Source organism: Drosophila subobscura, chromosome A (genome assembly GCF_008121235.1).
Source record: "Drosophila subobscura isolate 14011-0131.10 chromosome A, UCBerk_Dsub_1.0, whole genome shotgun sequence".
In the NCBI taxonomy this organism is placed as follows: Eukaryota; Metazoa; Arthropoda; class Insecta; order Diptera; family Drosophilidae; genus Drosophila; species Drosophila subobscura.
Genome location: NC_048530.1, coordinates 1,368,336 through 1,439,073, shown reverse-complemented (window position 1 = coordinate 1,439,073; position 70,738 = coordinate 1,368,336). Strand labels below are relative to the sequence as shown.

The 70,738-nt window shown below is 46.7% G+C and overlaps 4 protein-coding genes and 1 long non-coding RNA gene across 6 annotated transcripts; 3 read left to right on the top strand and 2 right to left on the bottom strand.

The window, feature by feature from the left end:
* Positions 1-9,184: 9,184 nt before the first annotated feature.
* LOC117890272 lies at positions 9,185-11,939 on the top strand. Its single transcript, XR_004648567.1, has 2 exons — positions 9,185-9,292; positions 11,217-11,939. It is a non-coding gene; the product is annotated as an uncharacterized LOC117890272 (long non-coding RNA).
* An 8,454-nt stretch (positions 11,940-20,393) lies between these two features.
* Positions 20,394-22,631, bottom strand: LOC117903365 (transcription factor grauzone). The gene is made up of 5 exons (XM_034815320.1): positions 22,401-22,631; positions 21,911-22,340; positions 21,393-21,849; positions 21,108-21,320; positions 20,394-21,002 (listed from the first exon to the last, which is right to left on the bottom strand). The coding sequence occupies exons 1-5, from the start codon at positions 22,521-22,523 to the stop codon at positions 20,462-20,464; spliced, it is 1,764 nt and encodes a 587-aa protein (XP_034671211.1). The 5' UTR covers positions 22,524-22,631; the 3' UTR covers positions 20,394-20,461.
* Positions 22,632-22,903: 272 nt separating this feature from the next.
* LOC117903363 (neurogenic protein mastermind) lies at positions 22,904-34,280 on the top strand. Of its 2 annotated transcripts, XM_034815319.1 has the most exons (8): positions 22,906-23,571; positions 25,298-25,647; positions 25,746-25,911; positions 26,002-30,386; positions 30,417-30,881; positions 30,996-32,453; positions 33,031-33,135; positions 33,204-34,280. In XM_034815319.1, the coding sequence occupies exons 2-8, from the start codon at positions 25,558-25,560 to the stop codon at positions 33,888-33,890; spliced, it is 7,356 nt and encodes a 2,451-aa protein (XP_034671210.1). In that variant the 5' UTR covers positions 22,906-23,571; positions 25,298-25,557; the 3' UTR covers positions 33,891-34,280. The 2 variants fall into 2 exon arrangements, with proteins under 2 accessions (XP_034671209.1, XP_034671210.1); XM_034815318.1 differs by lacking the exons at positions 30,996-32,453; positions 33,031-33,135 and having other exon boundaries at positions 22,904-23,571; positions 30,444-30,926; positions 33,564-34,280.
* Positions 34,281-38,864: 4,584 nt separating this feature from the next.
* LOC117890087 (ATP synthase membrane subunit DAPIT, mitochondrial) lies at positions 38,865-39,491 on the bottom strand. Its single transcript, XM_034794749.1, has 3 exons — positions 39,372-39,491; positions 39,220-39,296; positions 38,865-39,133 (listed from the first exon to the last, which is right to left on the bottom strand). The coding sequence occupies exons 2-3, from the start codon at positions 39,292-39,294 to the stop codon at positions 39,062-39,064; spliced, it is 147 nt and encodes a 48-aa protein (XP_034650640.1). The 5' UTR covers positions 39,295-39,296; positions 39,372-39,491; the 3' UTR covers positions 38,865-39,061.
* Positions 39,492-41,186: 1,695 nt separating this feature from the next.
* Positions 41,187-42,488, top strand: LOC117892013 (odorant receptor 9a). Its single transcript, XM_034797909.1, has 3 exons — positions 41,187-41,503; positions 41,557-42,365; positions 42,417-42,488. Exons 1-3 carry the CDS (start codon positions 41,197-41,199, stop codon positions 42,468-42,470), a joined length of 1,170 nt encoding a protein of 389 aa, XP_034653800.1. The 5' UTR covers positions 41,187-41,196; the 3' UTR covers positions 42,471-42,488.
* Positions 42,489-70,738: the final 28,250 nt, after the last annotated feature.

Here is a 70,738-nt window from a genome sequence, read left to right as displayed (position 1 = left end):
CTCAAGGTAAGGCTGGGACCATTCTGCATTAAAGCTGGAATTAACGGGATCATTAAAGGACTTAATGTTCCTCAAGAAAAGCCAGGCTTTCCTTGAGTCTGGCTTTTGATTAAGTACATCGATCTTGCGGGCGTAAGCGTTTCTTTTCGCAAGTATTACTGCCTTCTTCCATTCTACTCTCAAGTTAACTGCTTTTATGTAGCTTGACAGACTTGGAACTCTTTGTGCCTGAATCTGTGCTTCGGTATATTTAGAATACAACAGTTGCAGTTCTGGATTCCACCAAGTCTTGGGGCATCTATTGCTGCTCAAGAAGTAGGTGGAGGCCTTAATGTTGTTTGCGAAGCTTTCTGTGATGTTTGAAATGTCTCCTGATGGCGTAGCACCTGTTAGCCTTCGAAGCAGTCTATTCTTAGCGAGAAAGAACTTGGGCTTCTCTTTGCACTCCGGAATTTCTATGGAAATAGGATGATGGTGGCTGTCTCCATCAAAAATTGAATTGCAGCTCCAGGTGACATTATCGGTGCAGTTTGAAAAGGTCAAATCCAACACAGAGCCACTTTGACTGTCGATGTGACGTCTAAAGGTGCACCTTCCATCGTTCAAACAATTATAACCGGAGTTACTCATGTAGTTCTCTAGGAATCTACCCTTGGCATTGGTGACATTGTCACCAAAGCAAGTGTTTCTGGCGTTAAAATCCCCAGCAAAAATCACATTGCTCCTGCCGTCCAGTTTTTCAACTATGGTTTGAAAAGCATCTTGAAAGGTGTTAGTCTTCATGGAGGGTTCAAAGTATACTGAGACAATGGTGATATTTTTATTGAGGTTGCATGTCTTGGCTATGATAACATCGTGCTCTGAACTAAAGGCTTCCTTTTAAGCTTGATGCCTTTTTTAACAGCAATGGCTACACCTCCGTAGCCATCATCTCTATGTTTTTCCAATAGATCGTAGTTGATTAGATTTCTGTATGACATGTCGTGGGAGAAAACTTCTGAGAAGATGGCTATGCCATATCCACCAGAGTTCAGGGTGTATTCTATGTCATTATACCCGGTACTCGAAGAGTAAATAGGGTATATTGTATTTGTGCGGATAACGGTTGTATGTAACGCACAGAAGGAAAAGTTTCCGACCCCATGATCAGCATCAATAGCCGAGTCGATTGAGCCATGTCTGTCTGTCCGTCTGTCCGTCCGTCCGTCCGTCCGTCCGTCCGTCTTGTTTGTCGGCTAGTTCTATAAGAGACTATAAGAGCTAGAGCCACCAAATTGTGGCACCAGACTGCTGTATGCTCACACTGAAACCAGTGTATTTCAAAAATGAGCCCCGCCCCCTTCCGCCCCCGCAAAAAGGCGAAAACCTCCCAAATCTACAATTTTGAAGATAACAGAAAACTAAAAACGCTATTCCGTAGGGAATGACCATATCTATCAGATCACCAAATTGGAATACGATTGGATCATTATTATAGCCACAATGAAGATATTAATTTGCAGTGGCCAAACCCACCCCGTCCCGCAGCATTCACACTCTGCTTCGCGCTGTTTATGGCCTCTCCCCCTGACACGTTTTTGCCTCTGCCTCTGCCGCGACTCTGCAGTGTGTGTCTTTAGGGGAGGGTGGCGAGCTAAAGGAGCGTGTTGGCGTGAGCAGTGTTGTTGATGTAGATGACAGATGAAGAAAAAATTTAAAATTTGACAAATAACCGCTAAAGTGCAGATGTAGTACTGAGTGCCGGGTATAAAAGTTGTGACGCGTAAGAAGCGTCTCACACGTCTCTTCTCGTTTTTGTTGTTTTTGAGTGATTGTACATTAAGCTGTAAAATCTTAGTGGACATATTAGTGGATGAGATTTGTATTGTTACCAACATCATGTTTTCTATGTTTCGAACTGCTCTGTAGGAATTTTCCTTTGATGTTTTGAATTATGTTTGTTCCATTAGCTGACTTAAGCAGTATGGGAGTGACTTATTCAAGAATTTCCTGAACTATGCTGCTACTGACACTGCTAATAGTGTCATGGTTTTCTTTTCTTGGGAATTCATATGCATGATCACTAGAGTCATTTGTGTATGACTCCAGTGAGTAGTGCGGTTTTTGCTTCTCAAAGCCTACAGTGCGTTGAATCACTCTGCTGCTATATGAATGTTTTTTTAATACCTGGTTTGCTTTTTCATTATTGCTTATAACTTGCGGTATTTGCTCACATGCATTTTTGTTGTTGTTGTTGTTGTTATTTTTATTTGTCATTTGAGGAAAGTTTTTGTCATAGTCTCGAATCTGATCGTAGTTTTGTTGAAAGGAAAACTGCTTTAGAGCTTCCTTTCTTGCCAGTTTCTTAATGGCCATGATTTTGTTTATGTCGCCTTCTCTGGCCCACACCTGACACTTGTTCCTTTCAAATGCATTGTGCCCATCACCTTGACATAAGATGCACTTGTTATACCCGGTACTCGATGAGTAAATAGGGTATATTGTATTTGTGCGAATAACGGTTGTATGTAACGCACAGAAGGAAACGTTTCCGACCCCATAAAGTATATATATTCTTGATCAGCATCAATAGCCGAGTCTATGTCTGTCCGTCCGTCTTGTTGAGCGCCTGGATCTCAGAGTCTATAAAAGCTAGAGCCACCAAATTTTGCATTCCATACTTCTGTGTGCTCACACTGTTACAAGTGTATTTAAAAAATGAGCCACGCCCCCTTCCGCCTCCGCAAAAGGGCGAAAACCTCCCAAATCTACAATTTTGAAGATAGCAGAAAACTAAAAACGCCATTCCGTAGGGAATGACCATATCTATCAGATCATCAAACGGGATACGATTGGATCATTATTATAGCCACAATGAAGATATTAATTTGCAGTGGCCAAACCCACCCCGTCCCGTAGCATTCACACTCTGCTTCGCGCTGTTTATGGCCTCTCCCCTGACACGTCTCTGCCTCTGCCTCTGCCGCGACTCTGCAGTGTGTGTCTATAGGGGAGGGTGGCGAGCTAAAGGAGCGTGTTGGCGTGAGCAGTGTTGTTGATGTAGATGACAGATGAAGAAAAAATGTAAAATTTGACAAATAACCGCTAAAGTGCAGATGTAGAACTGAGTGACGGGTATAAAAGTTGTGACGCGTAAGAAGCGTCTCACACGTCCCTTCTCGTTTGTATTACAATTTTCGTTGCAAGTGTTATTGCCACACTTCTTGCATCGCTTTTGTGACTTACAGTGACCCAAGCGACCACAGTTATAACACTGCCTAATCGCAGGAATGTAGTGGGTTACCTTTAACGAGCAAATACCATAAATTTGAACGGCCGATGGAATTTCGGTACCCGCAAAAGCAATTTTGACTGTCTCGGTTGGGACGAGCACAGATTCATTCATTTCGTTTTTCGTTTTCCTAAAAATTCTTTCCACTGTGTTTATCTTAATAATTGAATCGAGATTGTCCAGCAGTTTCATATCTGAGATATTTGTTGGGATACCCCTGATAACACCCACAGACTCAGTGTAATTCTTTGGGATAAATACATCGATGTTTAATTTTTTAAATTCATCGCTTAGAACCATTTCATTTGCTTCAAAATGACCACCGAAATAAAGTTTGTAAAGAGTGGCAGCTAGAGGGGTTATGCGTTTGAGACCAACAAGATTGATGTGTCTTATTTTCTCAAAAAGGTATAGATCACTTTTAATATTTTTGTTTTTAAACAAATTCCTTCTCTTAGTCGATAGAAGCACACTGGCTTCTCCTTTAAATGAGTGCTCATACAAATTTATTTCCATGTGTTTTTTATCGACTGTGTGCACATCTCTATCGATATTTGCATTGGTATTTGTGCTGTTGACGGGGACATGAACATTCTTGTCCAGATCGTCCTCCATTTTGTTTGTAGGTAGAATTTTATTTTCACCTTTCGTTATATTATTCGATTCTGCCAGAAATCTTTTTGAAGCCATTTTTCTGTCTGAACCGGACTCAGACAAACGCTTAACGCCTGACGCCGACTGCTCGGCGTCAGCCATCCTCACTGGTGGTTTCACCAGCCTGCCAACGACTTACCCTCTTCGTTTATTTAAAAATAGTTAAAGTCGCGCACAAAAAGAAAATATATCAAAAAGCCCCAATAGCTCACAAACAAAGAACCCGGATGGAAGGAGTGGAAACGAACACTGAAAGGGTGCCCCCTGATAGGTCTGTCACACGCGGTTGCCAAAACGGAAGTGGTTTAATTTATATGAATATACCAATGCAAACCATGCATGGTCTCACTAACAACCATCGATAGTCAAGAAAATATCGACAGCCCCATCATCGCACTGAAGTACCTGGTCAATGCGCATAAAGCAACTATGAAGGATGTTATGATCCGCCTTTTTGCCGCCCTGGTCTATCGTTCCCGGCTAGCTCTCGGGGAAGTCAGGGGTGTTTCCGACCCGATAGCCAGGGGACGGATTTAACAAAAAAAACCTACTTTCTCGCGTGCAACGGACAGATCTAGTTTTTTTTTTTACACGCATCTACATTGGCACTCGTTTCGGCGGGGTCAGTCGGTGTTGTATTTGACCATTGCGAGTCCCTCCCTTCCATGAGCGTTCAACCTGTTGAGCGTTCCCATAACAAAACATTAGGTTCACTCTTCCGCCCTTCTCGTCCCACCCAAACTAAGCTCTACTCCACTTTCATTTTTTCTTTCAAATCTTCAAATATAATTCATTATTTCTTTCGTCTTATAAATCTACTTAATTCCTAAAACATTTTCACCTTGACTGACTTTTACCTTGCGGATTAAATAAATACTAACATAAAAATACTGACATTCAAAGAAAAATACTGACGGATTCTATTTTTTTCGCCCGAGGTGGCATCCCCAATTTAATGTCAACAAACCGGCTGTAATAGAAATTTAAATGCAAATTCAAATGGTTAACTTAAACTAAAAAGAGCTCTTGTTAGTAGTTATTGCATGTGTATAAATTAGAAAGGGGTGTGGTTTTCGGGGGGGAAAATAGACTCCGCTTACATAGATTGACGAACTGGAACTTAACAAAAAAAAAACTATCCTAAAATACTTTGTGTTGTTTTTTTTTTTTATTTTATTTTATTTTAATTTGCGTACTGTGGACTGTTCAGTCCGAGAAGGTATATCTGTGATATGAGTTGTGTACGGAATCTTACATCCAAAAAAAAGTAAGTATGTGCTTGTGTAAAGTGATGATTGTTACCGGGAATAAATATATGAATTGCGGAGGAGGTTGTAGAGAAAGAAAGGGTATGGTGTGTGAATTCGTGATGGGGCTTGTTGGGTGCAGGGTATTATTTCTCGTATATAATTTTAATGGTGTTAATATATGTATGTGTTTACGTTCTATTTTCTACGTTAATACATGCGGGTTTTTGGTGTGTGTGATGTGGGTATGATGTGATGTGTGTACGATGTGACGTGTGTTGTATGTGATGGGTGTGTATGTTGCGGTGTGCGTGTCGCCGGTGCGGGTCTGGTGTCTTCGTCTGGATCTGGCCGCCGTTCGCGCTGATTGCCGCTCCCTGTATGTTCCTCCAGGGGTGCTCCGGCCGGGCCAGTCTTGGCGCTGACCCAGCTGTCGGCTCCTTGAATGATGTCCGCTGTGCTGTCGTCGCCTCGTTGTCGTCCTTTGGTGTATGGGCTGCTCACTTATTTATTTTTATTTTTATTATTTTTTTTTAAATCTTTTTTCTTCCAGTTTTTTCTGGCGATTTCCTTCTGGCCTCTCTTTTTCCCGGAAACTCTTCATTCCAAATCTAACCTCCACGCACACGTTTTTCTTCTCTCCTCTTCCTTGCCACCTTGCAACCCTTTTCCAGCCTCCCAGGATCCACACCAGAGGCCGCTGCCTCCTCTCCTTCTCCAGCCCTGTCGGTTATCGGCTACCTCCAAAAGCCGTCCATAACACCACTCTCTCGTTTAAAGGTCCTGCCGTCGAAACGGGAGTGCAAAACCAAGGCGGCTTTCGGATTTTCGGAGCCCAAACGTAGGCCATCGCCCACGCCCTGAGATGCGGAGTCTTATGCTCTACCGACCGAGAGAACCAGGCTACTGTTTGATGTCCTTTGCATGGAACACTCCTATCCGTGCCCCCTGCAGCGTTTCCAGTTCATACAAGCTGTTTCCCAAGCTCCGGACCACTCTGCACTTTCCATACTTCCGACTAAACTTGGCATTGATGTTGTTTTTAAAATTGCTTAATACGAAGTTCCGCTTATACACTTCCTGTCCTGGTAAGTACCGGATCTCTCTCGCCTTTCGATCATACTGCTCCTTCGATCTCTTTTGTAGGCCTCATGCGCATTCTTCCGGACCTCATCGCGGATGATTTCCTGCTGGTCTTGTCTTGCCACGAGTGATACTTGCGCGTCGTTCAAGGCTCCCAGTCTCCGTGCTAATTTGTAGTCTCGCCCACTGGTGAACATGTGCTGCCCGAACAGCACGAAGTATGGTGACGTGCCTATGGCTGTGTGTATCGCACTCCTGGCCGCCCCTGTATCTCCGGCAATTTCTCATCCCAGCGTGTGTGATCTTCGCTGACATAAGTCCGGATCGCTGCGAGAACGGTCTGATTCACGCGTTCTGCCGCGTTCGCCTGTGGTGCATAATTCCCAGATTTCATGTGAGCTATACTTCTTTTGGTCAAGAAATGTGCAAATTCCGCTGATACAAATTGCTTTCCGTTGTCCGTGTGTACCATTTCAGGAACGCCAAACTGTGCGAAGACCTCCTCATGCAGGAATTGGATAACGGCCGCCGATGTGGCTTTGGGGCAAGGCCTTCAGCCAAACAAATCGAGACATGTGATCAAGGACTATCAAGATGACTACATTCCCCCTTCGGGTTCTAGGATATGGACCCAGAAAGTCGAGGTATATCTTCTGCATCGGCCTTTCGGTTACAGTCTCGGCACCCATCATTGGACGACTAACTTGTGTCGAATGTTTGGTCTCTTTGCAGGTATCGCAATCCGCAACATATGCCTTCACCTGTACCGTCATACGGGGCCAATAGTACCATTGCCGCAGTCGCCCCAGTGTTCTCCCAACTCCTCCGTGCATTGCCACATCGCTGTCGTGTGCCTGCTGGATCAACGATCTTGTCAGCGCCTCAGGGATCCATAGCTTCCACTGGAACTCCTCCAGTTCCGGTCGGGAAAATTGTGTACGCCTAAACAGCAATCCATCCTCCACCTTCAGGTCTGGAAACATTTCTCCATCGATCTTAACCGCCTCTATCCTTTTCAGGTAGTCCTCGTCCTCGAATGCTGTAGTCTCGAACTCCAGAAAGTCGATTGCTTCTAAGTCAAACGGACGAGACAGCATGTCGGCGACGATGTTATCCTTTCCCTTCCGATGCTCTATCTCGAAGTTGTATGCCTGCAGAGCTATAGACCATCTCGCTAGCCTACCATCCAGCGCTTTGAAACGCATCAGCCACTGCAGGCTCGCGTGATCAGTGATTACAGTGAATGGCATCAGCTCTACGTAAGCCCGGAACTTCTCTATGGCTCTCACTGCCGCTAGACACTCCTTCTCTGGCACACTATAGTTTAGTTGAGCGCCTCTCAGCTTCGCCGAAAAGAAAGCAATGGGGTGTTCGGCTTCCTCCTCGTCCTTCTGGAAAAGAACCGCACCGATTCCCACATGACTTGCATCACACTGGATGAAGAAGTGCTTCTTAAAGTCCGGGTGATGCAATACCGGCGCGCTGGTAAGTGCCTTTTTTAACTCCTCAAAAGAGTCTCGTGCGTCCGTTGTTAGTTGAAATTGTCCTTTTCCTTTCAGGCAGTCTGTGAGAGGGGCTGAAAGTGCCGAGAAATTCCGGATGAATCGCCGATACCAGCCCGCCGTACCCAAAAATCTCCTGACTTGCCTCACGTTCTTCGGCATCGGTATCTGTACGATCGCTTGCACCTTCTCTGGGTCGGTCCTCAGTGCGCCATCGCCCACGATGTACCCCAGGTATTTCAGATACTTGTAGCAGAACTTAGACTTTTTCTTTCCTATTGTCAGGTTTGCAGTCTCCAGGCACTTTGCGACTTCCTCTAGTAGCTTCACGTGCTCCTCAAACGTTCGGGAAATCACCAACAGGTCGTCCAAATACACAAACACGTGGCTTCGGAGTCGCTGCGGGATAACTCGGTCCATCAACCGACACAACCGCTGGGCTGCGTTACACAAACCGAACGGCATTGATTTAAACTGATAGAGTGGTCTCCCTGAACCGTAAATGCCGTATACGTTCTACTCTCCGGCTCCAGCTCTATCTGCCAAAACGCATGCTTCAGGTCGATGCTACTGATGAACACGGTGTCCTCCACACGACTCAGGATCGACTCGATACTCTGAAGCGGGTACGCATCTTTGACGGTCAGAGTATTCAGCTTCCGTGCATCCAAACACAACCGGTTCTTCCCAGGCTTACGGACCAGAGTCACCCGATTGCTCCACGGGCTTTCGCTCAGCTCGACCACTCCAAGACGCAACATTTCGTCGACTTCCGCAAACAACAGCTCCTGCACCGCCGGGGATACTGGGTAAAAGCGTTCCTTCACAGGCACGGCTCCCTCCACCAGACGTATCTCGTGTTTGACTATCGTCGTCCTTCCTAATCCGTGCTTGTCAAAACACCGAAATTTGTCCTTCACCTGTTCCATGCGTACTTGCTGCGACGGGGTTAAGGCATGAGGTTCCGTCGGTGTACTTCTCGTCAGCAGTTCTGCCTCGATCTCTTCTAATTCCTCTTCTCGTTCCAGGCCTACTATCTGCGGTGCCAATCCAAACTTTCGCCAGAAATCGACGCCCAGATACAGAGATTGCTTCAATGACGGACACAAGAACAACTCCATCGGGTGCTTCTGGCCTTTGTATGCCATCACTACTTTCACATGGCCTAGGATCTGATGAGGTGTGCCGCCCGCAGTTTGTACCGATATTGTTTTTGCGTCTTTTAGCTTAAGCTTCAATTCCTCAATGATCTCCAATCCCCCTCTTCCCAGCAGGCTCACTGATGCCCCCGTATCGAGCAGTCCCATCAGCGTCTTCGGACCTAGACTCACGTGCGCAAACGGCCTCTCGTCCCGGCTTACTGCAGAACGGATTGCTGCACATATGCCACCGGAACCGGTCCCGAGCCCTCTGTGCTCTAGCCGACCTCGTTAGGCTTGTCTCCGCCCGCTGGTCCCCCAATATTCTTCTCCTGGCCTGGTTATACCGCTGCCACCTTTCCTGTAACGGCTTACGCTCGGACCCTCTCGCCTCAGGTAACACCGCTTGGTTTATTTTATAAATTGCTTTATGTATATTATTGTCCTTAATTCTAGGTATGTCCCCTGCATGTAATTCTACCGTATAGTTGGAGGGCAGAACTATTGGCTGCTCGTGGAACGCGACCCCTCCAATTGCGTCGTGCTCCTTCTCCCGTTTCCCGGCCGACATTTCGGACATTTAGGGGAGGATTACCCCGGCAGACCCACACTTGTAGCAGAATATGTTCCGCACTTCTGACTCACATTCAAAATATGTGTGTCCTGGCTGCGCACAATTCCAACACTTCAATTGTGCCCGGTCACCTCCCGAATCCTTCGTCCTATAGACGGCCTCTAATGCCTCTGTACGATCCTCCAGCTCGTGATTCGTCGCTTCGACCTCGTGCACTTTGGGATCTTCCCTGCGCCTAGCACCCCCATAATCTGGACCAATCCTTGCCCATCGGGTCGTCAGCAGCTTCTCGGCCTCGGCACACTCTTCCCGCAGCTTCTGCAGATTCGGAATCTGCATCGGGTAAATCACCCTCGAGATGGAGTCCTTGACATTGATCTTGATGATCTTAATCAGCTCGTAGTCCGAAAATGGATTCACCAATCTCGACTTCAACAACAGCATCTCCTGGATGTACTGGTCTGTCGACTCCCCGTGTCGCTGCCGTCGTTCTCTGAGCTCCTGTTCTCGCTCGAACTCCGTTTTTCGCACCTGGAACTGCTGCTGGAGTCCATATCTCAGGCTAGGCCAGTCCGGCACACCTGCGGTCCGTACATACATCCAGTACCAGTCCCTAGCATGGCCCGTAACCAGAGTGTGAAAAGCTTTCAGCACTTCCGCCCATGCTACCTGGTACACCGTCTGCAAATGCTCCACTCGGAATATGAACTCCGATACCGGCATTCCCTTCGGATCGCCATCAAAGCTCAGTCCCCATCTCCTTATTTGCACCGGCTCCTGCCTGGCCTCTCCGTAGCTGGGACGACTCCTATTTACATTTGCCTGTGCTCCCGGCCCCTTACGTTGAACAGCCAGTCCTCAACGGGTCTCTGCTCCATGCTCGGTCTCTGTTCGGCTTCCAACGTCCGGTTGTCCACGAACAAGTGTGTCGGTTGTGCCTGTTGGTTCGCGGGAATCTCCGGCGGACCTCCTCCAAGACTGGTGTTGTGCGACCCTCGATTTCTTTTATCTGCGTCGCTTAGAGTCTGCTCCGCTTTCAGCGAGCCGACTACCGCATTTATACCCTTCATGAACTCGAGCATATCCGCTTGCATCGAGGCCCTGAGCGCTTCCATCTGTTGACCAAACGATGCCCGATACGTCTCCTGAGCCTGAGCTATCGCCAAATTTACGGCCGATCTCAGATCGCTGGGTATCTCGCGGTCTCTGTGTGACTTGGAGGCTGGCCTCCTACAGCCCCCCTCCTCCGGATCTTCCAGTTCCATCACCGCCCTTTCTGGTCTTGTGCCGGGTTTCCCGTCCTGGGACCTAGTAGTCGGCATCCTGTATGGCTGGAACCTTCTCGGAACCTCCGGACTTCGCCTAGTTTTCCCCGACCCTTTGAATTCCGCCGGTTCACTCATACACCAATCTCTCCCACTCCGATTCCTACTTCGCCTTAATATACGTAAACACGGCTTTCTCCACTACCTAACCTATTCCAAAAAAACATAAACACCCTGAAGGACGACGAGAAAATAAATAAATAAACACTCCAACAATAAATCTAGAAATTAAACCCCCAAAAATTGTTTAAATAAAAAAATAGTTTTAAATCTAAATAAATAAATGAACATCCATGTACACTTATTCGTCTAAATAAATAATAAAGCTAACAAGTAAATAACTCTTCTACCAAAACAAAACCCTATTCCGCTGACCTATGTATTTAATCCTACTTCTAAAATTGTCTGTATCCAATGTTAGTGAGGATATTCAGCCCTCGAGAATAAACACGTAAACAAAGACAAATATTCCCTTGCAACTAAACAATCTGTTGGGCGAGACGAGAGACACCTGCAATTCAAGTTTGCAGTCGGTGAGTGAACCAATCCTTTTCCCTCGCAATTAATTTCCGCCTTTTTTTTTTTTTTTCTTTGGAGTGCCAACTCCCTTACTGTTTTGTTTAAATTGTCTTGGACCCCCCGAATTGGACAACGATGCTGATGCCTTCTCGGCACCGCACGGACCACAACCCGAGAGACCCCCGACAACTCTTCCGATCCGATCCGTGGACCCCTCGAGTCGGACAACGTGACTGTAGCCCATTTGGCTACACCAGGACCACAACTCGAGGTATCCACTCGTCAAATCTCTTCGAGGCCTCCACGAGTCGGACAACGTGGCTATAGTCCATTTGGCTACCCCAGGACCACGACTCTGGAGACCCCTGCTGAATTCTCCTCCTCAACGGCTACTATGGCTGGGGTCTATTCCCGGCTCACGGACCAGCTGAGTTCTAACTCTCTGGCTCACTCTCAAACAGGGTATCTTCGACCCCCCATTTAAAACCGATGCCATTCATTTTGATTGGGCGCCATTTGTTATGATCCGCCTTTTGCCGCCCTGGTCTATCGTTCCCGGCTAGCTCTCGGGGAAGTCAGGGGTGTTTCCGACCCGATAGCCAGGGGACGGATTTAACAAAAAAAACCTACTTTCTCGCGTGCAACGGACAGATCTAGTTTTTTTTTACACGCATCTACATTGGCACTCGTTTCGGCGGGGTCAGTCGGTGTTGTATTTGACCATTGCGAGTCCCTCCCTTCCATGAGCGTTCAACCTGTTGAGCGTTCCCATAACAAAACATTAGGTTCACTCTTCCGCCCTTCTCGTCCCACCCAAACTAAGGATCTCTACTCCACTTTCATTTTTCTTTCAAATCTTCAAATATAATTCATTATTTCTTTCGTCTTATAAATCTACTTAATTCCTAAAACATTTTCACCTTGACTGACTTTTTACCTTGCGGATTAAATAAATACTAACATAAAAATACTGACATTCAAAGAAAAATACTGATGGATTCTATTTTTTTCGCCCGAGGTGGCATCCCCAATTTAATGTCAACAAACCGGCTGTAATAGAAATTTAAATGCAAATTCAAATGGTTAACTTAAACTAAAAAGAGCTCTTGTTAGTAGTTATTGCATGTGTATAAATTAGAAAGGGGTGTGGTTTTCGGGGGGGGGGAAAATAGACTCCGCTTACATAGATTGACGAACTGGAACTTAACAAAAAAAACTATCCTAAAATACTTTGTGTTGTTTTTTTTTCTATTTTATTTTATTTTAATTTGCGTACTGTGGACTGTTCAGTCCGAGAAGGTATATCTGTGATATGAGTTGTGTACGGAATCTTACATCCAAAAAAATAAGTATGTGTGCTTGTGTAAAGTGATGATTGTTACCGGGAATAAATATATGAATTGCGGAGGAGGTTGTAGAGAAAGAAAGGGTATGGTGTGTGAATTCGTGATGGGGCTTGTTGGGTGCAGGGTATTATTTCTCGTATATAATTTTAATGGTGTTAATATATGTATGTGTTTACGTTCTATTTTCTACGTTAATACATGCGGGTTTTTTGGTGTGTGTGATGTGGGTATGATGTGATGTGTGTACGATGTGACGTGTGTTGTATGTGATGGGTGTGTATGTTGCGGTGTGCGTGTCGCCGGTGCGGGTCTGGTGTCTTCGTCTGGATCTGGCCGCCGTTCGCGCTGATTGCCGCTCCCTGTATGTTCCTCCAGGGGTGCTCCGGCCGGGCCAGTCTTGGCGCTGACCCAGCTGTCGGCTCCTTGAATGATGTCCGCTGTGCTGTCGTCGCCTCGTTGTCGTCCTTTGGTGTATGGGCTGCTCACTTATTTATTTTTATTTTTATTATTTTTTTTTTTTAATCTTTTTTTTTCTTCCAGTTTTTCTGGCGATTTCCTTCTGGCCTCTCTTTTTCCCGGAAACTCTTCATTCCAAATCTAACCTCCACGCACACGTTTTTCTTCTCTCCTCTTCCTTGCCACCTTGCAACCCTTTTCCAGCCTCCCAGGATCCACACCAGAGGCCGCTGCCTCCTCTCCTTCTCCAGCCCTGTCGGTTATCGGCTACCTCCAAAAGCCGTCCATAACAAGGAGGTCTCGTCGGTGGCAGAGTTACTCGCTGCTTTTTCTTACTGTCAGTGCTCGTTTGCTTGTCGACGCGGAAGGTTGGTCGCGGACAAAATTTTTTTTCAAGTGTTCATATTTGCGCCCAAAAATGAGTTGGTGCAGTTTATGCGGCAAGGTCGCGAAAGATTTGAAAGTGGTTCATGTACCAAAATGTTCAGAGAGAGCAAATTATTAAAAATTAAATTATAAAACAAACAAAACTCGTGTTTTTTCACATTGCCTTTAAAGGGTTAATCAGCGAGAGCCTTTTCACTCGTACAAATTTCTTAATTTTGCCGACGAGACCTCCTTTATAGTTGATTTATGGTCAATGCGGACTCATCGTCGTGCGACCATGAAGAAACCATAAAGGAGGTCTCGTCGGCAAAAATAGGCAGAACTTGCGAGTGAAAAGTGCGAGTGAAAGGGCTCTCGCTGTAACCTTCCGCATTGACAAGCACACGAGCACTGAAAATAGGCAGAAGTAGCGAGTAACTCTGCCACCGACGAGCCCTCCTTTTGGTTGCTTCATGGTCGTGCGACCATCCAATTTCGCGGCAGCGATTAAATACCAAAAAAAACACACTTCCGTTTTGGCAACCGCGTGTGACAGACCTATCAGGGGGCACCCTTTCAGTGTTCGTTTTCACTCCTTCCATCCGGGTTTTTTGTTTGTGAGCTATTGCTCGTGTATTAAAGGGCTTTTTGATATATTTTCTTTTTGTGCGCGACCATAACTATTTTTATATAAACGAAGAGGGTAAGTCGTTGGCAGGCTGGTGAAACCACCAGTGAAGATGGCTGACGCCGAGCAGTCGGTGTCAGGCGTTAAGCGTTTCTCTGAGTCCTGTTCAGACAAGAAAATTGCTTCAAAAAAGATTTCTGGCAGAATCTAATAATGATGCGAAAGGTGAAAATAAAATTCTACCTACAAACACAATGGAGGACGATCTGGACAAGAATGTTCATGTCCCCGTCAACAGCACAAATACCAATGCAAATATCGCTAGAGATGTGCATAACACAGTCGATAAAAAACAAAGGGATATAAATTTGTATGAGCACTCATTTAAAGGAGAAGCCAGTGTGCTTCTATCGACTAAGAGAAGTAATTTGTTTGAAAACAAAAATATTAAAAGTGATCTATACCTTTTTGAGAAAATAAGACACATCAATCTTGTTGGTCTCAAACGCATAACCCCGCTAGCTGCCACTCTGTACAAACTCTATTTCGGTGGTCCTTTTGAAGCTAATGAAATGGTCCTAAGTGAGGAATTTAAAAAATTAAACATCGACGTATTTATCCCAAAGAATTACACTGAGTCTGTGGGTGTTATAAGGGTATCCCACCAAATATCTCAGATATGAAACTGCTGGACAATCTCGATTCAATTATTAAGATAAACACAGTGGAAAGAATTTTTAGGAAAACGAAATGAATGAATCTGTGCTCGTCCCAACTGAGACAGTCAAAATTGCTTTTGCGGGTACCGAAATTCCATCGGCCGTTCAGATTTATGGTATTTGCTCTTTAAAGGTAACCCACTACATTCCTGCGATTAGGCAGTGTTATAACTGTGGTCGCTTGGGTCATACAGCAGCGCGCTGTAAGTCACAAAAGCGATGCAAGAAATGTGGCAATAACACTTGCAACGAAAAATTGTAACACAAACAAGTGCATCTTATGTCAAGGTGATGGGCACAATGCATTTGAAAGGAACAAGTGTCAGGTGTGGGCCAGAGAAGGTGACATAAATAAAATCATGGCCATTAAGAAACTGGCAAGAAAGGAAGCTCTAAAGCAGTTCTCCTTTCAACAAAACTATGATCAGATTCGAGACTATGACAAAAACTTTCCTCAAATGACAAATAAAAATAACAACAACAACAACAACAACAACAAAAATGCATGTGAGCAAATACCGCAAGTTATAAGCAATAATGAAAAAGCAAACCAGGTATTAAAAAACATTCATATAGCAGCAGAGTGATTCAACGCACTGTAGGCTTTGAGAAGCAAAACCGCACTACTCACTGGAGTCATACACAAATGACTCTAGTGATCATGCATATGAATTCCCAAGAAAAGAAAACCATGACACTATTAGCAGTGTCAGTAGCAGCATAGTTCAGGAAATTCTTGAATTAGTCACTCCCATACTGCTTAAGTCAGCTAATGGAACAAACATAATTCAAAACATCAAAGGAAAATTCCTACAGAGCAGTTCGAAACATAGAAAACATGATGTTGGTAACAATACAAATCTCATCCACTAATATGTCCACTAAGATTTTACAGCTTAATGTACAATCACTCAAAAACAACAAAATGACATAGAATACACCTTGAACTCTGGTGGATATGGCATAGCCATCTTCTCAGAAGTTTTCTCCCATGACATGTCATACAGAAATTTAATCAACTACGATCTATTAGAAAAACATAGAGATGATGGCTACGGAGGTGTAGCCATTGCTGTTAAAAAGGCATCAAGCTTAAAAAGGAAGCCTTTAGCTCAGAGCACGATGTTATCATAGCCAAGACATGCAACCTTAATAAAAATATCACCATTGTCTCAGTATACTTTGAACCCTCCATGAAGACCAACACCTTTCAAGATGCTATTCAAACCATAGTTGAAAAACTGGACGGCAGGAGCAATGTGATTTTTGCTGGGGATTTTAACGCCAGAAACACTTGCTTTGGTGACAATGTCACCAATGCCAAGGGTAGATTCCTAGAGAACTACATGAGTAACTCCGGTTATAATTGTTTGAACGATGGAAGGTGCACCTTTAGACGTCACATCGACAGTCAAAGTGGCTCTGTGTTGGATTTGACCTTTTCAAACTGCACCGATAATGTCACCTGGAGCTGCAATTCAATTTTTGTTGGAGGCAGCCACCATCATCCTATTTCCATAGAAATTCCGGAGTGCAAAGAGAAGCCCAAGTTCTTTCTTGCTAAGAATAGACTGCTTCGAAGGCTAACAGGTGCTATGCCATCAGGAGACATTTCAAACATCACAGAAAGCTTCACAAACAACATTAGGGCCGCCACCTACTCCTTGAGCAGCAATAGATGCCCCAAGACTTGGTGGAATCCAGAACTGCAACTGTTGTATTCTAAATATACCGAAGCACAGATTCAGGCACAAAGAGTTCCAAGTCTGTCAAGCTACATAAAAGCAGTTAACTTGAGAGTAGAATGGAAGAAGGCAGTAATACTTGCGAAAAGAAACGCTTACGCCCGCAAGATCGATGTACTTAATCAAAAGCCAAACTCAAGGAAAGCCTGGCTTTTCTTGAGGAACATTAAGTCCTTTAATGATCCCGTTAATTCCAGCTTTAATGCGGAATGGTCCCAGCCTTACCTTGACTTTCTTAAAAGCCAAGTCTCTGTGTTGGCGAAAGTTCATACCTTCTCTGTCAGGCCAGCTTCACTCAACATTGATCCCTTTAACTTAAGTGATCTGTCTGCTGTTCTCAATAGGGGCAGAAACACTGCGGGAGGAATAGATAGAATCACATATGACATGATAAGAGCCCTCAGGAGCCCAGCACGGAGTAATCTTTTACAAGAATACAATAGGTTATTTACAGAATGTAGAGTCCCTGATCAATGGCGTACAATCAAAGTCATTCCCATCCCAAAGAGGGGTAAGGATCTCTATATCTATCAAAACTATCGACCTATCTCACTCATCTCGGTATTGGCTAAAACTCTTAATCTTATGATCAAGAGTCGCATAGACATGTTCTTAGAAAAACGTAACACCATGCCCAGACGATCTTATGCCTACCAAAGGGTAAATCAGCAGCCATGTGCATAAATGATCTCATCAATACCATGGCCTGTGAGAAGAAAAGGGGAAAATTCGTTGCAATTGTAGTAGTAGACATCGATAATGCATATAACTGCGTTAATCTACAAACTCTACAAATGCTAATGGATTATGAACACATTCCCACGCAATATACTCACTGGATTGTCAATTTCTTTTCGTCTAGATTCCTAAAACTGGGTAACTTCATTAAAGAAATCAATGGTGGGTTGCCGCAAGGCTCCTGTCTCTCACCTCTACTTTTCAATCTATACACCAAAAGACTGCATCAAATTAATGATTCACATACGTCCATTATTCAATTTGCTGATGACTTTGTCATCATCTCAACAGGTAACAACATAAATGATGCTAGCAAAACTTACAGTTAAAGATCAACGACTTTCACCTTCTCTGTCAAGATCTAGGCCTCAATTTCAACCCCAGCAAATCCTCAGTTATGATTTGCAGTAGGGGAAGACGTGATAATATTGCAGTTACATGTAATAATATCACTTTCCCAATAAAGGAGTCAATTACCTTCCTAGGCAGGGTCATTAGTGCCAACATGTCAGACAAATTGCACATTGCAAAAATTAGGGACAAATCAGACAAAAGTGAGCTTTTGTTGCATGCTGTAACTACCATCAAAGCGGGACTCAAACCCAAGGTTTCATCCAACATCTTCAAATCCTTCATCAGATCTCAGCAGGAACATGCCATTACTAGTTTTTCGAACCTTAACATTAGCAACAGCAAGTCTCTTAACACTGCACAGACGGACTGCCTTCGCCGTTGCGTGGGTGTGCCTCCAAAAACATCTACGCATCTGATTTTTGCTCTGGCTGGTATTTTACCTCCCAAACACAGAGCTAAAATTCTCACAGTCAGAGAACTACTTAAAGTAAAGTCTCTAAACCCGACCTTGTATAATGATGTCACTAAATCCACTGCAAAGACTGCCTACACAGCTGTGTACCAAGAATATAGTAGTCTTTTCGACAATTATAATGAAGCTAAGAAGTACAAACACAGTTCCAAAGCCTTAATTTGTCTGTCAGTCTTTGACAGGAAAAAAAACTGACATCTCAAACGAAGAATGCAATGCGATATATCAAGCTAAGCTTGAAGAATGGGTGTCAGGTGGATGGAACATTCTTTCCACTGATGCATCCATCAATGGTGATAAGACAGGTATAGGTATCTTAGATTACCCTAGTAACTTTAGCTATATGTTTAGGACTGAAAGTAGTTCCTCATCTGTGTTTGCAGAGCTTGTAGGTATATTAACGGCAGTTAAGATATCTAATATAAAAAGATACAGTAAAACTGTAATTCTCTGCGATAGTCAAGGCGCCTTAAAGGCTCTGAAGAGAAATGAATCAAATTCATACTTAACAGACGAAATCCACCTCAACATGGACAATTCCTTCACGAGCAACTTTATTGTGCACTGGATACCCGGTCACAAGAACATTGCCATCAATGAAAAGACTGATATACTAGCCAAATCAGCCACTAATGTAGGCAAACTATTTAATTTACCCCTAACATTCGATGAAGTAATAAGAAAAGTTAAAATAAAAGTTCAGACGGATTGGAACAATGAATACAAGGAAATATCAAAACAAAAGGAATTTATTTTGCGTCAATCTACAATGAAATTCCAGTCAAACCATGGCACTGGGCTCTCGACTGGAGTGCAAAAAACATAAAGGTCATAAATAGACTGTTAATTAATCGAACCTATGATAACGTTTTTTTACACAAAATCAAAGCCAGAAACACCAACATTTGCGAAGTTTGCAAAGTTCTCGACAATGCGGAACATGAAATCTTCTCCTGCCAACGACATGCTATTATCAGGAAAAAATATAAAATTTTTCATCGCTTTAAAGATCTTAAGGAGTTATTGCTCACAAAGGAGCCTCTTTTTTTTTTTTTTTTGGCCAAATTTATTAATGAGGCTAATTTGGAGTTGTGAATCGAAACACACTGAATTTTATTCAGGTCGGGTTAACTCGGTGCCAACGGAAGTCACCTTGAGGAGCAACCTTCTGTTGCTCCTACTTTCTGAGGCAACCTTCTGTTGACCTACACACCTACACCAACACATACACATCAATTCATTTCACTACTATATATTTTGTTAAACTCTTACACACGACCACACTTTAAACTAAGCATCATATTGTTTAAATTATAAGAATTACCAATGCAACACCATGCACGGTCTCACTAACAACCATCGATAGTCAAGAAAATATCGACAGCCCCATCATCGAACTGAAGTACCTGGTCAATGCGGACTCATCGTCGTGCGACCATCCAATATCGCGTCAGCGATTAAATACCAAAAAAAAAAAACGCAAACACGTCAGCATTGAGCAAATATCAAGAATCATGAATGAAGGGAAAGATCAAATATTTAAAGAGCAAAGCATTGCTGAACTAATGTCAGAAATATCAGGAATTGACTTTATAGATGGGCCGGAAAACTTGACTGGCCGCTGTTACAACTGCTCCAGCTTTTGGCATATGGCTAAGCAATGCAAGTTGCCAAAGCGAGCACGGGGTGCGTGTTTTCACTGCTTTAGTCCGGATCACCAATATTCACGTTGCCCAAATACACGTGTAAGCCAGGACGCGGCTGTTGAAGCAAACAAGGAACATTTGACAATGTGATGTACTCCAGTCGATTGGTCATGTCTTTGATGCCTCTAACGAAGTTTCTATTGTAATATTGAACTTAAAGTGAAATAAAGGCCATCGAAAAAATCGAAATAAAATCAGTTAATGTAAAAAACCAAGAATGTAAATGTTAATGCAATGATAAATCGTTCATTAAAGCACAAAGCAAACATTACTATTCACCAAACATTCAAATATTGCAAGAATACTATTATTTGCGAAGGTAAAAGAGCAAGAAAATAAAGCACATCCACAATGTTCGCTGCAGACAGGGCGCGGTTAGAAGAGATATCAATGCTGGATACTTCGTTTGTAGTAGATCTATTTGCCTCAGTGAGACTTCAGCCGTATGGACTGAGGCAGTAGAGGGTCCCCTGGGCTCTTTCTGTAGCGTGTCTGACACACGGATTGCAACACAGAGAACAAAATCAAATGAAATTTGTTATGGACTGCTACTACTATTAGTTTGTGTCGTTTATTTAGTGCATTGTTTAGTGGACTAACTAGGCTAGAGATAGGCTTTAGGCGTGCGGCTTGAACTGCGGGTTGTGGGAGCGGGCCATCTTGGCGGTGAGCCACTCCTCCGCATGCCGCTGCTTAATGTGCACGTACATGTTGGACCGAGAGCGGCACTCCTTGGGGCAGTGCGGACAGTTGTACAGCTGGAGGCCAGTGTGGATGGCCAGATGCTCGTCCAGGTTGCGCTGCTGCTTGAAGGTCTTCTCGCAGTATGTACACTGGAAGCTGGTCGTCAGCTTGTGGGCATACTTGATGTGTGCGCGAAGAGCCGTTCTCGAGTTGCACGTCTTCGAGCAGTGGGGACAGGTCGTGTTGGTGCTGTCGTGGGTGAAGCGATGCAGCCTCAGACTGTGCTCGTTCTTTAGCCAGACACCGCAGACGGGGCACTGCATAGTCGGTGCCACCACGCCCTGATGCTCGCGCAAATGCCGCTCGAACGATGGCTTAAACTTGAACTTCTTGCCGCAGATGTCGCACACATGCCGGTGCAGATCCTCATGTATGGACTGAATGTGCCTGCGCAGCCGATGGACATTGGCAAAGCTGTTTCTCGCATCAAATAGAAAGAGAAGAAAAACACAGGGATGCACGGATTAGAATGCTATCTCACTCCCACTGCGGAGAGGGCTTTGTGGCTGTGTGTCTTACTTTTTATGGCACATGGGGCAGGTGTGCTGGAGTGTCTCCGTGTCGTGCTTAGCGAGATGATTAGCCAGGCGTCGCTCGCTGCTGAAGGTGCGCTCGCACTTGGAGCAGGGGAACTGCAGCAATTTGTCAATCTTATCCACTTTGTTGTGCACCGTCTCGATGTGGGTGGCCAGATAGTCCTGCGAATTTAGCGTCTTCTGGCAGATGGAGCAGCTGTTGCAGGGACATAGAATGAGATAAATACATCGTGCATTTCCTTCATTGTACTCTTTCGGCTGTACTCACGTGAAGAGCTTGGGATTGAGGTGCTTGCGTATGTGGTCCATCAGTTTGGAAGCGCGTGTGAAGACCTTGTTGCAGCACTTGATGTAGAACTCACGCTGATGGACCTCCAGGAAGTGCACCTTCAGCTCGGACAGATACTTGGCACTGAAGTCGCACAGATCACAGTCGGCGTTCATGTAGCTGGCAATCACTTCCTCGTATCGCTTGGCCAGCTGGACCCGCGAGCAGCCCTTGGGCTTGCGCTCGAGCGCTGCCTGCAGCTCGCTTTCCTGCACCTCCGTGGGTATTCGCTGGCCAGGTGCCTTCTTGCGACGCCCTATGCTTCCAGCGCCCCGCCCAAGCATGTACTTCAGCTCCTGCGCTTCGAGCGAACATTTGTCTTCTCGTGTCTTTGTGGTACGAGCGTGGGACTTGCGCTTGGGCTTTAGCTTGCTCTGCAGCTTGACCAGCGGCTCGTCTGCAAAAGGAAAGGACGCATTCATTTATTACAGGAGAACATTCGTTTGGGGGGGACTTGCCGTCTGATGTGTCTTCTGCGGGGACTGCATCGCACTCGAATTCGGTGTCAGATGGCTCGAGATGGGATGGATGGTTGTCTTTCTCGGACAGGTAATCAGTTGGCTGAATTTTGATATCCACTGGCGGCGCCTGTGGCACCTCCACACTGTCCACGTTAACGTCCAGAACACTGCCCAGGAGGCTGAGATAGTGCATATCGAGGGGCTTCTCATCCATTTCCGTTGCCACCAGCGGCAGCTCGTCAATGTTGATGTCCACGTCTACCTCGCCCGTCCACTTCATAGCCACACAGTCCACGTCGACGGTGAGGAACTCCTTTTTGAGAGTTCCCTGCTTCTGTTCCACCAGCTGCCAGAAGGTGTTGAAGTCCTCCAGATGCTCGCAGCACTCGGTGCAGACATTCGTCGAGATGCTGTCGTCGGGCGTGATCTGAAATAGAGGCAGTAGGTCAGGAAAGTTTGCATTCGATAGTCCCTTCGATCCACTTGCCTCCAGCTGCAGGAATTTGGCAATCATCTTGACCAGAGTCGTCTCCGCCAACGTCTCATTCGTTTCGAAGAGAAAAACGGCATTGCTGGGATTTATGCTGCGCAGGCATAATCTGCAAATCATCTTTGCTGGCAATATACAACAAGTTAATTGCACTTTTTAGTTGCAGCTGCTGCTGTAAACAACATAATTAGCGATGTAATTTGAAATTAGTGATGGAAGCGCAGATCCAGCCAATTGTGGGTGGGAAGTCCAGGCATGGCGGTACGGCAACGCTATTTTGGTATTTTTTTAATGGAAAATTATTACTCAGTCCCCCTCACTCCCTTGCAGATACTTAAACAAACGAAATAATATATTAGATCGTGAATACTCAAGAAATTCACGCAGCAAGACGAAATATTTTTCAAAGTGCAGATCGATAGCGATGAGTTCGCACATTCGATAGTTCATGCAGGTTCAGTCATTTATCGTATGGCAACGCCCGCCGCAAAATGGCAAAAAAATAATACATACGATTTAAAACTAATGGACAATTACGTATTACGTGAAAAGAACGCAACATAAATAATCAAAAGTTAATTAAAAAGCAGCCTAGTGCAATCAGGCGCCAGTTAATAGAGCGTGCGTGCGTGTGTGTTGAAACACAAATAAATAGGCAAAAGAAAAGTGATTCAAGCGAGTATCCCGAACACTTTGGGCCTCCTTCTCTGATTCGAAACCATTTTCCCCAACCCAACCATACACTTGCAAAAAAAGCGACAGCGACCCATTGCCGAACAGAAGGGGGAGCAAGAGAGCGAAAGAGAGAGTGAGTGCGCTGACAAAGCCAGTCCACAGCCAGCGCAACATAACGAACGTGCAAAGAAGAGGGACATAGCGAATCGAAGCCGAGAAGAAACAGAAATTCGACTAAACTAAACCAATTCCGAATAGAATCGAACATTTTGTCAACGCCAGCCGCCTGGCGCGTTTTGTGCATTAAACAAAGGCGTCCAGCGAAACGTGTTTGCACTGCAAAGCATTTCGTTTCGTTGCGCATTTTGTTTTCATTTTTTGTGCCTCCAAACCAGCAACCTACACGGCAGGGGCTGAGTAAGCGCCAGAGTGCAAAAAAAGGAGCCAAGGAGCAACGAACTGTGTTTGCGGTGTGTGCGCTGCGTGTAAAAGGGTAAGCTCTATGTGCCAACTGCCTCGTTCTCTCATACTCGCGTACGCGTATGCGTTTTATTGCTGCTGTCAATTTTTGCAGGGCTGAAAACCCTGAAAATATGGTTGTCAGCTTGTCGGCGAAATTTGGTGGGTCCGTTCTCCTCTTATGTTTTCGCCCAAACCAATGGCCCAATACGCATTAAATGTGTGGGAAAAACAAATGTGTGCAGACGTTTTATTGAATAGACTGTATGCGACAAAGCAGCGATATTCTCCTGTTATCTCGCTCTCTCCCACAGAGTGGTCCGGCGTTGCACTTTTCGGCGGTGCCGTAGTTTTACTCCGTATTGATTCTATTGAGCATGCTGTGTGTGACACTTGAGTAATTTGTGAGCTGTTTGCAAACTAAATTAAGGTGCGTCAGGAGCGTTACTATCAAATCATTTATTTATTTGCCAGGTGTATAGCTCTACTGTCAATCCGGCTCGATTTTTCTGAGACGATGTGGCAACGCTGCTCACACGCACGCAATACATGCGAATTTTGTAGAAGTGTGAAACTGAGGAGGAAGAAGCACACGGAGAAGAAGAAGCAGCGGCAAACTTCATGTTGGATGGTGGAAAGCAAACTGAAACTTTTTAAACTGAAGTAAAACAGAGAGTTTGATAAATACTTAACAAAGATTGGTCAAATTGTCTACTAAAGTAAAAAAATAAGTGAAAACAAACATATTTGCTGAATTTTTTTCTCCTTTCATCCCTGCCTCTTTCGGTCTAACAAACCAAACGCAAAGTGCTGTGTGCGTCCGTCTGTGTAAGTGCGGTATTTATACGGTACTTTTAAGAATGTGTTTAACCACTGTTTTTTCCTATTTTTCTCGCCGTCTGAGTAGGAAAGTTTCATTAAAATACTTAAAGCAATGTAAAAAACAAAATTTAAACACTACATAGAGCGATTAAATAATAACTAACAAAAGCCGTCCTCAGCGTCGTACTCGTCTCACTCAATCGCTGGGAGTGTGTGTGAGAGCGTGTACGTGTTTGTGTGTGTGTGTTCGCGTGTATCAGTGTGTCCGCTTATGAATGGTTGTTGTTATTACAAAAAGAAAAAATAATTGTTGCCAAGCATTTTATTGTTTCATATGCACATATGTACATACATACATCCCCTGTCCCCGCCGGGCCCCACCAAACTAAAAATTGCTTACATTTCCAATGTTTGCCACTTTTTATATTTGTCTATTGTTGCCTTTGGGGAGAACTTGTATTGCTGTTGTCAGCCATTGTTCCTTCGTTCTGCAGCCCCCCTCTCCAGCCATCAATTATTACAAGACGCCACCGCAAATACTTCTTTCCAATGCGTTGCCGCTTCGGCTCGGTTGTGCTGCTGTGTGGTGTTTGTGTGTGTGTGTGGGCAGCAATCAAACAGAGCACTGCATACAGCCGTCCCGCTCTGCCTGCCGCCATGCCTTGGGTAGACTCGTTTGCGTGTGCTTTTAATGAGACTGGCGCTAGCCTGCTCACACCAAACATTAGTTTGGAAGAAGAGGTGCGAGGGGGTGGCATATCGGCATCAGTGAGAGCAATGCATTGCCTGAGCGCGTTGGGGGTGGGTGGATGTGAAGAGAATGGTTTGTCCACCAAAACAAAAGCAACAATGGAAAAATGGCAGTAAACAAATTGTGGCCTAACACTCTCCCTTTTTCGTTCTTTCTCTCTCTTTCTCGCTCTCTTTGCCTCTTGCAGCTCACCAGAAAGACTGAAGCAAGAAGATTGTCCAATCAACGATCCCCAAAGGTAAGACAGAAAGGGAGATATTACATATATATTGAGAGAGAGAACGAGAGCTCGAGCACTAGCACTAGCAACAACAACAACAACGACAAAGAAGAGAGAGATAAATCCACATCCACATTGAGATCCAGATCCCATCCAGCGCATTGAGAGAGCGAGGAACGCGGCGGCGGCGTCAAGGAATCTAACGCTAATGAGGATCTATTGGCAGCATGAGTACACTGGGGGGAAGTAGGGGAGAGCGAAATGCCAAGCCCAAATTCACAGCGTTGGATATAAATCGCATGTACAAGAATAGTCGTGTAAGTAAAATCTTGTATAAATGTATGAAAACTATATTCCCTCGTCCTATCCACATTTGTACGTATGTGCTAATTCCTTCTGACACTCTTTTTCGCAGGGTGAATCAAGTGAACCATCAGCACAGAAGAATCAAGTGCCTCGTAAACATGGAATGCAAATCTTGGGCAAAGTGCCGTCCGCTCGGCGACCACCAGCCAATCTGCCATCCCTGAAGGCCGAGACCAATACCAGCAGCAACAACAATTTCCTAGTCTCCGTCGAAGGTGAGTCCACCAGCAGAATCATCATTATCAAATGTATCCCCTATATGTATATCTAACCCACACCACCCACCCCCCCCACTTCAATAACAGCAGGAACTGGCTCAGCAGGAGGATCGAATAATAGCCACAACAACACCACTGCCCATAGCGGAGGAGGAGGAGGAGCAGGCGCTGCAGGTAGCGGCGGTGGAGGAGCAGCTGGAGGCGGTGGACCCTCATCGTCGCCTGGCTTAGGAGGAGGTTCACAGCAACAGCAGCAACAGCTGCAGCAGCAGCATCACCACCACCACAACAACAACGTCTCAACGAGTGCCGGCAATAAATTCGGCGGCAACAGCAATAGTAGCAGTAGCAACTGCAACAGCAACAACAACGCCACATCCGGGAGCGGCAACAACAGTGCCTCTGCGCATAGCCACACCCACAGCGGAGGCGGCAGTGGCACCGGCACCGGCACCGGCACTGGTCCCAGTAACAGCAACAAAAACTACAAACTCATCAACAACTCGACAGGCGGAGCAGGCGGCAGCGGAGGAGGATCCGCACTCGGCGGCGGCGGTGGCCATTCGCTCAACTCACCGAAGTCATGGTCTGCCATAACCACAGGACACGAGAGGGGCCAGCACTTTGGTCGCCAGCCCCATCATCATCAGCAGCAGCAGGTGGTGCCCCACTACCAGAGTCCGCAATTCCAATACGAATTCCCCACGCTGGACGGCACAGTTGGCAGCGGCGGAAGCGGTGGCGGAGGATCGAGTGGTGCCGGTCCCGGAATGGGAGGAGCGCAGTCGGGCAAGGGACACTACCAGAACCAGTCGCATCACTCGAGCTCAATCCAGCAGAACCATCATCACTCGCACCACTCGCATCATCATCAGCAGCATCAGCACCAGCACCACAACCAGCACCACAACCAGCAGCAGCATCATCAGCAACAGTCTTCGCACCATCGGGACTACCACCAGGGCCAAGGACAGGGACGTCAGTATGGCGGGGGATCGCACCACTCGCATCGCGACTACAGAGATGGCAGCGACGACGTCGGCGGTGGCGCCGGTGGCATGGATCTGGGGGAGATGAGCCTGCGGCCACAGAACGATACGGCCACCTGGCTGCAGCAGCAGGAGAAGGCGGCCAAGGGGGCGGCTGCAGCCGCTGCGGCGGCGGCAGCCAACTCGGACCTGGCAATGAGCCAACAGGGCCAGGGCCACCATCAGATTGCTGGCAATGGCGGCAGCAGTGGTACACCTGGTGGCGTCGGCGGCGGATCAGGCAACGGAGGAGCCGTTCCCCTTCCCATACTCTCGCTGATGCCCTCGTTTATGCGCAGCGGTGCACCAATGCCCACATCGGCGGTGGTTGCCGGAGGCCTGGGCATGGGTGTCGGCGGATCAATGGCCACCACGGTGGCCGGCATTCTCGCGGGCGGCTCCGAATCGGGTCTGCCCACCCACTACCAGAACGGCATTCTTGGAGGACGGTCCGCCTCCCCGGCCGTGGGCGGTTTTCGTGCGGCCAGCGCAATACCGAAGCGTCCGGCGGCCTCTGCCTCGCCCCCACAGGGAATGCGAGCAGCGACGCCACCACAACAGCAGCAGGCAAACGGTGGCGGACGCAAGGAGAAGGACTATGTGGTGGAGCCAGAAGTGGCCCAGATGCAGCGACCCATTATCCGCGAGGAGGATCTGGAGCGGCTGAATGCGATAGCCAAGGACGACAGCTGGACAAAGCAGGATGACATTGATTATACCAAGAAGTTGACATTCTCGGACGACGAATCACCCCCAGAGGATCATCTCCATGGAGGAAAACACCAGCACCAAAATCAGCAGCAGCACCAGCAGCAATCCCAAATCTCGACAGCTGCCTCCTCAGTATTGGCTGGCAAGATGGCCCCCTCCTCCGTCGGCTGGCAGCGTGGCAAGGATAGTAGCGAGCGCGAGTCCCTCCCTGACGGGGGTTTGGACCAGCAACAGCAACAACAATCGCAGCATCAACAGCAGCAGCAGGAAATGCGACAGCAGAACGGACATCGTGGCAGTTCTGGTAATGTTGGGGCACCAGTGGCCGGTGGCATTGCCCTGGACGCCAGTGTCTATGAGCGCGTTAAGCAGCGCAAGGAAGAGGAGGAGCGTCGCGAAATGGAGCGAAAACAGGCGGCGGCCAAGAAGCTACAGGAACTCGAAATGAAAATGAACAGCAAGAAGGCAGCGGCGGCAGCTCTAGCCGGCGAGGGACCCGCCTCCTCATCGGGTTCTGTCTCCTCGAATGAGGCACAATCCCTTTCCGCACCGCTGGGCAATGCCAGTGAGGATGAGGGCGGAGGCCAGCATCGTCGTCCGCGCGGCAGCATCTCCAGCCTGGGCAGCGGTGTCAGTCCCGTGACTACCAGTGGAGGCGGCGGTGTGTCAGGTTCTGGCTCCCCGGCTGGCGGTGAATACGGCCAGAAGGGCGTGTTCCTTACCCACTTTCAATCGAATTTACCACCACGTTTCCAGCGCCAGCAACAGCAGCAACAGCAGGCCCAGCAGCAACAGCAGGCCCAGCAGCAACAGCAGGCCCAGCAGCAGCAGCAGCCACGTCTGGAGAAGAGCGCCTCGGCCAGCAGTGCTTTCGATAGTAATTCGCGCTACCTGCAAAAGGGTGGCGTGGGTTCTGCTAGCGGAGGTGGAGCGGTGTCTGGTACCGTCACAAGTGGTGGCGGTGGACGTGGGAGCTATGCTCAGCGCGGTGCTCCCGGTGGAGGAGCCGCTGGCGGCGGCTTCGGACGCAATCGTCACGACAGCTCCAGTGCCCGCGAGGAGCAGGAGGCGCTGACCATCGAGCAGCAGCAGCAACGGTTCACCCGCGGACAGCAGGAGTACAGGAGCCAAGTGCAGTCGCTGCCGCGCAGCATTTCGGAGAATTCGCATCGCAAGACAAGCGTCTCGTCGTCGACTGGTGGCGAGGAGTGCGCTATTTTGAGCCTGGGCTCGTGCTCCTCCTGGGCCGAGCAGACGGATGCCGAGCAGAAGGTACACCACAGGCATCGCGAGGAGAGCTTCTCGTCCACCCACAGCCACGACTCGTCCGTGCAGATTAAGATCCTGCAGCGTCCGGCACGTCAGCCCAGTCTCAGCGAGGAGGCCATGGCCCCCCCTGGTGCCGTTGGTGGTCAGCAGAAGCAGCTGCTGCCTGCCTCCCCATCGCTGCACAAGTCCGCTACTGCAGAGATCATGCCCACGCAGATCCTGCGCCGCAGCGTGGAGCCGCTCGATAAGTCCGATGACAAGTCGGAGGAGAAGTCCGACGCCGATGGCGACAGGGCCAAGCAGCAGGCGTCGGCTGGCAGCAAGCAGCAGCAAGATGAGGACAAGGCGCATCCAAGCGCCACTGCCAGCAAGCGACCCAGTCCCAGAGGCGGAGGAGGAGGCGGTGCTGTGGGCGGACGTGGCGGCAATGCACGCAGCTATGCGGCCAGCGCGGGAGGCGGTGGAGGAACGCAAGCAACAACTGTAGGAAGTGGCAGCTACCGTGGCGGACCGAGAAGCGGCAGCGACTGGGGCAGCAGCAGCCGCAGCAGCGGTGCAGCTGGCAGACGCTACTACGGCAGTGGCGGCGAGCAATCGGAGCACTCGGAGGACGTGGATGAAGACTGCTACAGCAGTGGCGGTGGCGGTGGCGGAGGAGGAGGAGGAGGTACAGGCGCAGCACGCCGTCGTCCGGAGGATCCAGCGGGGCAGCCGCCGACCAACAAAGCCGGATTCTCGCCGCGTGGTGAACCCTCACGACGCGGACGCGGTGGACTAAGCAGCGGAGGTGGATCCACCTCAGCGCCAGGGTATCGTCGTCCGGTTGCCGCGGGATCCGGTGGCAATGCTGGAGGTGCGGGACGCTCGTATGGAAGACTCGGCTACGAGGAGTACGGCAAGCGCAGCTCAGAGTCGGAGGCGGATCTGGCGGACAAGAGCAAGCACATGGCCAAGGACGAGAAGGAGGCCTGCGGAGGCGTAGGCGAGGAGAAGGACTGCAAGACTGCCACTTCAGCGCCCAGCCACAGTCACAGCCACAGCCAGCACACTGCCCTGGTCAAGGAGGAGACGCAAAAGGACTCGCCAGCGCGCATGCCTCCCGGACTGGCTGCCACAGGAGCAGCAGTAGGACCAGCGCCCACGGCCCTGACAGGCGTCCCAACAGGCGGCGCACCCTCATCCTTGGGCTGCTCTGGCGATCTTCTCGAAAAGAAAAAGTCCAGCGGCGACACCTCATCCGTCTCGTCGGTCATCGGCGGTCCATGCGTCGTCGGCGGAGGTGAGAAGGTCATCAAGCTGGCGGCCATCGGCGAGAAATCTCCACTGGTGGCCGTCAGCCTGGGAGTGGGTCCCGTCTCTGGTCCGGGCGCAGTACCCGGCGGCCAGGGAGGCGCCACTCTCCTCATCGACGGCGCCCCCGTCAACACGATCATCTTTGAGAACTCAACGTACAAGCAGCAGCAGGTGCAGCAGCAGCAGGTGCAGCAGCAGCAGGTGCAGCAGCAGCAGCAGCAGCAGCAAGCGGTCGCAGCGGCTGTGGTCATCAAGCCAAGCAACAGCCAGCTATCGGGCGACTCCACGGTGGACAGCCTCTCCAGTGCCTTGTCCCAGATGAGCTTCGGCGGCAAGTCCGCTTCGGGAGCCGGCGAGGAGGCGCAGGATATGAAGCTAGGCTTCACCTTTGGTGATGATCCCTCGCCCCTCAAGGTGGATACCATGGACAAGGCAGCCGCCGCCAGCCAGCAGCATCAACATCACCAGCAGCAACAGCAGCAGCAGCAGGCGGCACAACAACAGCAGCAGCAACATAATTCAACGGCCGATCTTAATATGAAGATAGCCAGCGTGAAAAAGGTTTGGGAGTCGGCAACACCCATGTCGGACGGGCCATCGCCCTCGCAAGTGCAGCAGCAACAGCAGGCCTTGCCCTTGGGCCAGCAGCAACAGCAGCAGCAGCAGGTCATGGCCCAGCAGCAACAGCAACAACAGCAGCAGCAGCAGCAACAACAGTCGCTGGTCCAGCAACAGCCGCTGCAGGTCCAGCAGCAAGTGCAGCAGCAGCAGCAGGTTCAGCAGCAGCAACAGCAGCAGGCGGTGCAGCAGCAACAATCTGTACTGCAGCCCCAAGGGGGTGACGATGGCAGCAGCCATATGAGTGCCGCCTCGTTTGTGGCCGCGGCGGTGGCTGCTTCCCAGCAGCATCAGCAGCAGATGCCCCACTATGCGGTCTCAGCGGTTCACATGCAGAGCCACCACCACCAGCAGCAGCAGGCCCAGCATCATCAGCACCATGCGCTGTCGTCGCCGGGTCCGGTGCCTGGAGTGCATGGCTATGGGGGCCATGGATCGCCCTTTGATGGCGGCTCGTTGGATCAGCAATTCCAGCAGGAGGACTATCCCAGTCCCCAGCAGCAGCACCAGAAGGCCAAGCAGCAGAAGTACCTGGGCATGTCTCCGCCCCCCAGCCAACAGCAGCAGCAGCAGCACTCCCAGCAGCAACACTCGCAGCATCAGCAGCACCAGCAGCAGCAACAGCAACAGCAGCAACCGTTCTACCAGGCATCGCCGCAGTTCGGTGTCGGCGGCATTCCAACGATTCCCAGCCCGCCGGCAGTGGTGTTCAATTCGTCGCAGATGCCACCGCCGCCGCCACCGTCGCAGGGCGGCAATCTGTATGCTCCATTCCATACGCTCGATCATTCGAGCCGCTCGCCCGCCTACTCGGCGGCAGCGGCCGCACACAGCTTCCCGGGCCACTATGCGGCCGCAGCGGCGGCGGCGGCAGCAGCCGGTGGCCCCTTCAACGTCAATGCGTACGCAATGCAGACGGCCCACGGCGGCAACATGCCCCAGACGGCGCCCACACCCGACATGTACTCCAATCTGTCGTCGCAGTTCCGTCTGGGCGGCGGACCCGGCGGGCCATCGGTCGGCCCCTTCGGTCAGCCCAACTCGCAGCAGCTGAGCAATCCGAACGCGACGGTGGCCATCATCTCATCTAACACCAACTCCATGATGTCCTCGGGAGCGGCGAAGCCGCCTCAAGCCAGCCAGCAGCCCATCGGGGCCATAGGCTCTAAGTCAGCGGGCAGCGGCGGTGGCCCCGGGCCGTATGCCACCACCCAGCAGTATATGAATCTTTATCCCGGACCGCCGCCCCAGCATCCGGGGCAGGGTGGCCCACCGCCGGGCGCCCATCAGCTCCAGTCCAACAGCTACTACTCGAATTCAGCGCAGGGCGGCCCCAGTGGCCCACAGTACTATGGTGGACCCCCTCAGGGCAATGGCGGTGCGCAGAGCTACGGCCTGGCCACAGCCGCCGGCATGTACGGAGGCCACCAGGGCGGACCGCCCGGCTCGAATGGTCCGCCAGGAGGACCCCAGTCACAGCACACGATGGGAAACTTCAATACGCAGTTCATGAACTCACCTTTGCTGACGGCGGCCAATATCAATCAGTACCGCGGCGGACCAGCGCCCGGTGCGGCCTACCTGAAGAGCAGCCAGGGACAGGGCCATATGCAGGACTCGGTAAGGACTCTTGCAGATGCAGACGCAATTAGTGTGTCGTAGATAGCAGTGGATCACATCCATCACCTAACACTTAACATAACTGTACACGCCACACTCAATCATTACTATCACTTATAACTTAACCCCTTAGATGCAATCAGATCGAATAAGAGAGTCGGGGGATGTCAAGAGAGAGTCAAGAAAATCAAGAAAATCAAGAATCTATAATCGAGTGTCAAGAAAATCCTTTGTTGAGTGGATGATAGTACCAATGGGGTACCAATGGGCCAAGCAACTGTCGGTGCAGAGGGAGTTCGGTGGCTTGGCTCTGCGCAGATGTTAACCTTAGAGAAGGAGTCGCCGGCATTTCTATGTCCAATGATGAAGGTATCAAGCAATTAATGAAGCGCCTCGAAAGTCAGTATGTGACCTGTGTAAGGCATTTCCTCGGTTTTGAATTCTGGAAATGCCTTGGCATTCCGGTAGATCTCTGACACGTCACGATTTTAAATATAGTCTTTGGTTGCGAAAACCAAACGCCTTCTAATCCTCAAACTATGTGTATTCTCTCCATTTCCACGCACACCTCCTACAGATGGGCCGTCAGCTGAAGAGTCCATTGAGCGCTGATATGAGTCTCGGCCTGGCCAAACAGGTCCAGTCGCAGCCCAGTCCACCTCACCACAAGAACTATGGCGCTGTAAGTCTTTAACCTGATGTGCTTACCACAGAGTAATGATCACACTTTCTCCTCTTTCCTTTCTGCAGTGGGATCTGCAAAACCAGGTGCTGCAGCAACAACAGCAGCAACAACAGCAGCAGCAGCAGCAACAATCTCAGCAACAACAGCAGCAGCAGCAGCAGCAGCGCCAGCAGGGAGTTAATGGCGGCAACGGACCCAACATGAACGCCCTGGGCGGACGTGGCAGCGGTGCCGTGGGTAGTGGCAGCGGCAGCGGTGGCGGCTCTCAGGTGGTTGGAGGCAACGGCGGTGGTGGCGGCAATGGTGGCGGCAACGGTGTTGGCAGCGTGGGACAGAGTGGCGGCAACCAGGGCCGGTACCCCACGCCCATTCAGCGACCCAATAACTATCCGCAGCAGCATCCCCAACAGCAACAGCAGCAACAGCAACAGCAGCGGGATCAGGCGGCAGCAGCGGCGCAGCGCGCCCAAAACATGCGGCAGGTGACCGGCGGCAATGGAGGAGTAGGAGGCCAAGGCGGTGGCGTTGGCGGTGGTGCCGGCAGTGCCGGTGGCAATGGCAATGCGCCAGTTGGACCGCCGGGCGGTAACGGGGGCGGTGGTGGCAATGGTGGACCAGGAGGAGCGGTGGGCGGCGGATCAACTGGCTCCGCGGTCGGTTCGGCAGCTGCGCAGTTGAGTAAGCCCTATTATGCCAACAATGCGGCCGGCTCCGGCGGTGTGGCCAATCGCGGTGAGTGGCACGCCAACTGAGTGGGGCAGAATCCTTCACCCACGAACACTACCGCTCTCACTCCCACTCCAGCAGACCCCAGCCACAGCCCCCCACCTACAATACAAGAAAATCCACACACACAAACGTGCATACAGGCATAGAGGAAACGAAACGAGCAAAATGAGGAAGGAATGCGGAATGCGAAGTAGAAGAAAGAAAAGGAAACGTAAAGAAAGGAAAAGATAAGAAAGTAAAGATAACGTATGTTGCAACCGATAGAAGCGAAAGCAGAAAGAAGAAATATTTACTTATCCATAAAACTAAAAGTTAAGCAAAACTCAAACAGTTAAAGTAAAAAGTGAAGCAAAGGTAACGAAATCAAAGTTAATAACACACAAACCACAACAGATACTAGCGAACGCGTAAGACAAAAAGTGAGAGAAGTGCATCTGCTGTGCGTGTTCAATAAAGAAAAGGAGACGCGGGAGAAAAAGCGACAAAGAGAGCGAGAGAGACAGGACAGAAGAGAAGAGATCAGAAGAGATGAGTAGAGCTGAAAAGCAAACAATCTAAACAGAGCTGCCAAGAAAGTGACGTTAAAAGTTAACCGTTAGTGAGAAAAGGAAACAAGACAAAAAGGAAACAGAACTACTCAAGAGTAAATGGGAAATGATGGGAGAAATGCAACCGTAAAGTGAAGAAGAGCGTTCCAAAGGAAATTTTGGCAACAGCTAAGAGACAGACACACAAGCATAAACCTATACGAAAATTAAAGCAGAAGTAAATGCCGATTAGCAATAAGGAGCAATCGGCAGGAGGATCTGGAAGCAGACGTTGATTTGAAGATTGTGGTAGGTCCTCAGGGAAGAGAGGCGGAACGAATGCAGATCAGAGATAGTAAGATATAGGTAACCCCTCCATACCCATACACAGCCCTGCCCTGGTCCCCTCCCACGCCACACCGCCACCGCTACCATAAGACGGAAACGGAAGCAGCCGTAACAGGAGAACATGAGAAAGAAAGAGCAATAGAAATCGGAGGAATTGCAAGAGAATTACTTATTTAAAAACACACACACACATGCAGACATTACACACACACAAACACGAACACGGAACTCATATAAATACATACATACATAAATAGCGGAGTGTATTTTTTGTCAAACAAATTTACATATTAATTTTACGTTTATATACTTATTATTTGTTTGTAGTAGAGTCTCTCTCCCGCAATGCCCCCGCCCCTCCCCACCCAGCCTTAAACGCTCTATCCCATTAAAATGCCCCCGCAAAATCGAACCCCAACAAAAGATTGGAAACCAACAACCACAAACTGAACATTTGGCACTGCGTATGCTTTAATTTCTTTATACATAAATACATAATACATTATATACATAAATATTGTTTAATTTTTTTTGCAACACACAAAAAATTCACTAATAATTCTAATTTATGTTTATGCTACAATACAATACATTATATATATATATACAAAACGTATCCCGGGGCTCTATCTAATCTATTCATCAAATCTGAATGAAAACGGAAGAAGAAAAGCAGAAAGTGGCAAACCAGCGAGAATGAGATGATACCTACATACATATATAGAGAATATATAAAGAGAGAAACGATTAGAGAAAGAGAGAGACAAATGAAATGCAGGCAAGCTTTTAAGTTTGATTAAGCGCAAAACTAAGTTTAAACAAGTAAAAGCAAACAAAATACATTACAGCAGTCATGTATGTATGAACAAAAACAAAACTGAAACAAAACAGCAATTGGCTCTATGTAGCATTATAAAGACATGCCATATATCCCGATCACGATCGTTAAAAAAGTCCCCTCCCTCAGTATGGCAGCATTGCTAAACGAATAACAACGGTATCCGTATCCCCCGGTATCGCATCCCAGGCTTTAAATTGAAAGTGTTCAGCGCAAATCGCACATGGGTGGCAACGCCGCGCCCCCAATCGTAGCCAGACCTGCCAGACACCGCCAGCCAGTAATCGAAAGGAACAGAACTGTAATCGAAATTAAAGTTTTATGCTCAACGCGCAGACACCGAAGATTGAGAAAAAGTTAAAAGTAATGTATGCTGTACGAGAATGAAGTTTAAACAATTTATATAAATGTGTAATTCATTATGTAACTGTAACTGTAACTGTAACTTAACAAGGATATGATACGATCTATGTATGGGCATTAACTATACACGCAAAAACACCCAAACACACACAAATACGCATGAATATAAAAGAAAACGAGCATATATATATATATATATATTATATATAGAGGCAAAACTGGTAACACGTTTAATGACAAACAGAGCCCATCCCCCCACACATACAACGGTAATTATAAAAATTATAATCGCACACATCCCTAGGAGAAGACAGTCGGAGGGAGCCGCAGAGATCTCTCGCTTGCACCAGCCCCCTTTGCGTTCTTAGCGAATACCAAGATGGTTTGGGGGTGAAATCCCGCAGTATCCTACTCCTATGCGAAATACATACATATGTAGTAGAAATATAGAAGAAAAAAAACAAAAGAGAAGCAGAATAACTGCGACTGCGCTGCGCACTTTGCTACGCTGCTGTGCTGCGCTGCTGCTGTAAAGCGCATAAGACAAAACGCAATAGAAAAAAAGCAATGGAATATAGCGGTATATTAAAAAGTCCACAAATACCTAATCAGACTCACTCACTCACACGCACCCACACAAACTCCCTCTCTCACTCACTCACTCACACGCACCCACACAAGCTCCCTCTCTCACTCACTCACTCACTCACATAAGACCCGACCCCGAAAATGGGAAATTTGCAAAGCCAGGAAAATGGTTTAGTAACAGAAACAAAATAAAAGGAATGATAAGGATAGAAAAGAAAGGAAAAGAAAAGGAGTGCGAAAGAAAAACAGTTTGTGGATAACAAGAATAGAGGAAGATATATAAAAAGAAAACCGAAATCTAAGCAAGCGCTTGCTATTATACAATACATGTAAAAGGTAATTACATACATAGCATATACATACATACAATTGATAAATGATATAAACACTAATTTATACCTACAACATATATTTTAAATGCAACACGAAACCAGTTAGGGCTGATTAACAAAAAGCTAAACGGGCGCGGGTCGCAGGCCAGGGCGAGGAATAGGCCCGGCCCGGCCAGCAGGCAGGCTGGCAGGCGGATAGGAGAGAAAAGAAGAGTACAGTACATGAAATATTTATACGAAATATATGTAAACCATTTTTACATTCAATTCATTCAAATTAATTTTTAGCAATACTGAAATTTCGATAAACAAAAAACAAAAGTAGCCTGGGGTTGCCCCCAGATCCTCCTCCAATACCCTCTGAATCCCACTCAAATCAATTGAATGAGAGGAATCTTTAAATTTCGATTGAAATCTGGGGCCCGCTCCAGTTCCTCCCTCGCCCCTTTAACCACTAGCCTCGACCGATGAATGAGGGAAATTTAAAGCAAGTTTGAAATGAAATAAAACTTTAAATAAAATATTTAAAAACAAAACAAAAACAAAACCCCCAAAAAACAACGAACAAAATTTGTTTAACAAGAAGTTTTTAACCTACACTGTATGTGCCAATAAGTATGTTGTTTTCTCATTTGATTTCTTTAGGATAATGATCTATCCAGCAGAGCATGGGTGCTCAAAAGTGCAAGAGAAGTCCCAAATTGAGGTGGATTATACTTTCTGCTCATAAAAGTTGGTGGATAATGTGGTATCAAAACTAATGACGATCATAGGATACTCGTGTGATCAATAGTTGAGAGGAGTTCCCGCCAGCCAGAAAGACCAATGGGTACAAGCAAAAGCCTGCACTTTTGGGAACGCCTCATTATAGAAAACTCATCGATGTGGCGAATGTCTAGCAGAATTATAGTATAGCTTATACTAGTATATATTGTAGTATATTATTGAATCAGTACAGAACAACTTTTTATTATTAGCTCTACGGGGCCTCAACTGGGATGCAACTGTGAGACTGCCATCCTACCGTAGTAGACTTCTTTTAATAAATCTTCCATCCTTAGTTAGTCGTAGAAAAATGCTTGGTGTAATTTTTATGCACAACTTGATCAAGGGGGATGTAGACAGCCCTGACTTGTTGAGCCGCGTAAACTTTACGATTCCCATTAGACCCACTAGAAACTATATTCCTTTGTTCCTTCCAATGTGTAGATCGAATTATGCCTTGCACGAACCCTTTAGAGTGTTATGCTCGGATTATAAGTCCCTCTATCACATTATATCCTCGACTCACTCCCTTCCTCTTCTTAAATCTTGTATACTAGCCTACCTCTCCCGTAGTTAATTTAATTTTTGACTTTGATAATTTTGCTTGCTTAGCTATAGTTGCTCTAGTTTAGTTGTGTTTAGTTCTAATTTTCCTCGAATATTAGCCTAACATCTATCTTTCCTGCATGCTCGCGGCCGGTTCGGTTAATCGCGCCGCGCGTCATGCGGCAGCGCCCCTTGGTCGGTGGGCGGGAGGAGGGCTGCGTTCTGCTGGGTTCCGCGCGTAACAGGCTTGGCTTGGTGTCGCATATGCCACTTGATGGTGCAGTCATTGCATATCAAAAAAAAAAATATATATATATGTATGTATAGCTAGTTATATGTAGAGCCATAGTATGGCTCACTCCCTCAACGTTAGGTTGACTTTCCGAAGGTAGGTAAAGCAGGAAAAGCGTACGCTTTCGATTCTGTCGCGTAGATTTGCATGTCTGTGTAGAAGTTCTCTGGGATGACCTGAATCAGAGCGAGATGAAGTTATATGTATGTATGTAATAGTGAGCAGTTGGAAGAGAGTTTCCTTGTAGATGGACGAGAAGTGCACCAAAGACGAACAGAAATCTTTATCGGGGAGCACTTTCATTATGCATTCACACTGAGAATTGTTCTTTTTCAGCCGGTTCCATGGTGAAACCAACTTCCCTCCTGGCGCGAGAGCACATTACATAAGCCGTTTGGTTCAGTGTGTTACATTTTCAACTTATTTATTCCTTCAAGGTCTTGCACTACACATAAATTTACATGGCCTCGATCCTGCGTCACCCGTTCTGTGGTGTTCGGATCACAGCATTCGGTCCATGGGTACGGTCCTACTGGGGCTGCAGAAGTACTTGGTACGAGAAGAAAAGAAAGAAGGCAACGACAGCGGCAGCTCTCTACTTCTTCTTGGGCTTCAGCACCTGGTAGGCAATAATCAGTCCCATCACAGCATATGTAGCCTTGGCCACCTGCAAGAACCATAGATCAAGAGGGTGTCATAACACTTGGAAGGAACGGCATAGATATAAACATTTGCATGCGGAAAAGTACTTACATTGGCGCGTCCGCTCATGGTAGAGCCATTGAATATTTTCGACATGCCGGTCAGTTTTTCGCCTTCACCAGCCATTGCTGCGGGTGTACAAATATTAATAGTAATTGGGTTATCTGACTATATTTCCCAATGTTTTGGGATCTTCCACTCACTTTCAGGTTATTTTTCACGGGTCTGCAATTGGCCAATAAAAAAATTTGCGGCTGAGGTTATACAACTGAGTAGGGTTGCATTGATATATCGAAATACAGACGTGTCACGGGTGAAACAGTGCTGTAAACGGCGTGTAGATGTATCGGCTCATTGATTTATTTAACAGAAACAAAAAATATGGTTTGACCATTTCTAAGCCTTATATCTTTCAGAAAGGGTTGGTTTGTTTTTATGAGGAAAAATCGTGTCGACTCGTTTTAAGATCTTACCTTCTGGCCAAGCAATTCCCTTTATTTAGTCAAACTTGGCTGAGGCCAAATTACATGGACACAGTTGGGTGAACAGTCCAGAAGTGCGCGCAGTATTCAAATTAAAATGAGAAAAATGTATGAGTAATAAAGGAACAATCGCAGAGAGTGAATTTTATCATTGAAGTCCTAACATATTTGTAATTTCTATTAAATATGCATATCAATGGCGTTCACCATGACAAAAAGAAACAGCTGCTTGTGACAATATCGATAGTTCGTGAGCCGATTGTATTTACGACGTCGGTGTGGATCGGGCGCGTTCACAAGGACTCGAAACCCGATCGATTCCATGGGTCATGGATCATGGATCGGTGATCAAGTTAGCTTGTTGAACGCACCCAATGCCTATCTGGCCCTTCCTTGCCTTTAAAGCTCGTGCAGTGTTGTATAAGATGCATGGAAGTGCAAAGTGGCGCGAAGTTTAAATCACAAAGTGGCACGCAATATTCCTAAGATCTGCGAATTATGATGGTGACATGATTACCCGGCAACTAAAAATATCAAAAACAGTCTAACAAATGTTTAATGTTTTTGATAATTTACCTCTATGACAACCGCCTGGACCATTCGCCGTTGTTCGCATTGAAAAGTGGCTTTGAGCGTGCAATTCAAATTAAAAACCTTTCACCTCTGTCATAGCTGCTTGTAAATAAGAGGGAAGACACCAAATGTCAACGGCAGCCTGAAAAAATCTCATCTAATTACTAGGCGGGGTGCAGCTCCCACTTTCCCTCAACTGTATTCGGCTGGGTTCTTGGAATCTAAAATGAAAACCCATTAAAATTAGAATGCACTCGCCTGAGAACCGAAATCTGGCATTACAAATTGTCAACAACTACAAAAATAAGGCAACCAAAGGAAAACGAATGCATTTATTACAATAAAAGAGCGTGGCAAGTACAAAACAGAAAAGTAGAGTCAAATCGAGCGCTGAATACCCTTTCATAATTATGGTATTTCGAATTACTTTAAGTGTGAGGTGGTTGGTTTGGTTGTAGTATGGAGAAATATAGAAACATTCAATCAAATGAAGAATAAATAATTTTTGCAGAATCGCATACGTCTTGACGTAATCGTGTTACCCTATTTTTTAAATATAATTAAAATGAGGAAGAACAATTCAAAATATATGTATGTGTAATTAGAGCCATGAATGGCATTTGGGCGTCTGTGACTGCACACATATATCTTCCCTCCGCCCACACACATGAAAACACAACCCCACACACAAATACTTTTCAAAGATGCATATTAAATAGAAGCTCACCCACGCCGCTGCCATCCAGAACAAAGGCAAGAGCACACAAAAAAAAGGAAAGGACATTTCCCCGAGTAAAATTACAGATTCAGCCATGACATGCCAGCAGCAAAGGGCACGCCCATTGGCATGACCTGGGGCCCTGGGCGGTAGTAGGCTTTAGGGTTAGCTTTAGGTTGAGCTCTCGCTTGTGTGGTATATAAGCCGTTTGAGTTCCAGTTGTCTGTCTGTCTAATCCACAAGATGGAAGCCAAAATGGAGAAGAGCAACTCGCTGCGCGTGCAGATACTCGTATATCGCCTGGTGGGCATCGATCTGTGGAGCCCGACGTCGGCCAACGATCGTCACTTGGTGACATTTGTGACCATGGGCCCATTGTTCGCCTTCATGCTGCCCATGTACCTGTCCGCCAGGGAGAACATTACCGAGGTGAGTCTGCTCTCCGACACGCTCGGCTCCACCTTTGCCAGCATGCTGACCCTGGTCAAGTACATGCTGTTCGTCTACCACCGCAAGGAGTTTGTGGGCATGATCTATCGCATCAGGGGAATCCTGGACAAAGGTGAGTCTTACAGAAATCAAAAAATTACAGAGATCAGATCTCTCTTTCGATAGAAATCAACGGGTTGCCGGAGGCCAGGGAGATTGTCGACGCAGAGAATCGTAGCGATCAAATGCTGAGCCTCACCTACACCCGCTGCTTCGTCATGGCGGGCATTTTTGCGGCGATTAAGCCATTCGTTACCATGTCCTTGGCCCTGCTGCGGGACGGGGGCGATGGCAGCAAGCTCCACCTGGAGCTGCCCCACATGGGTGTCTATCCGTACGACTACCAGGTGATGTGGCTCTTTGTGCCCACCTACCTGTGGAACGTGATGGCCAGCTACAGTGCCGTGACCATGGCTCTCTGCGTGGACACATTGCTCTGTTTTTTTACGTACAATGTGTGCGCCATCTTCAAGATAGCCAGGCACCGGTTGGTCCATCTGCCGGCCATGGGTGAGTCGGATCCACGGGCGGAGCTTGAGGGGTTGGTTCAGGTGCTGCTGCTGCACCAGAAGGGCCTGCTGATAGCGGACTTCATTGAGGATCATTACCGGCCGTTGATCTTTCTGCAGTTCTTCCTGTCGGCGCTGCAGATCTGCTTCATCGGCTTCCAGGTGGCCGATCTGTTCCCCAAGCCTCAAAGTCTCTACTTTATCGCCTTCGTGGGCTCCCTCCTCATCGCCCTGTTCATCTACTCGCACTGCGGCGAGAACATCAAGAAGGCCAGCCTGGACTTTGGCGACGGCGTCTACGAGAGCAACTGGACGGACTTTGCGCCCTCCACCAAGCGGGTCCTGCTCATTGCGGGCATGCGTGCCCAGCGTCCATGCCAGATGAAGGGGTACTTCTTTGAGGCCAGCATGGCCACCTTCTCAGCAGTGGGTAGCTATCCATCTATCCATCTATCTTTTAACACCATTTCCTTTTAGATTGTCCGCTCGGCCATGTCGTACATCATGATGTTGCGATCATTCAACGTATAAATTGCAGGAGCAGGAGGAGTCGAATTAAAACAAAATTATGTAACATTTAGACAAAATTAAACTTAAAGATGATTTTAGTTTGCTTTGGATCAGCATTTGCCAACGTAAAGAATTCCATCGTGGCGGGGGGTCGAACTCGATGCAAACAATTTGTCGGCTACCACCCCCCTTCAGTGCGTTTCTCACATCTCAATGCAACTAGCGGCAGGGCTAGAGGTAATAAATAAAGGAAAAGTAATACGCTCTTCAAGGTGCAATCGGGATAAGTACAAAAAAATCAAATTCAATCCTAGGAATGAGGAGCCAAAGCAGGGGAAGTCCTCACATTCCGCCTCTCTAATTCTTGAAGTGGCAACTCTTACACTCGCTCCAATTCATATAGATTTTCTTGCACTTTTTCTTCCTACGCTTTCTCTGAGCAGTTTTCTGTTTTCTGTTTCCACTTCAGCTGGAAAATTGGTGAGTTTTCGTTGAAGCTAAATCCAAGACTTTCAGTCTCAGGCACGCCATCAGCTTAATTCACTTTCGTTTCGGTCAGTCGGAGCCGGCAACCAACAACCAGCAACCAGCAGCCATCAGCCAGCACCCTCCATCGGACAGCATCCTTAACATCCTCCACAAAAGCCAGCTTCTATAGTTTCGAGCTTCGACAGCTGAACCGGTGGCATACACATTTCTATTTCAGCATACGATTGTCATATTGACAATCACCAGAACCAAGTGAATCTACATCAACAGATTCATTTGTTTCGTACATTTGGTGACCCCCGACTTTTGGACATCTAACCGTTCATCTGGAGTATTGTTCCCGATTTTGGAACTTGGATTTATTTGAAAAATCCTGCATAATTGGTCAACTTGGCGACCAATTTTACATCATCAATCACCATTTGGTGACCCCCGACTTTTGGACATCTAACCGTTCATCTGGAGTATTGTTCCCGATTTTGGAACTTGGATTTATTTGAAAAATCCTGCAAATTGGTCCTGCCAATTTTAATCATCAATCACCATTTGGTCCCCCGACTTTTGGACATTTTAACCGTTCATCTGGAGTATTGTTCCCGATTTTGGAACTTGGATTTTTGGAAAATCCTGCATAATTGGTCAACTTGGCGACCAATTTTACATCATCAATCACAGTTGTGATTTTTTTTATTACCTTCTGTGAAGAATAAAAATTAGCTGGATTTATTTACCCAAACCGATACAGTCAACTTGGCGACTACGGTTGGATTCAAAATATATTCCACATTGTCATTAAAGTTATTTGTTAGTCTACTTTGACCATTTTTTGGTTGTGAGTAGAGGCACAGCCTGTCATAACGACAAACAAATTACCTCCATCGGGTCAAAGTAGTAAGACAAATAATAAAAAATGGCATCATCAAGCATCAATGTTATGCTGGACAGGCAATTGGCCACGGGCGAAGAAATCCAAAACATCGTAAGGAATTACAAAAAGGATGCCTCTGAAAGGAAACAGAAGGCTGAATATTTTCAAACACGACTTGAGAGGTTAATGAATCTCTGGAAAACATTTTCAATTGAAGACACAAACATTCAAGAGATAATTCATGGCTCAAAATATGAGCACAATTATTTCACAAATAAATATTTTGAAAATATAAAAGAATTGGTCAACAAATACAACGACGAGTTGACCAAACAATTGTCTTCCTTGGAAATGCAGATAGATTCTGGATCAATTACCTCTATGGAAAATGAGTCTGAAATAGAACCCATGATCCGAGAGCAGAGGGTGCTGCTTGAAAGTCTACAGCGCATCATGAACAGAATGACAACTGAGACGCGAAAGGATTTCAAACCAATAATAATAAAATATTGGGATGAGATTAGAGCGATTCATGTCAGAATATATTCAAAATGCAATGATCCTGTGAAAATGGGATATAACATTAATAGTTATATTGCAGCTGAAGATGCAGTATTAACAATACAAACAATGACTGAATCAGACCCTGTTCAGCCATCACTCCATGCTCCACATGTGCATAATGCATTACCCCTGCCAAAGGTTGCAATCCCCAAATTCGATGGAGACTACCTAAAGTGGCAACAATTTCATGACATTTTTAAGAAAATGATTCATGAAGCATCTGTACCCGTCATTCAAAAAGATGTGGTATTTAAAACCAATGTTACGGGAGGCAGAAAATGTAATACGCCACCTTTCGTTAACAGAAGGAAATTACATGACAGCATGGAATATGTTACAAGAGCGCTTTAGCAACAAGAGAGTGCTCAGTAACACATTGATCCAAAAATTATTGGATCAACCAAGCATATCAAGTGATGCCAAATCAATTAAGGCATTACACGATAACGTAAAAGAAACTTTAGCAGCGCTAAAAAAAATCGACATAGAAACGGATAAATGGGATCCGTTGCTTCTATATTTTCTGACGAAGAAATTAGATCGTCAAACTCATACGTTGTATGAGCAATCGATACAGAATACGAAGGAACTACAGCCTTTGAGCGAATTCATGAAATTCCTCGAGCAAAGGTTTCTTACGTTGGAAGCCATTGGATGGGAAAAACCAAGGAAACCCATCACATGTGCCTCAGCAGGAGCTGAAAATCAGTATGTCTGCCATTTTTGTGAAAAACCAAATCACGCGATCTATAAATGCACACAGTTTTTAAAGAAAACGTCTGCAGATAGATTAAATTGGGTTCAAAAGAACCAACTGTGCGTTAAATGCTTCAAACGCGATCACACAAAAAAAAATTGCCAAAGAAGAGATTGTTTCAAATGCAACAAAGGGCACAACACTCTTCTTCATTTGGAAACTAAGTCCGAAGCCAAAATTGCAGCATCAGCAAATTGTGTACAAAATAATTATGTACTATTGGCTACCGCTCGAGTTCATATACAAGGCAACAATGGACAAATTGCTGAGTTCAGAGCATTGCTTGACTCAGGCTCACAAGTCAATGTAATCTCAGAAACAGCATTGAAAATATTAGATCTGAAAGTGGAAAAATCAGATCTACAAATAAATGGAATTGGCGGACGAACACAAACTTCAAAAGCAAGAGTCAATGTTATGCTCAAATCAAGACATAACAAATTCAGTTCAAGACTAGAAGCAATTGTACTGCCACACATAGTATCAGATCAGCCAGCACAGTCAATTAATACGACTCGTTGGAAGCTACCGGAAAACATAACGTTAGCTGATCCCAATTTCGACAAAGTTGGAAAAATAGACATTCTGTTGGGAGCAGAACACTACTTTGATATCATGCAAGACAAGCAGGTATCGATTGGAAGAGGATTGCCTAAACTACAAAAAACCAAATTAGGATGGATTGTGGCTGGAAAGCTAAAAGACGCTTCAAAAAATCCGAGCACATGTGCAGTATTGACGGAAGAAGAAAAAGTCGATCAACAGATCGCAAAATTTTGGGAACTGGACTCATTTCCAAATAACAGAACATATTTTTCTCCACTAGAAAAACGATGTGAGCAGCATTTCTTACAAAATGTTCAGATGGCATCAGACAATAAACTCATCGTCCGATTGCCTTTTTTGGAAGACCCTTCATCCCTGGGGCAGAGTCGTGATCTAGCGACACGACGATTTTTTTGCCTAGAAAAGCGGCTCGCTCGAGATCCGGAAACCAAGGCAAGCTACGTCTCATTTATGAAAGAATATGAGGCTCTTGGTCATATGAAGGAAATGCAGACAAAAGAAATAGCAAGATCACGCTATTTCATCCCACACCATTGTGTCGTAAAACCTGACAGCTCTACAACGAAATTGAGAGTGGTTTTTGATGCGTCTGCAGTTACCGCGTCCGGAAAATCGCTCAACGACCTGATGCATAAAGGTCCAACTGTGCAAAACTCAATATTTTCAATATTGCTTCGGTTCAGGATGCACAGATATGTGTTTACTGCAGACATCGAAAAAATGTATCGTCAGATCTGGATCAATCCCGAGGACCAGTACTATCAGACAATAGTATGGCGCAATGATCCATCAGAAGATCTACGATACTATAGACTAAAAACAGTGACTTATGGAACAAAAGCGGCTCCATATTTAGCCACAAAAAGTCTACAATATCTCGCCCAAAGAGACAGAAAGGAATACCCGTTTGGAGCTGCTGCGTTGGAAAATGATTTTTATGTGGATGATTGCTTAACAGGAGCAGATTCCATACCAGAGGCCCTCCAGAGACAACAAGAGCTGAACAAACTACTGCATAATTCAGGGTTCAACTTAAGAAAATGGTGCACGAACAACGCTCACGTACTTCAAGGAATTCCAACGGAAGACATCACTTCAAGCGTACAATTGGATGATACTGCTTATGAAGAGTACAGCATAAAAACACTGGGAATCACTTGGATGCCCAAATCTGACCAGTTTTGTGGAAGAACAGAAATTGCCACCAAGGATGTAATATCTAGAAGAGATGTCGTATCAGAGATCTTTAGGATTTTCGATCCACTTGGACTCTTCTCACCGGTGGTAATGAAGGCAAAGATCTTCATGCAACATCTCACAAAGGAAGGATTTGACTACAAAGAGGCGCTTCCAGTTCATCTCCAGGAGGAATGGAAAAGGTACAGGGAGGAGTTAAAAATATTAAACACCATAAAAGTACCACGTCACATATACCAAGGAAAATTTCCGATAGCATCAGAAATACACACGTTTGTTGACGCATCGGAGAAAGCCTTTGGAGCTGCCGTATATATCCGAGCACTGCACAAGGATAAACGAGTAACAATTCAATTGTTATGTGCCAAATCACATTTAGCTCCTATAAATGCTTTAACATTACCTCGTCTGGAACTAAAGGCGGCTGTATTGGGTGCACAACTGACAGCTAAGGTAAAAGAAGATTTATCCATGAAGAACGCCACAACTTTTTGTGGTCTGATTCAAGGATTGTTTTGTCATGGATTAATTGTACAACATCCATTCGAGACAAATTCGTAGCTACAAGAATAGCTACAATTCATGAACTAACGATTCAAAGGCATTGGAGGCATGTTTCATCTGAAAATAATGCAGCGGATGCATTGTCTAGAGGAATGACGGCGATTAAATTCGCGGAAAATAGTATGTGGTTTTATGGCCCACTATTTCTTCATGGCCCACCATCTACATGGCCACCAGCATTTGTGGCGACAAAAGACGAAAGTATCAGTGCAAATCCCCAAAAAATGAGTCAGTCATCAATTATGACCATCACTCAGGAGGATGACATTATATACAAAATAAAGCACAACAACTCATACAACAAACTATTAAGAATAATTGCTTACATGATGCGTTTCCGAGGAAGGAAAACGTACACAAGCAATACTATTAAATTCAATGAGATGAAAGAAGCTCAGAAAATTGTCATTCGTAACATACAACAGAATGACTTCAAAGAGGACATACGTTACTTAACAAGACATAAGGAAACGCAAAAGGGAAGTTCGATTAACTCGCTTACCCCGTTTATGGATCAGGAAGGAATCTTACGAGTAGGTGGTCGACTGGAAGCAGCAAATATTTCATTTGACGCCAAACACCCAATGCTCCTACCTTACAACGATCCAATTGTCAAGTTGATCCTTGCTAAAATACACAAGGACAACATGCATTGTGGCCCCCAAGCATTGCTGACAGCATCACGACAACAATTCTGGATACTAAAAGGAAAAAACATGGCCAGAAGCATTGTGCAGAACTGTGTGAAATGCACAAGAGCCAAGCCCAAACTGCTAGAGCAGATTATGGGAAATCTGCCACCTCTTCGAGTCACCCAAGCAAGGCCATTCCTCAATTCTGGAGTTGATTACTGTGGACCATTTAAAATCCACTATAAAATACGAGGAAAGAAGCCAAATATAGCTTACATAGCCATATTCTGTTGTTTCGCGACTAAAGCAGTACATTTAGAGCTAGTCAGCGATCTCACCACAGAAGCATTTTTAGCGGCACTCCGACGGTTCACTTCTCGTCGAGGAAAATGTCAAGTGCTCCATTGCGACAATGCTACGAATTTCGTAGGAGCCAGGAACAAACTTCAAGATTTAGAAGAGGCCATATTCTCAGAAAAGGCAAAGGAACAAATTGTACAGGAGTGCAACAACAAAGGAGTACAGTTCAAATTTATACCTCCTCGTGCACCACACTTCGGCGGTTTATGGGAAGCCGCAGTAAAATCTGCAAAACATCTGCTGTTAAAAAATGTGACGACGGCAAATTTAACATATGAGGAATTAGAAACGGTTATAGTCGAAATAGAAGCCATATTAAATTCTCGACCACTGACACCGTTATCTGACAACCCAAACGACATAACAGCGTTAACACCAGGGCACTTTCTGATAGGAGAGCCGTTAACCGCACAAGCTGACAGTGAGCCATCCCAGCAACCGAAGACGCTAGGTAATCGATGGCAAGCAGTGTCCAAATTAAAACACTCATTCTGGACGCAATGGTCCAACGAATACCTCCAACAACTACAGCAGCGTCAAAAGTGGAGGAAATCATCAGCAAACATTAAAGAAGGAACATTGGTAATACTAAAGGAGGACAATACACCGGTATTACAATGACCACTTGGAAGAATCACTCAATTGTTTCATGGCAAGGACAATTTCGTACGAGTGGTTGAAGTAAAAACATCCAAGGGAATCTTCAAACGTGAGATTCAACATGTTGCTCCACTGTTCAATGAAGAGGAACCCACACATAAACATCCGATAGATGATCCACCTGAAAATGAAGAGTCATCTGAAGATAGACAGCCTAGAAAAAGGACACAGCCGAATAGACTGTCGCTAACCATGACAATGTTTGTCATATTGTTACTTTTACCGTTGGCAATGGCGCAGTCAATCAACATAACCCAGTTTGGTTCAAACCCGGGTATATACTTCGAAAAAGTAGGAACCAGCCAACTTGCGACAACTGACTGGACCATAATTGTCTATTACAACCTAAAGCCCTATTGGAAAGACATGAACACATTCACCATGGGTACTTCAAAAATTGGACATCTATGCAAGCAACTTCAACAAGTAGACGCATGCACCAGTATGTATCAACATTTCAAACACATAGAAGAGGACCTGCAAGCTGAAAATGCGCTAATAGCAAGGACACGGAAACAAAGAGCTCCGCTGGACATCATTGGAAACATCGCAAGCAGTCTGTTTGGCGTATTAGACTCAACATATGCCCGTGAAATGTCGGAAACGATAGCAAAGGTTAAGGATAACGAGAACCACTTATTAACCTTGCTCAAAAATCAGACATCATTGATTGAATCTACAATTAATGTAATTAAAAGGGATGAAATCTCAAACTCCAAAAGACTAAGTCGAGTTGAGGACTTTATCACCGAATCAAAGGGAAGAGCTGATCACTTCATCGCTTTTCAATGGTATATAACATTGTCAACTCAATTGACGCTATTATCTGCAAATCTACAACGAATGCAAACGGAAATCATCAACGTCTTGACAGATATCCGACACAACACAATAAGCCCTGTGTTAATTTCACCACGACAACTAAAGGAACAACTTGAGCAGATACGAGATCACTTAAAGCCAGGACAAGTGCTCCCAGTAACTCCCGAAAATATGCTAATGGTGTATCAGATGATGAAAGCTGAAGGCACGATTATAGATGATCATGCAATCATCAGAGTTACGTTTCCATTAGTTTCAGCATACGAACTGGAAATCTACAAGCTGACACCTATCCCATCACTAACTGAAAATGGGATAAGTATGTTCGAAGTCAAGACACCATACATCGCAATCAACAGTCACCGAGACGAATTCGTTGAACTGTCAGAGAGTGATTTAAACAATTGCCATCCAAGAGCAAACAACGATTTTGTATGCTATAATAAACAAACAATGTTCTCAGTTGAAACAAGTTGTGAATTACAAATGTTCCATAACAAAACGGATCCATCATGCAACTTAATCAAAACAAAAAAATCATTTATATGGTTGAGTATGCATGGTAAAAATCAATGGATATTTTCAACAAAATCATCGTTGAAATTATCAGCAGTATGTGCAGATGGAATATCGGATATCAAACTACAAAATTCAGGATTATTGATCGCAAAACCTGGATGCATCATTCGAAATTCCTTGATGACCGTAACAAGTCAAAGCACAATGGAGACGACATGGCATTCGTCATACGCTCGGTTCGGAGAAAATGACATCAACAAAACATCAACTGAACGTCCGACAGATACAGTTTCAACAAAAGAAGAAAATTTAAATTACAAGGAGCTGTATCAAATGAAAACAAGGCTGTTACCACCGGATAGTTTCAAGTTACCCCACAACCTTGAAAATATCAGTCATCACCATATTGCCATATACATTGCAATGATCTTCATAATGATTATTGTAATAATTCATTTGGTCAAGAAATGGCACAAAGCCAAGAAAACCTCGCAGCGAATGCAACAGCCTAGCACATCAGCGAATGGAGACAACACATCAAGTCAGCCGTTTACAATCAACATTAATGATGGTTGAACATACCATGGTCAACGGCCGGGAGGATGTACGATTTAGATTTAAACATCAAACCGTATGGTTAGACCTAAATTTTATCTTTGTTATTAGGTATTAAGAATTCTTAGCAACCTAAATAAATATTCTCAGACTAACACAAGAAATATGAGATATGCACCGCTGACCCAAATAAATATTCAAGTGCATGCACATGCATGCACATAATCATGTTACACAGTCATAAATTACATGCAAGATGATCTGCAGTTGGAAAAAGGTCACACCATCTGCAGGAGATTAGTTTTACGACAGTGATAAAAATATCTTAGACCTGACCCACGGACCTTTGCACCCGGACCCATGCAGTGAAGGTCATAAATAAATATTTCCATACCCACTTATTATTAGATCTAATTACACAAGCCTATGATCTTAAGTAAACAAGTGTACTACTAGAAATTGTATATAAACCTCACATTTTACCAAATAAAATCAGTACGAAAGAAAACTCTGACGTATTCACATCTCCGAAGCCCAATTTGTTCAAGTACCGATTGCGGCGACCTTTTGTTACTGGTACATGAACCGGTGGCATACACATTTCTATTTCAGCATACGATTGTCATATTGACAATCACCAGAACCAAGTGAATCTACATCAACAGATTCATTTGTTTCGTACAACAGCCTTGGCCCTAGTTTCGCCGAAAAACTTTCGGCAAACTTTTCGTTAACCTGCCCAAAAGCTTCCACTTAGCTGCCACCCGCTCAGAGCCCTTTCCTAATCAAGCCGAAAGCCAAAGGCCACCCCCCAAATGGTCTCGCTGGTCCACTCATTCCACAGCCCCACTTCCCACTCCCCACATTCGAATCTCGACTGTCGTGTTGCATTTGCTGTATCAATTTGTTATACATTTATCTGTGTGCAACACGGAGAAAGATAAGTTTCGGACTCTGTCGAACATTTTTCGTTGGAGTTGGCATCGAACTATTCTTTCATTAAACAACAATCGATTTTAAATAGTATCAGAAGCTGCCATGCCCGCAGAGCCCTGCGTTCAGGCTTTCGAAACTCAGCAAAGTAATTAATAACAGAATAAATATTGAACGTATGGGGAAGCAGCACACACACAGCCACACCTACATGCACACACACATACCCTTTCTATCTCTATCTAAGCTGGATTCTCCACATTGTGGAATTTTTCAATCTTTTCTGTTTGGTTTGCCATGGTGCATGCTGTGTGCAGACGAAGCAGAGCGAAAATAATAGCTGCAGGCAATATCGCTACATAGTTTCGTACGTATGTATGTATGTAAGTAGCAGACAACTTCCCCCCAGGTGGTTTTGCTGCGCTGTTAAGGATTTGCTGTCTGCCCGAATCGTGATTGATGGTGCAAGAACAGCAGCAGCAAAAAGCATGCTGAACCAAAAACGTAATCTCTGGTTGGCAAATTTCTTGGGCACTCTAACAAGAATAGAACCAGTCAGCCCAAAGCTGCAACCCAGCACTCCAGCATCACCTCAGAGCTAGCCTCTCCAGAGCTGTGCTTGCCACCAAAGCGTTGTGCTTGCTGCACAGTAGATAAATACTTGTTGTTTTAGCATGGTCGATTGTAGTCCATTATCCCCTCACGAGTGCTCCACATACATATGTACATATGTATGCTCATTAGGCAACTCACTTATGTTCGTTTACCATAACATTTACATTAACATTAACATTTACAGCCCTCTGTTAAGTCAAAGAACTTGCAGCTGGGGGACTGTTGAGCGTGGGACTGTCGTGTCTGCTAACCCCGATTGGCCATGGCAATACATAAAAGACATCTAACGTCAGGCAATCACAGCTGGACATATGGAAAGCCAAATATGGGCAAATGTTATATTTGGAAACAATGCCACGAAATAGTTTGTATTCATTTCTTTCGTGCTTCCATTTCTGGCATTAAAAGTGCAAAAATATTCGAGCATGAGCAGTCCGTAGTAAATGCAAATGAATGCCAAGAGCAATCTGATCAGTTTGTGTCATATGCCAATCGATTCCGTGATTGGACGGCACTCGCAGCAGCCGATGCTGAAAGCGATACCTTCATGCATCTCGCTCTAACGCTCCGATATCCTGCCAATTTCAGTCAACGTCCACTATTTATCTCTGTCCAGCCTTCATCGCTGGCAACTCTAAACGAAGGCATCGAATATATGAAAATATTCCCATCAAGGATGCACACACGAATGCATTTACCTCGACGTATACTCGTGTTTTGTGTACAAATTACTTCTCGTTGTGTTTTGTTATGTTGTGTCCACGTTAATGGGGAGTGTGGAGCCTGGAATTAAGTCAGCTTGTTGCGCCATAAGTCTCGCCTGTCTCTGATTGGGTGGCAGGTGTATAACGCAACGCACTCAGGCGCAGGAAATAGACAACAAGGTAGTTACTACAATGAAATGCAATACGTGCATCTCTCTCTGAAACTACTCGGAAATACACCGTCCGCCTACTATTTATCTCTTTCCTGCATTCGGGCATGGCTCCGGGCATCTCTTTGGCCTTTAAAGGCAATGAATATTCCATTGCACTGTAAGCAGAGATTAGGCATAAAGTGGACACATATTTTGAAAGTATGGGTAAAATATATGTAACTTCCTGAACTATTTTTACCTTCATTTCCACATACAATTTGTCTTGTTTATTTAATTAAAATATACATGAAATGAAGAGATGAAAATGTCAATGTAGGTAGAAGCACATCCGGACTTAAAACAAATGCAAAAATATGGGAAATAATTGTACTATGATTTTAACATAAATTCATGACAAATCCCTTTTATACCCGGTGCTCGAAGAGTAAATAGGGTATATTGTATTTGTGGGGAAAAAATGTAACACACAGAAGGAAGCGTTTCCGACCCCACAAAGTATATATATTCTTGATCAACATCAATAGCCGAGTCGATTGAGCCATGTCTGTATGTCCGTCCGTCCGTTCGTCTTGTTGAGCGCCTGGTTCTCAGAGACTATAAAAGCAAGAGCCACCAAATTTTGCACCCAGATGGCTGTATGTTCTCACTGCTACAAGTGTATTTCAAAAACGAGCCCCGCCCCCTTCGCCCCCGCATATGGGCGAAGACCTCCCAAAGCTACAATTTTGAAGATAAAAGAAAACTAAACGCCATTCCGTAGGGAAGGACCATATCTATCAGATCACTAAATTGCGATCCGATTGCATCATTATTATAGCCAGAATGAAGAAATTCTGAAGAATGTCCGCAGCTTTTATTTGTTTTTTTCACATTCTCTCATTCCCACTCTGCTTCTGCAGTGTGCGGCCTCTGCCTCTGCAGCGCCTCTGTCTCTGCCGTGACTCTGCATTGTGCGGCTCTAGGGAAGGGGGGCGAGCCAAAGGAGCATGTTGGCGTGATAAGTGTTTTAGATGTGGATGACAGATGAAGAAAAAATGTAAAATTTGACTGAGTGCCGGGTATAAAAGTTGTGACGCGTAAGAAGCGTCTCACACGTCCCTTCTCGTTTAAATTCAATTAGTAGGAAATATTTTTAAACTACTTAAAGATGAACATAAATATTTAACTAAAAAAATGACGGTAATTTATTTTATATTAAATATATTGCAAGTCAATATTTTCTTAATCATGTCAACATGTAAATGAAAATGGTTTCTTTTTACAGTTTTGATTCTCAAAGAAAATCCATTGGCTTACATTTTGTAACCCAAGCTGAAATATTCAAAAAATTTGTTATACAAAAAATCGATTCAATATTAAAATTGTTTGCCTTTTTTCTCTGGGTTTATTTTGAGCCACTTTGTATTGGCTTCCGGCCCATCGTTCGCTGCTGAGAGCTTTATTTCTGTGGTATATGGCATACATATTTTTTTTTTTTTTTTGTATGTATAGGAGGGAAAAGCTTTGAAAGCCGATAAGTGTGGGACTTGGAATTACCTCACCCACTAAAAACCCCCCTACTCTCCGTATCCCTCTCGCGGTACGACCGTTAAGTATTACTTCGAGGGGGGGAGATGGCATGAAATTCTACTCACCCAGGGCCCTATGTCCGGGACTATGCGTCTAGTCCATATGCCGTTGGGTGTGTTACGCCATCGCTCCTGCCATCTGAGTTGGGTCTCCGCCTCGCGGATTGCCTGGTCTTCGATGGTGGTTCCAGCGGCGAGAAGGTCTATTGGCGCCATGCCGGCCAATACTAGGGCCGCATCTTCGGAGACGGTGCGGTAAGCACTAAGGACTCTCAGTGCACATCTTCGGTAGGCCGCTTTGCAGGTGCGGCTGTACGTTGGGAGCTCCATAGCTGGCGCCCATATTTGAGCAGCGTACATAATGATGGCTCTGACGACAGAGCAGATGAGCAGTCTGCTCCTCTGTCTTGGACCGCCGATGTTGGCCATTATGCCGGATAGCGCGCTTGTTGCCCTGCCGGCCTTGACTCCGGTTGCTTCCAGGTGCTGCTTGAAGCTAAGCCTGTGGTCCAGAAGGACTCCCAGGTACTTGATAGCCGGGGAAGACTCGATTTCGTCTGTCCCAACAACCACTCTAGCTGTCTCTACCTTTTTCCTGGTGCTAATCAGGACCGATTCGGTTTTGTGCGCTGCTAAACTGAGGCCGTTTTCCTGGAGCCAGCACATCACTCGTCTGACTGTCTCGTTCGTGGTCTCCTCCACTTCAGTTAGTGTTTTATGTACCGCTACTTCCGCGATGTCGTCAGCGAAGCCAACGATGCCGCAGCCGGCTGGTGTGTCCAGTCGTAGGATGCCATCGTGCATGACGTTCCACAGAAGCGGGCCGAGAACAGACCCCTGTGGAACGCCTCCTGTAAGTTGTCGTCGTTTTTGTCCCGTCGAAGTGTCGAACAGCAACACTCTGTTTTTTGAAATAGCTGGCTACTATGCCCACCAGGTACTCAGATACTCCAATTCTGGAGAGGGCGGCAATGATGCTTGGCCACCTCGCAGAGTTAAAGGCATTTTTTACATCTAGTGTAGTTACCAGGCAGTATTACTTGGTGCCACCGTGCCATCTCTTCCCAGCTATGGCTTCGCGGGCTTTGATCGGCCCACCACTGCTCTGATCGCGTCGGTGGTGCTTCTCCTCTTCCTAAAGCCGAATTGGAGTTCCGATAGTCCCTGTAGGCTGTCAAGTTCCGCTTCTAGCCGATTTGCGATGATTCTCTCGAACAGCTTCCCCGTTACGCTGATCATGCTCAGAGGCCTGTATCCAGCCGGGTCTTCGGGGTCCTTCCCAGTCTTTGGTAGAAGCACGAGCCTCTGGAGCTTCCAGCCCGTGGGGAAGACTTGCTCATGCAGGCATTGATTAAAAGTCTGCGCTATCGCTTCCGGGTATGTTGTGGCTATCGTCCGGACTGCTATGGCGGGTATACCGTCGGGCCCTGGCGCTTTGCCGATCTTCATGCTCTTAGCCGCTTTTAATAGCTCTTCCGCGCCGATCTGTGGAGGTGTGGGGGTCTCCCGGTGTCTGGGCACGTAGGCTAGTTCCTGTTGCGTGGGGAAAAGTGCATCCACAATTCTGGACAATAATTCCGGGCAGGTGGGCATTACCTTGCGCGCCAGTTTGCCCATCACCATCTTGTAGGCTAGGCCAAAAGGCTGCAGGTCTGCCTCCTTGCAGAGGTCCTTCCAGCAATTTGCTTTACTTCGTTTGATCTCCTTGGTGAGATGTGCCCGTTGTTGGTGGTAGATGGAGTGCGCTTCTGCCGCTTCCTGGGCTGCTTGGGGGTCTTGTGGTCTCCGCCTTGCTCTTTTCATGGTCCTCTGGTAGCCGCGTCTTGCTGCGTGGCTCCCTCTCCGCAGGTCCGCTATTTTCTGCGACCACCAGTGCACTGGCTTTCGCTTCCTTCCCCCCATTTGCTTTTGTACCATGGCGGCTTCGCAGGCAGTCTCCATTGCTGTACCTAGCGATTTTCCCTGCTGCTCTGCATTCCCGTGTACACTTTCGCTGCTTTGGCGGAACATGAGGAGCAGGCACTGGGTGTCCATGTCCTCCGTTTTCCAGGCTGTGCGCCTTATGGTTGCGGTCCGTCTGGTGGGTCCGTCGTCAATGCAGCACGTTTTGGCCCGGTGGTCGCTATGCGTATATACGCTTGCGACTTTCCAGGTGGCACTCCGTGCCAGTTGGGGGCTGGCGAAAGTAAGGTCGATTACCGATCCACGATCACCCTTAGCGTATGTTTGTGTGCTTCCTTTATTCAGGAGCACCACACTCAGGGTCGCGAACACATCAAGTAGAACGCTTCCGCGTGCGTTTGTCCTTGTGCTTCCCCACTCGGTCGCCCATGCGTTGAAATCGCCAGCAATGATCACTGGGGAACGACAACGTGCATCTTCCGCTAGGTCTTCTAGTATGTTGGCGAACTCATCCAGTTGTATGCTCGGGGCAATGTAGCAGCTGTAAATGTGGATGCCGGCAATCTTTGCTCTGACATACCATACTGACGTATGTCGGGCGCTTAAGCCTTGTGGAGAGGTTCCACAGCTCCAGATAGCTGCTCCATAATTAGTGTTTATATTCTGGATACATACGTCTGGTGGCTTCGCTAGGTGTGGCTTGCTCAATATGGCGACGTCGACGTCCTCTTCTCTCACCGTCTGCATGAGCAGGTCCTGTGCCGCTCTGCAGTGGTTCAAATTGAGCTGTAGGAACTTAATTTTGACCATTTATGTGTGAATTGGCTGCCTTGACATATGAAGGGCATGCCCTACTGAGGGTGCCATGTGCCGTGTCTTTTAGCCCTGCTCTTGTGCATAAGATGCAGGCGGGCATCTGTTTGCAGTCCCTCGAGTTGTGCTGCGTACCTCCACAATTAAAGCATTTGCTTCTTTCGTCGTGGCTACTTCTGCATCTTGCTGCGATATGTCCGAAAGCTAGGCATTTGAAGCACCTCCTGGGTTCGTTCTTCTGCCGGATTCGGCATACCGACCATCCAATGCGAATTTTTCCCTCGTGAAGCAGCTTGTCCGCTGTTTCTTTGGGAAGGAGAATGTTCGCCGTCAGCGTTCCACGGTAGGCTTTCCGGAGTTTCGGGACTGACTCGGTTGGCAAGTCTCCGTCTATCTTCGCGAATATGGCTTCGAGCACTTCTTCCGGCGTTGTCCACTCCGATATGTCCCTGACCTCAATCTGGACCTTCTCGGAGATAGCCTTGACCTCAGCAATATTGCCCACCTTCGTCTGAAATGCCTTGAGTAGTTTTGCAGTGGCGCCGTCTCCGTGCTTCCCCATCTGTAGGAGGAGCTCCCCTGCCGCGGTTCGTCGGATTGCGGATACCGAGTCTCTGAACTCGAGGTTCGCTTTGTCAGACTTCACCGCCCTGAGTACCTCAGCATAGGACTCCTGGTCTTTGCACTTAACGACCAGTGCATCTGGCCTCTGTGCTCTACTGGGCGGATTCACCAACCGCTTCCTCTCTGGGCTCTTTGTGCTTCCTTTTTTCCGTGTTTTCTTCTGTGGTGTTTCGGCCCGCCTTGGTCTGGCTTCCGCCACGCGTTTTTCTGCGGGGCAACGCTCGGGGCGCTTGTCGGGCTTCGGCTGCTTCTCCTTCCGTGTATCGGTGGCGTCGAGTTCCTTGCATTCCACGCGATTCCTTTCCAGGCATTTCGTGCAGATGGCGCCTACCTGCTCCTCTTCGTGCAGCTTCTCCCTGACTGCAACCTGGATCTGCTTCATTTGGGCCAATGAGTCCTTCATTCCTCGGTTGATAGTCCTCACGATGGGCCTCTTTTCATTTACCAAGTAGATGAGTTCGTCCAGTATGCTTCCCAACTTGATGAGCTGCGTCCTGCAAGAAGGTGCATTGCCCTTCGCCCTTTTTGATGGTGTCCTCCTCAGTGGGGTTTCCGGGCTTGCCGATGCTCTACATCTTTTTGGAGTTTCGGACTCCAGTTCGCCCTTATTCTCCAGTAATTTTGGGGGCTCCGTTCCCATCGGCGGTGTTCGCGTCATTTTCCGCGACTTGGTAAAAGCAATTTCCTGTTCTTCCTCTTTGCTTCCTGTTTCGTTTGTGGTTGGTGAGTTCATTTTTTTGTGTAAATGGGTCCCCCTTAGGGCCGTTATTGCTCTCCATGCGTGCAGTTAGCTTGAAGAGATCCCGTGGGTGCCTATCTTTAGAGTGAGGTCCACGCGAGGGTTGACTCCAGCCTTCATGGGGTCTGGAGTTCAGAGCCAGATCAGTATTAGCCAGGACATTGTCAACTGGGCCTGCACGGCCAGGCGGGTGGCGATGGGAGCAAGCGTTTCCTAAGGCCTGCCAAGGTTTTAACGGGACGGGGGCAGCTGCAGCATTGGCCCAGCAGCCATTTCAGCACGATATCACTCGGTTTACTCAGGTGCCAGAATGCTGCAATCCGTCAGCCTGTTGTCTACAGTTCAGTAACGGGGCTTCCAGTATACCATAATTGGGACCTTACTGGGCTGGGGTCCCAATGAGCCTTGCTAGGGCAAGGTTCACAGGCTTCCGTTTGCCTGCGGGGCGGTGGCTGCCGCCGTTGCATCTGGCGCCATCTGTTAGTGGGGTGCACATACCATCCATGTATATGCTATGCAGTCAGTTTCACCGCAGTAGCATGTTGGCTCCATTAATTCTCTTGATCTACGTACGTAATATAGATCATGCGTGGCGCCCTCTGCCGGAGTTTGCCGGTAGCTTTTTGTTGGGCCGATTCCGTGCACTGGTCCTCAGCTGGCGGCTCGCTCAGCTGGCATGACGAGGGAATATCGGAGCGGGACGTACGGCAAAGTCAAATACAAAGATGACAATTAAACAACAAAAAACAAGTGCAACAAGTGGTACAAGTGGTAGTGGACAGAGAGAGAGAGAGAGCAATGAAGAGGAGGATAATCTCACCCCTCCCCCCTGATCAACGTCCTGGTTTTCATCCTCCTCGCCGTCTTGGGGTTCCAGGGGCTACGTTGTCCATGTTTTGGAGGCTTCATCGGTATGTACCGGTCTCACTCACCATGCTTTTCCTCCTTCAAGCTGCGCTCTTTTCTTTTTTTTTTCGGAATGTTTGTGCAGAATCACTAAGCAAACAACACATAGAGACTGCAAATCAAGTATAAACTCCCATTGGCTTCGGCTCTTGGTGAGAGAGCCTTCGGCTGAGAGAATTTGGCGTTGGCTCTCTTGAACATTGAACCCAAAGCGACTCTCGCAAAAACAAAGTTTTCTTTCCTCTTCAAGTCTGCTTCGCAATTTCATGTGTGCGGTGACACATACATACATATGTACATACATACATGATGGCAATGCGTGTATCCATTCTCGACTTCAATTTTTAGCGTTTGAGCAGACGTTTGGCATTTTTCTGTTGTTCTGAGATCACATACCCTTTCTTTCAAACTTGCGACTTTATGAAGCAGCTTGCCCCAAATAAAAATAAATTGATTTTGTGTATCCCCTCTATGCTCATATATTTCTTAAGTACATTTAGGACGAAAGGGATAAACGGTTATAAACATCTAAATATGTATACATATAACAACAATTGACTTGGCGTTGCAAATATTTTCCATTAGAGTATTCAGCGTACACTGTGTGAATAAACATAGATAGACACACACGAGACTGCGAAAGCGAGTCATGGCAGCTGTGCCGAAAAAGAATTTATTTGTTTATCTTTTCAAGTCGCTTTCGCAGTCTCGTGTGTGTCTATCTATGTTTATTCACACAGTGTACGCTGAATACTCTAATGGAAAATATTTGCAACGCCAAGTCAATTGTTGTTATATGTATACATATTTAGATGTTTATAACCGTTTATCCCTTTCGTCCTAAAAGTACTTAAGAAATATATGAGCATAGAGGGGATACACAAAATCAATTTATTTTTATTTGGGGCAAGCTGCTTCATAAAGTCGCAAGTTTGAAAGAAAGGGTATGTGATCTCAGAACAACAGAAAAATGCCAAACGTCTGCTCAAACGCTAAAAATTGAAGTCGAGAATGGATACACGCATTGCCATCATGTATGTATGTACATATGTATGTGTCATCGCACACATGAAATTGCGAAGCAGACTTGAAGAGGAAACAAAACTTTGTTTTTGCGAGAGTCGCTTTGGGTTCAATGTTCAAGAGAGCCAACGCCAAATTCTCTCAGCCGAAGTCTCTCTCACCAAGAGCCGAAGCCAATGGGAGCCGATCCACTATACTGATTAGGCAGCCAGTTTTTACTTGATTTGCAGTCTCTATGTGTTGTTTGCTTAGTGCCGGCACTCAGTACTACATCTGCAACTTAGCGGTTATTTGTCAAATTTTACATTTTTTCTTCATCTGTCATCTACATCAACAACACAACTCACGCCAACATGCTTCTTTAGCTCGCCACCCTCCCCTATAGACACACACTGCAGAGTCGCTGCAGAGGCAGAGGCAGCGGCAGAGATGTGTCAGGGGCAGAGGCCATAAACAGCGCGAAGCAGAGTGTGAATGCTGCGGGACGGGATGGGTTTGGCCACTGAAAATTAATTTCTCCATTGTGGCCATAATAATGATCCAATCGGATCCCAATTTGGTGATCAGATAGATATGGTCATTCCCTACGGAATGGCGTTTTTAGTTTTCTTTTATCTTTTATCTTTCTTTTACCAAATTGTAGATTTGGGAGGTTTTCGCCCTTTTGCGGGGGCGGAAGAGGGCGTGGCTCATTTTTGAAATACACTTGTAACAGTGTGAGCATACAGAAGTCTGGATGCAAAATTTGGTGGCTCTAGCTTTTATGGTCTCTGAGATCCAGGCGCTCAACAAGACGGACGGACAGACGGACAGACGGACGGACAGACAGACATGGCTCAATCGACTCGGCTATTGATGCTGATCAAGAATATATATACTTTATGGGGTCGTAGACGTTTCCTTCTGTGCGTTACATACATTCACTTTGTGCACAAATACAATATACCCTATTTACTCTTCGAGTACCGGGTATAAAAACGCCATTCCGTAGGGAATGACCATATCTATCATATCACCAATGGGATCCGATTGGATGATTATACAATGAAGAAATTAATTTTCAGTGGCCAAACCCACCCCGTCCCGCAGCATTCACACTCTGCTTCGCGCTGTTTATGGCCTCTGCCCCTGACACAGCTCTGCCTCTGCCTCTGCCGCGACTCTGCAGTTTGTGTCTATAGGGAAGGGTGGCGAGCTAAAGGAGCGTGTTGGCGTGAGCAGTGTTGTTGATGTAGATGACAGATGAAGAAAAAATGTAAAATTTGACAAATAACCGCTAAAGTGCAGATGTAGTACTGAGTGCCGGGTATAAAAGTTGTGACGCGTAAGAAGCGTCTCACACGTCCCTTCTCGTTAATTCTAAATGTTGTCTTCATCTGTCAGCTACATCAACAACACTACGCTCCTTTAGCTCGCCACCCTCCCCTAGAGCAACACACTGCAGAGTCAGGGCAGAGACGCGGCAGAGGCAGAGGCCTCTGCCACTGCGCGAAGCAGAGTGTGAGAGAATGTGCAAAAAAACAAATATAAGCTGCGGGACTTCATTGTGGCCATAAAAATGCTCCAATCGGATCCCAATTTAGTGATCTGATAGATATGGTCATTCCCTACGGAATGGTTTTTAGTTTTCTTTTATCTTCAAAATTGTAGGTTTGGGAGGTTTTCGCCCTTTTGCGTGGGCGGAGGGGGCGTACACACGTCGTACCAGTGAAGACTTCTCCTTCATCGTATCTTGGGTGATACCATTTTCATTGTGCGTCGTAGTATTAGTCTCCCTCTGTGTTCCCTGCTCAAACATCCGTGCGCGTGTTTCGCTTCCTCGTGCTCGTGTACATTCCTCATACGTGTCGATTGTGACCACTCCGGTGTGCACGATCCACGGGCACCACTCCAACGGAACCCACTACTCAACCCCCTAAGAACTCGGAATCCCGGCAAATTATAAATATTGCTGTAATTTCGACCCTGGCGTGACTGAGAGATGTACCCCAGCCAGGTCGCTTCCTTACAGTGTGTACAATAATTCGTGACAAATTATGCTTACGAGTAGATACATACATATGTATGTAAATACGACACATAAGACAGTTGTGGCGGTTCAACCCATTCGGGATCTGGCAACAACGCATCGTCGGACGCAAGTGCTGGTTCCGAGAGTTATCGATGACTATTAGTTCAGAAGACGCATTCAGCACTTTCAAAAGTTTGAATGTAGGTTAGGTTAGGTTGAGGCGGTTGTCGGAATTTTTCAATCTCGACACACTTAGGCCGGTTTCGGCCCGTTGTAATTTCGCTTGGATCTAATTTCTCTTCTCCTCCCGTTTGTCACGATGTCAGCAGTGCTCCCATCCAGATGCTCTCACAAAGTTTTCTATCTTCCTGGGGCCTATAGTAGACATTTCTGAAATGTCGTTAAGAGAAAGTGAGCCTAGATATCTTAGTCTCTTTCTACTGAGAGCCGGACAGGAGCAGAACAGATGTTCTACCGTTTCCTCCTCATCCTCGTCTCTACAGCTGCGACAGAAGTCGTTATGTGGGGCACCCAGCCTATTTGCGTGGTTGCCTATCAGCCAATGCCCTGTGAGAGAGCGAATGACTACGCTGCACCTATGTCTGCTGAGTTTACATAGTTCAGCGGTGCGTTTTTTCGAGATGTCTGTCCACGTTTGTCGAGTGATGCGACATCTTGGGACCTTTTGCCATCTGTTGTTTGTTTGCAGGGTATAGTACTCGTTTATTTTGAGATTTCAAGTGGCCATTGGCATACGTATTTCTTCCTTATCTTGGTTAAGGGGGAGTGTAGTGCCGGATCTGGCCAACTCGTCTGCTATGCAGTTGCCTTCAATGTCCTGGTGTCCCGGGACCCATATTAGGCTAATAGCATATTGCATTGCCATCTCATGTAGAGATTTGCGACAATTTGCCACTGTGGTCGAATTCGACGAAATTGCGCTTAGTGATTTCAGTGCCGCCTGGCTGTCACTATAGATATTTAAGTGAGTAGCCGCGACGGAGACCACTTGAAGGCACCTCAGCGCATCATCTATCGCAATGACTACCGCTTGGAAGACACTGCAGTGATCTGGAAGGCGGAATGAATGCCTCATATTTAGTTGCCCGGAGTAAATTCCTCCGCCAACTTTGTTATCAAGTTTGGATCCATCTGTAAAGATGTTTATTGCCCCCTTTGGGCCAGGTGTGCCCTCGAGCCATTCCTCTCTGCGGGGGATTATATCCTCGAAGGGGGTGGCTGTGTACTCTCTGGGAACGCAGTAATCAGTTCTATAACGTAATATGTTAGAGTCCCTAAAGATCGCCGAGTGACCATATGGTCGTGACGTCCATTGGTCCGAGTCTCGCAGACGTATTGCTGCCCTTGCTGCCTGTTCCTTCCCTGCAAGGTCTATGCCCTGCAGGCATAGGATGGCATTTAGCGCCACTGATGCAAAGAGTGGCCGTTCGTTGGACTTTTGCCAGTTGAGCGGTGGTTGTCTTTTTTGACAGAGCCGGCCACAATACTGTGACTCCGTAGAGCAGTATTGGTTTGGCTACAGCTTGGTATATCCATTAAACTATACGTGGACTCATGCCCCATTTTAGTCCAATGGCTTTTTTGCAGGTGTATAGGGCCATTGTGACCTTCTTCACTCTTTCTTTCGTGTTTAGGTTCCAATTTAACTTCATGTCTATTACCAACCCAAGGTAACTGGCACTGTCGCTAAAGGTTAAACTACATTTCTTTAGTGTTGGGGGGTTGAGTGGCGGAGTTTTGTACTTGCTAGTGAATAGTACAAGTTCCGTTTTTGAGGTCACAGAGTGTCTGGGGATATATTCCCGTGAACATTAGGACAACGTCGTCTGCATATGCCACTACTTTGCAGCTGGGATGACCTTGTCTGGACCTGGCGATTTGAACGGTTTGAAGCAGCTCACCGCCCAGTTAATATTTCGTTTTGTGAGGAGGTCCGCCATCGAGGTGGCTGGGCCTTCCCCGGGGCGTTCAGGTGGTTCGGTGGTTGTGCACCCTGGGAAGTGGGTATCGAGTAGGATGTGTAGGGACTCCTTGCTGGAGTTGGTCCACGTACCATCTGTACTCTTGATGTATCCCACAGAGGTATTTGTTTTAGAAAGAATCTTGCGCAGCTTTGCGGCTTCTGCCGTCTCTTCGATTTCGGTATAGAATTTTTGCCAGGAGGCTCTTTTCGCTCTCCTAGTTTCTTTTTTGTATAGAGCAAGGCTGGTCTTTTAGTCTGCCCATAGTTCGTCCTCGTTGCTGTTTTTGGCTTTATTAAAATTTTCCCTGCATCTTCTACGTAGGACATCAATGTTCTTTGACCACCAAGGGGGTTTCTTTTTCCCTCTCGGTTAGATGGAGGGACACGCAGCCTTGACGGCTTTGTTACATGCCTCCGTGAATCTATTTACAAGACTGTTAAGGTCGTCTTTTGTATCAGGGCATCTTGGTGCTATTGGGTGAAGAAGTTCTTCTAGGGTTTTAGAATATATCTCCCAGTTGGCTTTCCTGGGGTTGATAAAACTATTAGCTATTGGGCATTCGAGAGATATTATCGTCTCTATGTACCTATGGTCGGAGAAGGAGTGCTCTTCTAGGACTCTCCAGCCCTTAACTAATCCCAGTATGCTGTGGGACACTATGGTAAGGTGTATGACCTCCTGTCGGTTCTTTTTAATGATACATAGGACCATATTAGAGTTTAGGATGAAGCTGAAAAGTGACTCACCCCTCACATTTATGTCCGAGCTTCCCCATTGGGTATGGTGAGCGTTGGCGTCGCAGCATATCAGTAGGCCTGTGTTTGACCTCTCCCTTTCGCTGGCAATCGCTGTGTTATCGCCATCGCTAAAATTGTGGAGCAGAAAGATGTTTATGTGCTTTCTAGCTAAAATGCAGGTACGAATTTTACCTTCTTTTGGTGCTACAATCAGCTTGTAGTCCTTTTTCGCTAATCCACAAACCTTATCTCCAACTATCCAAGGCTCCTGGATTAGGACTACGTCGCCTCCGCTCGATTCCAAGCGGAGTAGGAGGGCAGCAGTCGCTGCTTTACAGTGGTGGGGATTTATCTGAAGAAGCCTCAGAGGGATCCTTACATATCTCTACCACTGTGTTGTCGGCGTCTGACTCGCCGGAGCTCTCATTGCGGCACATTGCCTCGAATTCGAGCATCAGTTCCGACTCTAGGGAGTCATTTTCGTTGGCTAAGTCCAGCTCGTTGTCGGGTGCTTCGATCCCCGAGGCAACCTCCTGCTCGACTGGGTTGTCGGCAGGACGCGCCCCGGCCTCTGCATCCGACTTATACACCTTTATGGTGACGGCGCTGAACCCGAAATTGAGCTCTCCTTTGGCTGCCTCTATCGGGGCCAGCGACTCTTTGTTGATCACGACGACGGCCTGGTTTGTGGGGCCTTGCGTCCGCTGTTGGAAGGTTTGGGTTGCATCGCTGCAACATTTGCAGGATGCGTTCTGGCTCCTTTATGGAGGCCGGCACCCAGATTCTCGCTCTCGGCCGACTGGGCACCTCGCTCCAGTCGACTGCTGCTAGTTTTGCGCCTGGGTAAACTTCCCCAACCTGCGCTGCCGCTGCTTTGTATAACCATCCCATGTCTTTGCAGACTGGAGGTGGGCCGGGGTCCTTTTCCAGTTGTTCGAAGCAGCGGTCGGCCAATTCCGCTTCCACCCACTTCCACTGGCTTCTAGGGATTCTGCCATCCGCGCTGCCTTTGTCGACGACGCCTATCAGCGTCCTCTCCTTGGCAATCTGCGCGAATGACACGTTTGGCAGTATCCTGGATCGCTTTGCAGCTGGTCCAGGCGTCTCTTGCGAGCGTTGCCTTTTCGGTTGCTGGGGCGGTCTGTGGGGTTCCAGGCTGAAGTTTGGAAGCACTTCCGAGGCCCACTTCACCTTCTTCAGCCAGTCCTCTGATGGGCTGGCATCTGTGCTTGCATGTTTCCGACGGAGTATGTGCCCTGCACTCCTCTTTTCGGCATACGTGAAGCGTTTGGCTTCTGCGCTGGTCGATGGCCCAGCCTCCCCCTCTACTTTGCCAGAAGGTCGGGCAGCCGCAATATTGCTTAGCTGCCTCTCCAAGGCGTCAGTATTGGGGGTGCCGTACCACCCACTCCAGGATTGGAGTGGGGTCCCAACGGTCTCGCACCCTCGCTTTCCACCAAGCAGGTCTTTCCTGCAATTGAGCGGGTTAGGCCAGGCCTTTGGGCCGCTGCCTTTTCCTGCTTGGGATTGTTCCCTTTAGACTTTTGGGGAGTGTCATTCTCATTCATTTTTTTTTTGGTTTTTCCTTATTATTATACCCGGTACTCGAAGAGTAAATAGGGTATATTGTATTTGTGCGGATAACGGTTGTATGTAACGCACAGAAGGAAACGTTTCCGACCCCATAAAGGATATATATTCTTGATCAGCATCAATAGCCGAGTCGATTGAGCCATGTCTGTCTGTCCGTCTGTCCGTCCGTCCGTCTTGTTTGTCGGCTAGTTCTCAGAGACTATAAGAGCTAGAGCCACAAAATTTTGGCACCAGACTGCTGTATGCTCACACTGAAACCAGTGTATTTAAAAAATGAGCCCCGCCCCCTTCCGCCTCCGCAAAAGGGCGAAAACCTCCCAAATCTACAATTTGAAGATAACAGAAAACTAAAAACGCCATTCCGTAGGGAATGACCATATCTATCTGATCATTAAATTGGGATCCGATTGGATCATTAGTATAGCCACAATGAAGAAATTAATTTTCAGTGGCCAAACCCACCCCGTTCCGCAGCTTATATTTGCTTCGCGCAGTGTGTGGCGGTCTGCCCCTGCCGTCCTCCGCCTTTGCCTTAGCCGTGGCTAAACCCACCCCGTCCCGCAGCTTATATTTGTTTTTTGAAAATTCTCTCATTCACACTCTGCTTTGCGCAGTGGCCGCACACTGGCCGTCTGCCGCTGGCTCTGCCTCTGCCGCTGGCTCTGCCTCTGCCGTGAGTCTGCAGTGTGTGGGTCTAAGGAAGGGGGGCGAGCTAAAGGAGCGTGCTGGTGTGAGAAGTGTTGTAGATGTAGATGACAGATGAAGAAAAAATTTAAAATTTGACAAATAACCGCTAATGTACAGATGTAGGACTGAGTGCCGGGTATAAAAGTTGTGACGCGTAAGAAGAGTCTCACACGTCCCTTCTCGTTTTTATTTTTATTTTTATGCATTCTGATCCCACGAGATGCAGAGAAGGGGAACGGTCAGCACAGGCAGAGATCCACGTTGCCCGGGTAAGGCATCATTAGAACAGGAGGCTGCCGTTTCCCTGAGCTCTCCGTTCACGACTGGGTTAGTTTTTATACCGGGCCTCCAGCCAGACTGACTCTCGGCACGGGTCGAATGACACCTTAGGTTAGGTTAGGTTGAGGCGGCTGTCGGGGTTGTCAGAGACCCGACACACTTAGGCCGGTTTCGGCCCATTGTGATACCGCATGTTTCGTTCCCTTCTCTCTCGTGAGACCCTATTTTATCCATTATCCCATCCGGATGCCCTTATGAAGCCAGCGATCCGTCTGGGACTTTTTGTAGACATGTCCGAAATGTCATTTAGAAAAGGAGCGCCCAAGTATTGGAGTCTCCTTCTACTGAGAGCCGGGCAGGAGCAGAACAGGTGTTCCACAGTCTCCTCTTCGTCCTCATCTCTACAGCTTCGACAGAAGTCGTTATATATGGCGCCCAGCCTGTTTGCATGTGTGCCTATTAGCCAGTGTCCCGTAAGGGAGCGTATGACTGAGCTGCACCTACTCCTACTGAGTTTGCAGAGCTCATCGGTGCGCTTCCTATTAATGTTAGGCCATGTTTGCCGAGTTATGTGACATAGTGGCACAGTTTGCCATCTGTCATTTGTTAGTTGCTTAAAATGTTCTTTTATTTTGAGCTTGCAGGTGGCCACTGGCATACGAATATCCTCCTTATCATTGAGAAGGGGGATTGTTGTTCCAGCTCTGGCCAGCTCATCTGCTATACAGTTGCCTTCAATGTCCTGGTGGCCCGGGACCCATATTAGGCTGATGACGAACTGATAAGCCATCTCATGAAGAGATTTGCGACAGTTTGCAACTGTGGCCGAGCTTGTTGTTATTGCATTCAGTGATTTGATTGCAGCTTGGCTATCACTATAGATGTTTATGTGAGTCGCTTCAGGGGTTAGTTCCTGAAGACAGCTCAGAGCTTCCTTGATCGCTATGACCTCCGCTTGGAAGACACTGCAGTGATCCGGGAGCCTGAAGGAGTAGCTTATGTTCAGCAGTTCGGAGTATATTCCTCCTCCGACCTTGTTGTCCAGCTTTGAGCCATCAGTAAAGATTCGAATGGCTCCCTTTGGACCAGGTGGTCCCTCAAGCCAGTTGTTTCTGTGAGGGATGATTGTTTCAAAGGGGGTATCTGTATACTCCCTCGGAACGCAGTAGTCCGTTTTTGAAGGGACGATGTTGTTTCCATTTAGGATGGACGCATGGCCGGTGCGATGTGACACCCATTGGTCAGAGTCTCTGAGACGGATTGCTGCCATTTCTGCCTGCTCCTTACCTGCAAGGTCAAGGCTCTGCAGGCAAAGTATAGCATTTAGCGCATCCGTTGGTGTTGTGCTCAGAGCTCCACTGATGCTTAGGGCTGCAGTACGCTGCACCTTGCTTAGTTGTTTAGTGATCGTCCCCTTCGATAGGGCAGTCCACCACACTGCGACTCCGTAGAGCAGTATTGGTCTTACTATTGCTAGGTAGATCCATTGGACTATTTTTGGGTTCATGCCCCATTTTAGCCCAATGGCCTTCTTGCAAGTGTAGAGGGCTATCGTAGCCTTCTTCACTCTGTCTTTGATGCTCAGGTTCCAGCTGAGCTATTTATCAATTACCAACCCTAAGTAACTGGCACTGTCGCTGAAGGAGAGCCTGCATCCGTTTAGTATTGGGGGGTTGAGGGACGGGATTTTGTATTTGGTTGTAAACAACACAAGTTCCGTTTTAGAGGGATTAATTCCCAGTCCACGCGACTTTGTCCATTCTGACAGTCGTGCGAGCTTCGCGGTCATTAGTTCGCAGAGTGTTTGAGGAAATTTTCCGAGAAGATAATGGCAACGTCGTCCGCGTATGCTACCACCTTGCAGCCCTCCCCTTCCAAGTCACACAAAATCTTATTGACTGCTATGTTCCATAGAAGGTGAGACAGGACACCGCCTTGAGGGGTGCCTCTGTTGACATACCTTGACTGAGTGGACGATCCCATTGATAATGTCACTGTCCTGCATGTGAGCAATTGATCTATGAGCATCACCAAGTGACGATCCACTCCCAGGTCAGTCAGGGCCTCTGTGATGGCTCCCGGTATGACGTTGTTAAAAGCTCCCTCAATGTCTAGGAAAGCGATTAAGGAGTATTCTTTGACGTGTAGAGATTTCTCTACCGCCGAGATTACTTCATGGAGTGCCGTTTAAGTGAATTTCCCTTTTCGGTAGGCATGTTGAGCGCCTGACAGCCACTGAGGATTAATGGTTGTCCTCAGCTGCAGCCCGACTAGTCTTTCAAAGGTTTTGAGAAGGAAGGACGATAGACTTATTGGTCTGAAGTCTTTTGGGGTTGTGTGTGAGGGTTTCCCTGCTTTGGGGATAAAGACTATTTTAGCCTTTGGCCAAGCGCGGGGAATTTTTCCCACTGTCAGTATCTTCCTGAAGATACTTTGCAGCCAG

Bases quoted from the DNA above. Each gene is read 5' to 3' on its own strand.
- LOC117903365 (XM_034815320.1), bottom strand. From the start codon at position 22,523: ATGATTTGCAGATTATGCCTGCGCAGCATAAATCCCAGCAATGCCGTT. The intron at 22,341-22,400 runs GCAAGTGGATCG...CCTCTATTTCAG, and splicing joins CCAAATTCCTGCAGCTGGAG to ATCACGCCCGACGACAGCAT. The intron at 21,321-21,392 runs GTGAGTACAGCC...TCCCTGCAACAG, and splicing joins CTCAATCCCAAGCTCTTCAC to CTGCTCCATCTGCCAGAAGA.
- LOC117903363 (XM_034815319.1), top strand. From the start codon at position 25,558: ATGAGTACACTGGGGGGAAGTAGGGGAGAGCGAAATGCCAAGCCCAAA. The intron at 25,912-26,001 runs GTGAGTCCACCA...CTTCAATAACAG, and splicing joins TTTCCTAGTCTCCGTCGAAG to CAGGAACTGGCTCAGCAGGA. The intron at 30,882-30,995 runs GTCATGGCCCAG...CAGCAGGTTCAG, and splicing joins AGCAACAGCAGCAGCAGCAG to CAGCAGCAACAGCAGCAGGC.
- LOC117890087 (XM_034794749.1), bottom strand. From the start codon at position 39,294: ATGGCTGGTGAAGGCGAAAAACTGACCGGCATGTCGAAAATATTCAAT. The intron at 39,134-39,219 runs GTAAGTACTTTT...TGGTTCTTGCAG, and splicing joins CCATGAGCGGACGCGCCAAT to GTGGCCAAGGCTACATATGC.
- LOC117892013 (XM_034797909.1), top strand. From the start codon at position 41,197: ATGGAGAAGAGCAACTCGCTGCGCGTGCAGATACTCGTATATCGCCTG. The intron at 41,504-41,556 runs GTGAGTCTTACA...CTCTTTCGATAG, and splicing joins CAGGGGAATCCTGGACAAAG to AAATCAACGGGTTGCCGGAG. The intron at 42,366-42,416 runs GTGGGTAGCTAT...ATTTCCTTTTAG, and splicing joins GCATGGCCACCTTCTCAGCA to ATTGTCCGCTCGGCCATGTC.